At 31.9% G+C, this 55,119-nt stretch overlaps 1 protein-coding gene across 2 annotated transcripts; it reads left to right on the top strand.

The window, feature by feature from the left end:
- The first annotated feature begins 4,547 nt into the window (after positions 1-4,547).
- LOC127730276 (FAD-dependent oxidoreductase domain-containing protein 1-like) lies at positions 4,548-42,227 on the top strand. 2 transcript variants are annotated; one of them, XM_052238581.1, is made up of 11 exons: positions 4,548-4,613; positions 15,615-16,007; positions 17,270-17,399; positions 19,321-19,420; positions 20,680-20,774; positions 28,066-28,241; positions 29,143-29,288; positions 29,649-29,784; positions 31,213-31,233; positions 36,947-37,051; positions 38,691-42,227. In XM_052238581.1, the coding sequence occupies exons 2-11, from the start codon at positions 15,636-15,638 to the stop codon at positions 38,943-38,945; spliced, it is 1,536 nt and encodes a 511-aa protein (XP_052094541.1). In that variant the 5' UTR covers positions 4,548-4,613; positions 15,615-15,635; the 3' UTR covers positions 38,946-42,227. The 2 variants fall into 2 exon arrangements, with proteins under 2 accessions (XP_052094541.1, XP_052094542.1); XM_052238582.1 differs by lacking the exon at positions 31,213-31,233.
- Positions 42,228-55,119: the final 12,892 nt, after the last annotated feature.

Genomic DNA, 55,119 nt, shown 5'->3' with positions numbered 1-55,119 from the left:
TTCTTAATTTTCTTCATTCTTTCCGATATTTTCTCATGCTATGATTGAAATACTAAATATCAAATGATAAACGTTCAGAAATAATCAGTTTATTCTGGGCCATTGTATATCAATAAACTATTCCCAGGTTTATTAAATACAACACACACAACGCGTAGATGGACCGTCTCAAAGCATGAATTATATACTTTGCGTTATCATTATACTCAGTGATATTTAATAAACATTCACATTATTAAAAACATACATGTTTTGTCAAAAGACAAATAGGTTCTAACATGTAAATGATTTTTAGAATGTAACCTAGTCTTTATTGTTTTACTTTCAAATCTACAAATGAACCGTTTGTCGGATTGTTCAAATATACCGTGAATGTCACGCTGTAGCCTATCAATAGAGGGACCGTATCAAAGACATAAATAACTACCTATATAAATGATGGAAAATTTTCGAGACGTTCCGAGAATCGTGATTCCGAGGATATCGAGTGGCCCATAGACACTCCCAAAACTCGCCAATATATAAGCGTGAACCCCTTAGGGGTTCACGCAAAAATACTATAAAAATCATTAGCGATTGGCTTAAACTTATTGACCCTTTAAATAAACATATTTTAAAAGGTTACCAATTTAACAATGTATAATTAGATCTTTGAATATATTTTTAGTTTAGTTTTTATCGGTATAAATATTGTTATGACATGATGAATAGAACATTTGCACCGTTCCCTCTATGGGGAATTATGACGTCTATCTCCCACAAGGGATATCCGTTTGACTGTGCGGTATGTGTAAAAACATAGCCAATATAAAAATAAGGAGATGTGGTGTGATTGCCAATCATGCGAGACAGCTATCCATCAAAGTTCAAATGAAGTGGATGTAAGCAATTATAGTAAACCGTACAACAAACCGAAAAACCCATACCGTATATTTGGATCATGAAAAATATGAAACAATTCAATTGAGAAAATTACCAACCTAATTTATAACAATTTACGAAAAACAAATAGGACAGACATGAACCAACGACAACCACTGAACTACAGGCTCCTGACTTGGGACAAGCACATAAAGAATGTTGCGGGGTTAAACATGTTTGTGAGCGTTCAACCTCCCCTAACTTGGGACAGTGGTGTTATATACAGCACAACATACGAACAAACTATAAAAATCAGTTGAAAAGGGCTTTACTCATCAGATCGATACAAAGCAGAAAAAATAACTAACAAAAACACAGACCAGGCGTGGCAGGGTATTTATACATACCTAACACGAAAAAGGACACAAAGTACAGATTTGAGAGTACTCGCAGTTACTGACAGCTAGTTCAAAGCCAATAAAAACTTATTAAAACAATCATGTATCTAAGACTAAAATATCAAGTCCGGAGGGAATGAGGACAGAGTATCAATCCTGTACAAGCTTTAAGAAATGAGACCAAGATCATTTTCTTGCAGACTTAGATATGATTGAATTTTCTAGACAAATAGGTAAAAGAAATATTTATCAGACATATTCGAATTTTGAATGGAATAACACATTAATTGTAAATGTTTTAGACCAACATGCTCCGCATTAAAAAAATAATAGAAAAAAATGCAAACAACATGCATAAAATAACTTTCCACAAGACGGGACGAAAATGAATATTTTGTCCATCAAAATGCAGGACAATGCAGGAAATAGGTGTGTATACAAGTGTGAAAATAAATAAGCCGTACTAACAACAAGAGAAAATGTTGCTCTAAAACTGAAAGATGATTACTAATCAAACAGAAAAAAAGTGTTTTCGAGTTGGATCCAGTCTTAGCAATTGGGAAATCATTTACAAAAGTGTTCACCAATCGGACCTTTCCACATATCTGTATACGCCGTTCTCTATTCATGACAACAACATCTCTCTACTCCTCATTTGGATATAAACAGTAATTACTATACGTTTGAAAAAGACATTTTGGCTGTGAAAGACTGGGTTTCTTACCAACCAAATGAAAGCCAATCAAGAAAAATTTAAGCTTGGGCAAAAAAGGATTGACAAACCATATTACATTTGACCTAGCAGGTAACGAAATAAAATATGAAAAAGATGTCAAACTATAGGTATTACAATTGATTTTGAACTTAATTTCAACACGCATATCTCTAATATCTGCAAAAAGCATACAGAGAGATAAAATAAAAGAAGTTCAAAGACTCGGAAAATACATAAACAAACTGGGAAAACTAACAATCGGCCACTATTGGCAGCGAGGCAAGCACATTAAAATTGAAACAATACAAGAAAGTACACTTCTTTTTATTTACCAGAATAACAACAGCACAAGTGATAACTTATTTTTTAAATACGAAATTACGAAATGCTTTTCTGAAAGTAAGACGTCATAGAACGATGTCAATGGAGGTATTTAGAACAGCAAATAAGGAAATGCTTTATTTTGATGCTTTGAAGATATAGTAGTGCTGATTGTGTTAAGTTTACACCGTAATGCAATGCATGTATTTAATTTACTTTAGTGTTTTATGTTGGTGCTGGAATGCTTAATTATAATTTTTAGCTTAATTCGCACTACATGAGGGTCTGGAATGGTTGGGGTTTTGTGTATTATTGTGCATATTTGTCCATCTTTGCCTTGTCAGTCATGAAATACGGTAATTGTATGTTCCTGCATGTAATGCTTTATCATCAAAAGTATTGGGTTTGCATTTGTACGTCTTGTGTAGATCACAAGAAATCAGTATGTTAATGCGATGTGACATGTTGAAATAAATTTTCATTGACGATAAATCCGATGCATCGTGTAGGAAAAGTGCCACGCTCTCTGTACGTGAACGTTTTTTGTTTGCACTTTGAAGAACCTTCCTAGAATATTTTTTGTTAATTTGTTGTAGTGCTGAATATGTAACTGGATTTCAGCAAACAATGTTCAATAAAAAAAATAATGTTCTATAAATTGATTTTAAGTCAATCATCAGATCCAGTGGAATCGACCCTGTAAACAGAACAGCAGTACTATGATTAAACAGCTAAACAAATGTGAATAGCTGAACACACTCATAGGCCGCGGCGAAAGAGGTACGGTAAAACTGTTAACTTAAGGTATAATTTTGCCATGATCATGATTAGGTTAGGCGCAAATATACAAGGAGGCGTAAACCACAAGAAGCTACGATTTTATTAAAAATGGACAGTAAAATGAAATTAAAAAGATATTTTATAACGTTTCTTTCTCTCTTTTTCACGGCTCTATAAAAAATAGATGTGGAATGATTGCAATGACACAACTACCCACCAGATACCATAGTTCGAGGATGTACAACTATAAGTCGACATAAATGGCTTTCAACAATGAGCATTGTTTCTATGTATAAGAATTTGTTAGTGTTCAAAATGTGTAAATGCTCAAAATATTGGTATGACTATCGGTTTCTTTATAAAAATATATTTCCCAAGGCACTCGTGGATTATCAATGAAAAGAATGCTGAGCGGTCCTCAAAGAAAGAGTCATTTGTTGTTGTTTATTGATCCAGCGACAAATATTTCAGCGGCATATTCAGGCTGCCGGGAAAATACTTTTTACCCCCTTAAAGAGTCATTTTCCCGCGAATGAGAATCAAATTTTTGAACTCGGAAACATTGTGACAATGTTGCAGTTTTGTCTCATGAATATACCGATGGGAAGAATAGTCGCGGCCAGTGTGTCATAGATATGTCCCTTCTGGGAATAGTATACTAAAGTCAATATGATTCAAGCGATATTTCGCCTTAAATTGATATGATGATGAAATATTTGCCACTGGACGTTTAACAATCAACAATCCGTAAATCCCAGGTCCCATCAGTCAGTTTTTATCAAGCTACAGTGTGCTGGGATTCGGGGGAGGGGGGACCGGTCAGTGCGTCACTCTGTCCCGTCTGGGTATACGGTATCCTAAAGTCAATATACCGTTGTAAAAAATATAATGTTTTTGGCATAAACACGTCCAAATATTTTTTATATGTTCAGCCGTTCAAGTGAATTACGCATCCCTTTTCAAAAATCCTGGATCCGCCCCCTAGCTGAGTCATTACATTCTGAGTGACGAAATGTGAATTAGTGCCCCATAGCATTATCTCTATTTTGTAACCATGGAATTTTGAGACTGTACAAATGTAGAGGAACCATATTTAGACGAATTTCCCCTATTCAGTGCTTGTACTCCTCCCTCCACCATTGGACATCTAACCATATTTATAGTTATGTGTTATCGTACTAGATCGGGTACGTGCTCTCTCTATAATAAATCTACTGAATAAAAATTATCAGAATAAATGCAGTTGATGGTGTGTTTTTAGTCCTTTGATTATTTTGTTCTGTATTTTTAAAATTATTGTAAAAATTTGATGTCTCAGGCCTTATCCTGTGACTTTGGATCCTAAACACACAATTTACTGTTCCTAATCACTATATATATAAATCCTGGTCCTAATTATGAAAACGCATTCTGTACAATTTCTTTCCGACATCGAGTGAAATTTACGATTTCATTACTGGTTTCCGGTGGGACAACTATCCGTTAGCTCAACACTATGCAAATATTTATTTTATGAAAGCCAGTTGAAAGTGCAGCATGTAAATATTTTGTTTTAAAACTTGAATTTATTCTGGTGAATATTCTCACGTTAGTGCAATAACTTGATCAAATTAATCTTTTTAACGGGGTTATGACAATTTTTTTCTCTCGGGTGGACTGTATCATGATTTGGATTTTTCAAATCTTTTTTTTCAGATTTGGTCGTCCCATAATTAAATAACGACAGGGACTTGACCAGTGTTCCAGCTAGGATTTCAAATGGGCAGGGAGCCAATCATGAAAAGGGCACTTAAGCACGATGATTGATATTTCAAAAAGGGCATGTCAAGCATTGTCATATGTAAACTGCAGGGGTTTCAGCTAGGCAGTTTTGAGGGGGTTTAGTCACTTTTACGCTAGATGAAAATCAACCTTATTTTGGGTAACAGTAAGGGACCAAGGACTTATATTACTAGCTATACATATTCCTTAGTCCTTCAAGGACAATGATCTTTGAAGGCCTTAGTCATGCTACAAATGTAGGCAGTCATGGTATGATTTTACTGGTGTGATGCTTAACTTATAAGGATCTGGAAATTTAGTTCACAATTTCTGTTATTTTGAGGGGACATCCTGATCGACCAAAGTTGGGTTCTATTTTTTTAAAGCAAGGAATCACAGCATAAATGAAATTGTAACGACTATTTCACTGCGTAATCAATATCCCTGTAAAAAAGTTTTAAAATCGATTTTTGGAATCCATTTGTATGAGCTTGGAATGATTAAAAAGACTGTCTTTTATCAAAGGAGATCATGTTTACTTTCGATTTTTAAATGAAATGAAAACAGGAAGTGACTAGAGTTTAATAAATTTAGAATGAATCCGGATTCATCTTCGGAGTGGTTTGTGTTTAATGTTAAGGCAAGAAATTATCATTTTTAAAAATTCAGTTGCTCAGTAAAAAATATATTTGTCTCTCCGGTTAATTTGATACTTAATTTACAATTAAGTGTCCATTAAATTTATAAAGAAACGTTCAAGCATGCACGGTTCATGATATTAAAAGAAAGCACATGTTTGAATCGTGAAAATATTTTTGATCGTTTTAAAAAAAGTTTTATCTTTATAATCGAAATTGTCAAAAGATTTCAATGGAAAGTTTTATAAAATGTGACGAAAACACGTTCAAGTGACTAAACTACGTCAACCAAGCTGGAATAAGTAATCGTTTGAGAAATTTTGGAAATTAAATGAACACTGTCCGGTCGAAACTACAAAAACGTCTATTATAAACGAACTGCAAATGGTGGTCTTTTGAGAAATATTGAAATTGAAATGCTGACTGACCGAATTTAATGGGAAAAATAATTACAATGGTCAATTATGAGGTTTAATTAACCGATTAATGACCCATCCGATGGCAATAAGCGGATTATCTGTAATCACAACTTATTACACCTGCTGTAAATGTTAATTAGCTGAGGGTCATAAACTTGTCATAAATATGAAGACAGATAGAAAGATAGTATTTTCATCAAAATATTACAACAATAAAGGCATGGACTTGTGAAAAAGGGCAGGGTGTCATAAAAAAGGCACAGGGCGGCACTCGGGAAAGGGTGGGCGGACAGCCCTGTGAAAACTAAGCTGGAACACAGTTGACTTCACTAAAATATAGCCCGTTAATAGAAGTATTTACACTTGTTATGTAAAAGTGTCTGCCATTACCACAGGCACTTGTATCTATCCTTGGGAAGATCCACTATTAAACATATCCTAAATATACGTTGAGAGTGGATCTTCCCATGGGTAGTCCAAAATAATTATGACGTCTTGAAAGGCTATTTTATTTTTTTGCTTTGACGCCTTCCTGTCATAATTATCATGATTATTTGGACTACCCGTGCTGGAATTCCAGACAATTTTTTTTATTCTCAAACCCTTTGGAAGACGCTGGATTTCCAGATCTTTTTAGTTAACTTATGAGACAAAAATTTGGTTAAACAAATACTGTAAAAGCAGAAATTTTCGTGGAGGATTTAATTTCGTTTATTTCATGGAAAGAATATATCCACGAAATTAAAACCCCTACCAAAATTATCCTACATATAATATCACTTCCATTTAATGGAAACCACGAAATTAAATCCCCATGAAATTTTATATAGAGACAAAACCACGAAATTTTAAACCCACGAAAATTAATGTTTCTACAGTAGGTGGAAATCCAGTAACTTTTGCAAAATATGTAAAAAAAATTCTTATGAAAAAAAATTTGACTTTGCATGTCTTCCATAGCATGCATAGTGGGGGTTAAAAAATTTCTGGTATAGCCCTATATCATGTATATATATTGATTGGACTTGACACTCGACAATCGTATAGATTACCTTGTCACGTCAGTTCTAATAACCGATATTGTATGGAAACGGAGATGTGTCAAATTACATACTCGCTATTATTGGCGATATATGGCTCTACAGTACCCAATTGAAACAGTTTTAATATAATGATTGGAAATTTTTTTTATATTTTTAACACTTACATGACTTATGTAAACATGGTAAAGATATTTAATTAATTCCAAAATGATAAATTAACAATTATACAGAAACTAAAGCTGTTTTTAAAAGAGAAAACGGCAATTGCGATTATAACTTTCTTTCATTTTCTTATTTTCATGATTATGAAACAATAAAAAATGAACTTTCACCAAAAAAGTGCTCAAATGTGGTTGTTTATTTTATTAGAGAAAGCGGCAATTTTCTTTGTTTGTTTATACATGTTATATGTTCTTATTATCAACTGAGACATACAATAAAAAAAAAAAAAATTAGAAAATATATAACATCACCTTACATGTATGTGACTTTCTGTCCAGCAATTTGTGTTTTTTTTGTTGTTGCAAGAAATCTTTTCTTCTGTAAAATTGATGACGTTCATTGAGGAAAAACAATAAATTTTAACTTCGTCGCTTTATTTTAGTTATGTAAGAATATATTTCCTTTCAGAAGACTCAGTGTTTTCCCTAGGCTATTCAATCATTGCAGTACCACTAAGCATAAATTTGGACCGCCATGCTTTCATCATTGCCGCAATGCATCCCGCTATGTGTGAAAATTATAACTTTGTAAAATATTTATTATCAATATTTTGAAAGTGAAGTGACAGGTGACAACACTCCACAGGTGTTTTAAATTCATCTGACTGATAATTGGATGCATCACGTCGCGCGTGTTTGGATTAGTTATTAGTTGGTTATACATCGAGACTTCGGTTTTAACTGATAAATAAATAGTCAGATTAATCTCCAATGCATATCTTTCTGTGCTAAATAAAAAGTTTAACCTTTTCCAGTATAAATTTCGAATCACCTTTAAAACGGGTGTTTGACATCATTATTTTACTGTGATCTTTAAAAAGTAGAAATTTAAAATTTGGTATACTAGTAGTCTCTGGTATTATAAAATAAAACTAATGTAATTTCACAGAGAATGGACAAAACTTTTTTTAATAAAGTTTCGCAGTTATCATGGTTATTTCATCAGCTATATGTACCCATCGATGAATTATTTTTTAATTGGTCACGACAATCAGTTATTTTTAGATTAGTCGCGGTTGATTGCTTATATAAAGAATACACATTACCTCTACCAGGCCGAGAAAAAGACGTGTCTTATGAAATATTTAAAAGATTTGATAGAAAAACTTTTAAAACATACGTAGTTATTTACGGAAATATTGTTTTTGATAAACTTGTGTTGTTCTATTTTTATTTCAATGGGTCACAAGCTGAAGTGTAGCGGATTCATTTCCCATTTTTATACAAGTGGGTCTAAATTTCTTTCACTTCGGCAAGATAGGATTTTTACAATTATGAAGCATTATAAATAAATAGGACAGGGATATATTTAAAAAAAATAGTTAATTGTCATGAAATAAAATGTCAGCTTAGCTTCCAAACAGGTAATTACAAAATATGTCATCCGAAAATCTGTATGTCAGGTATTCTTCATTGACGACTTCTGTGATCTTCTGTAATTAACGCAAATAAACTTTTTTTTTATTGTTTCCTGTAAAATCTCTGTGAAGCAATGATGACATTCAAAGTTTTATTTAACAACTTGCTGTTGATGCTGAAACCATTCTATCAGCAAAATTTGAAGAAGTTGAACAATCATCATTTTAACAACCATGTCCAAGCAACCATCAAAGAAACGTCGCCTCACTGGCCTAACTTTTTTAACAAGAGTCAGACAGATGAAATTTTTCATGTTTAAACCATGTAAACAGAGTTAAAACTGATGCATGATTGTTTATTATTAATTGTTTTATGCTTTTAACTAGCTGTCAGTAATTGCGAGTACTCTCAAATCGTACTTTCTTGTTTATTTGACCTGTTGATACTAATTGTAATGCTTTTTTGTTATTTAATGTTATTCAGGGTAATATCTGGTCTATGTACCAGCTTTGATAAGTGTTTGGTATTACCATAAATTTTCACTTTGAACTATGAACATCAAAATTATTTATTTTGTAAAAATATTTCCTTTCTCTATTTGAACTGTACATGCACGTATACCTAACACCAAAATTATTTTCATTTACCTGTGTTTAAAGTAATTGCAAATGGCTGATATTTTTGTTCGAGCATATTGTTTTTCTTAAATTGTTTAACATTTCATAGTGGTATAACAAGTTACTTTTATTATTCTTCCCTTAGTTTATTTATTTTGTATTTACATTGTATCATAGGTCAATTTTATTTGTTCAGTGTATGTTCACTGGTGTTAATATGTCCTTTGATTGAGTTAAGCTATTTCACTTGATATTTTATAGTGTGTCTTTCTATGTTGTGATGTTACACTATTGTTTCAGAAAAAAGGTGAAGGTTTGGTACCATTAAAACGTTTAAACCTGCTGCAGTTGTTTGCACCTGTCCTAAGTCAGGAATCTGATGTTCAGTAGTTGTCGTTTGTTGATGTGGTTCATAAGTGTTTCTCGTTTCTTGTTTTTTATATAGATTAGACCGTTGGTTTTCCCGTTTGAATGGTTTTACACTAGAAAATTTTGGGGGCCTTTTTTAGCTTGCTGTTCAGTGTGAGCCAAGGCTCCGTGTTGAAGACCGTACTTTGACCTATAATGGTTTACTTTTATAAATTTTGACTTGGATGGAGAGTTGTCTCATTGGCACTCATACCACATCTTCTTATATCTATTAAAACACCTTTGAGAAACAGACTATTCCAAAAAGTGCTGAATTGCTTAATGCATATAGCCAAAGGAGGAAGATTTTGATTTTGAAAAATGTGTGGTGACCTTTGGAAAGTTGAAACAGAGGAAGATGTCAACAAAATAATGTGTACATGACATTGATTTGTAAATAACTATCAGTCAGGGGACGAAGTGAAATAAGTGATTTTTAAATCACTTATTTAACATGTTTAAGTAGCAAATTCGAAGTTTTGTCACAAACTGTGATTTTGTAGTTTTACCAAAATTTTAAACACATAGGTTTAGATAATATCTTTTCATTAGTAAAATTGAAAAAAATGAACTTTTTGCATTCCTTTAAGCAGCAAGGTTTATGCCCTTGATGCAATCATTTAGCTGCAAATTCTATTTTAGTTGAAAAATGATATAAAAATTAGTGGGGGTTATTAAAATAGTGATACTTAAAGAAGTGATTTTTTGGAAGGAAATTGAGGTATGATACTTAAACAAGTGATTTTTATGTCATTATCCTACATTTAGTACAAGGTCATCACCTGACATGACCCAGTCATCCTATCAACACAGATGTTGGTTCTGATAATTTTAGCAACATAATTAGTCCCTGGTTCATTAGTATTCTATATTTAAAGCTACAATAAAATTAAATCACTTAGTATAGTGATTAATTTGTACTACTTAAATAGGTGATTATTAAAGAACAACAACTCTTACTTCCAACCTTTATGGACATAATGTTACTTGAATCAGTGATTTAGAAAATCACTCATTTAAGTAAATCCCCTTGCTAACTATTGCAGACTGGATTATTTATATTATTGTTTATAAGGTCTTTCATTAATTCCTCTCATCTGTGATAAATACTTTAAAGTTCCATGACTTATATGAATTGCTGTACCTATAATAAAACAGTTAGATTGGTATATGGCTTTAAACATATAAATTATGTAGTGTAACTAATTCTGAAAAAGAAGCGTTGCACACCGCGTTGCAAATTCACCATGGACCCACCATGCATGAAAAATTTTCTAGGGAAGACACTGGAAGTGTGCCTAAATGCAAGGGGATAATAAATAAAAATGATGGCCATAAATCAGTGACCATTTCACAATGCTTTAATCACTTCATAACCTGAACATCTCTCTTTTGTGTGTATGACCAGGCTGGATTGCATATCAATTGGCGGGGGTACTAGATGACATTCTGCGGCCCAGCTCTTATCATATTATTTGGTAGGGGAACTAACTCAGAGCTTTGGCATGTTTGGGTTGCTAGAGCATTAGGTCCAGCTTCCTTTGGCAATACGGTTAATAGTGAATAAAACACTAAGTTGGATGTTCACCAACATATTCATTATTAACTTAATAAATATTTCATACATATTTACATAGCATGTATTTGACTTGAACAACTCTAAGTCACCATATTTTGATACAACCCTTAATCACGTAAACTTCACATCTGAAGAGTTCATTGTAAAAAACAATACCTTTTTGGAATACCACTTTTTTAGAGCTATCTTATCAATCTCAGCCCCTGAACTGCCCTTTTAAAAACAATCTTTCATTTTATATTCTTAACAATCTAACCAATCCAAATGCATAACTCCCAAAAAGGGGAGCGTTATTCTATTAATTTCACTTATTGAACTATGTTCCCTTAGATACCTTTTTGCTCACCTGGTCCGAAGGGCCAAGTGAGCTTTTCTCATCACTTGGCGTCTGTCATCCGTCGTCCATCATCATCATCGTCCCTAGTTGTTAGCTTTTTACAAAAATCTTCTCCTCTGAAACCACTGGGCCAAATTTAACCAAAATTGGCCACAATCATCATTAGGGTATCTAGTTTAAAAAATGTGTCCGATGACCCTGCCAACCAACCGAGATGGCCGCCATGGCTAAAAATAGAACATAGGGGTAAAATATAGATTTTGGCTTATATCTCTGAAACCAAAGCATTTAGAGTAAAGCTGACATAGGGTAAAACTGATTATCAGGTCAAGATCTATCTGCCCTGAAATTTTCAGACAAATCTGACAACCTATTGTTGGGTTGCTGCCCCTGAATTGGTAATTTTAAGGAAATTTTGCAGTTTTTGGTTATTATCTTGAATATTATTAGTCCCCTACAGACGAAGTGGAAGGGGACTTTAGGTTTGCACTCTGTCCGTCTGTCTGTCCGTCAATCTGTCCATCCTTCAGTCCGGCAAATCAGTTTTCCAGACTTTTTTTCTTCATGCTTGAAGATATTGATTTGATATTTGGTGTATTGTTTTATCATGACAAGTTACAGGTCAAGTTTGATTTTCACGATTTTAGCTTTTCTCCTTGTTCAGTTAAAGCCCTTTCCCTAGAATTAAATTTTTGATGAAATACTTATTAATTACTAGATTTCTGTTCAAAGGGAATTAACTCATTTTTTAACTTTTTCCTAGAATTAAATTTTTGATAAAATACTTATTAATTACTAGATTTCTGTTCAAAGGGAAATAACTCTTCTTTTGAGCTCACCTGACCCGAAGGCCATGTCGTCGTCGTCGTCGTTAGCTTTTTACAAAAATCTTCTCCTCTGAAACCACTGGGCCAAATTTAACCAAACTTGGCCACAATCATCATTAGGGTATCTAGTTTAAAAAATGTGTCCGATGACCCCGCCAACCAACCAAGATGGCCGCCATGGCTAAATATAGAACATAGGGGTAAAATGTAGATTTTGGCTTATATCTCTGAAACCAAAGCATTTAGAGGAAATCTGACATAGGGTAAAACTGATTATCAGATCAAGATCTTTCTGCCCTGAAATTTTCAGACAAATCTGACAACCTGTTGTTGGGTTGCTGCCCCTGAATTGGTAATTTTAAGGAAATTTTGCAGTTTTTGGTTATTATCTTGAATATTATTATAGATAGAGATAAACTGTAAGCAGCAATAATGTTCAGCAAAGTAAGATCTACAAATAAGTTGTCATGACCAAAATTGTCAGTCGACCCCTTTAGGAGTTATTACCCTTAATAATCAATTTTTAACAATTTTTCGTAAATTTTTGTAATCTTTTGCAAAAATCTTCTCTGAAACTACTGATACAAATTTAACCATACTTGGCCATAATCATTATTAGGGTATCTAGTTTAAAAAATTTGTCCGATGACCCCGCCAACCAACCAAGATGGCCGCCATGGCTAAAAATAGAACATAGGGGTAAAATGCAGTTTTTGGTTTATATCTCTGAAACTAAAGCATTTAGAGCAAATCTGACAGGTGGCAAAAATGTTCATCAGATTTAGAATTATCTGCCCTGAAATTTTCACACAAATCTGACGACCCTTTGTATGGTTGCTGCCCCTGAGTTAGTAATTTTACAAAAATTTTGCAGTTTTTTGTTATTATCTTGGATATCATTATAATATCTAATATCTAATATCTAATACTATTAATTATAATTTTAACCTTATTTTACATGATTTCCAAAGCATCAGTAAATACAGGTGAGCGACACAGGCTCTTGAGAGCCTCTAGTTTTTTTTAAGATTTGTAAAAGACATTGTATTAAGATAAATGACATTTTGGATTTTTTCCTTTTCTTCAGTAAATTGTTTGAAGAATTTAGTGGTAGGTTTGCTCCATTACAATGAATTTTTAACCGGTAGGGGACTATGTATTGCCATGCAATACTCACAGAATGCTTGTTATAGATAGAGATAAACTGTAAACAGCAATAATGTTCAGCAAAGTAAGATCTACTAACAAGTCGTCATGACCAAAATTGTCAGTCGACCCCTTTAGGAGTTATTGCCCTTTATAGTCAATTTTTAACAATTTTTCGTAAATTTTTGTAATCTTTTACAAAAAATTTTTTCTTTGGAACTACTGAGACAAATTTAACCATACTTGGCCATAATCATTATTAGGGTATGTAGTTTGAAAAATTTGTCCGATGACCCAGCCTTCTAACCATCATGGCCGACTTGGTTAAAAATGGAACATAGGGGTAAAATTCAGTTTTTGGTTTATATCTCTGAAACTAAAGCATTTAGAGCAAATCTGACAGGTGGTAAAAATATTCATCAGATTTAGATTTATCTGCCCTGAAATTTTCAGACGAATCAGACAACCTGTTGTTGGGTTGCTGCCCCTGAGTTAGTAATTTTACAAAAAGTTTGCAGTTTTTTGTTATTAATATTATCTTAGATATCATTATAATATCTAAAATAACATTGTCTAATACTATTAATTATGATTTTAACCTTATTTTACATGATTTCCAAAGCATCAGTAAATACAGGTGAGCAACATTGGAAATTTAGCATTATAAACTTAGGAAAATACAGATTTATTAAACACAATCATATAAAATTATTGCCAATGAAAAATACATCATTTTCATTGGTGATATGTGTCATTCTTAGTAACAAATTATATTTTGTTTCGTTTATTACTTAACAATAAAACGTTTTTGACGATTGTTTAAAATTATTCCGTAAATTTACATAGGCGTTGACATCTTTCACTCCAAAATCCTCGCAAGTCTCGTAAAATCTCATGCAGTCTGGTATTTAGGTCATATTATAAGGAAAACCTATGAGATTCTAATCCCTTTAGTCTAACATGTATAATAGTCCCAGCTAATGTTCAGAGACAGATTTAGGGTTATTCAGAGAAAATTCAGCTAAATAACCACAAGGTTAAACTCGTCTATCCTCTATGTGCATTTAAATTAAATGTACAACACTACTATCCAAAACAGGGTCTGGATATTATGGTCATGCAATTGCATTTTTTTTTTAAATGTGTGTAGATGATTATTGAGCAATATACCCAGAGTTTAAGATACATGTAGGATTCTGTGGGCTATAGTCACTTTTGTTTAATACAAAACTGACCTTTTTTGGGTACGGTAACAGGCTTAAACATTATAAGTCTGGGGCAATTGTTACATGTACATGGGCTTTAATACATCCTAAAAACATGTCTTTCATTTTCTTTTTAATCATTTCAGTAGTATACAAATAAGTTAAACAATAAAGATTAAAACAAAACAAACTGTTATGTTAATAAAGATGCATATCATATTTAAAAGTAACAAATGGAAAAATTGCTGAATTTTTTGTTTCCGTTCTCTTACTTATAAACATGATAAAGCTTGCCTCAACTAAATGTTTATTACCACCAAACACAGAATTAAGTTCAAATTTGGGTGGCGTCACTTTCGCTGTTCTTGAGTTACCATGATTACTGTTTGTTATTGAACAATGAGAGCACTCAAACCCCTGAGCAATCTCTTATTGACAACACAGAAATAAATGGCATTAAGTTGAAGAAAAAAAAATGTCAATATGTTTGAATTATTACATTGACTCTTGCATAATTACAAGGGGGCATCTGTGTCCCATGGACACATTCTTCTTTTTTTTTGTTAAAAGGCAAATAAATGCCTATCCATGGTTCAAAGAAAGAGGGGAATTGTCTTTATTTGTAAAAATAGTCAAGAGTGTAACAAATTATTTTTGATGATTTTATGTCAAAAACTGATATATTTTTAATTTGATAATCATAGAGAGGCCTATGACCTCAATCCCCCCTAGTTACCTTCTTGCTAATTTTGGTGAAGCCGAAACACAAACTGGTATTTTGCTAAAGCTATTGCATTGCTATAGCCCTTGATTTGTCAAAAATAAATAACTTTGTTCAGAATGGTATTAAATAAAATATGAATGATTAATCTTGTTTAGAATGGTTAACATGGTTAATGACCAAATGAATAGATATAAATGTTCAAACTGAGTTTTATTTCAGGAAATAATTTGATTTATTCTTTAATTCTTATTTTAGATTTATATTTCCTGTCTTGAAATGTTTAGTAAATATGCACCTAGACTGAGATGTAGATGTAACTTACTAAATAAATCTGTATCTATAAGATGCTTGAGTGACAAAAGTTCTGATAATAATCCAGAGAAAGAAAACAAAGTTGTAGCTGAGAAAGAGTACAAAACACCTAGTGCTGGAAGTTACCACTCCCCGTGGATTATATTAAAAGAAGAGGTGAAGAGCATCACTGGAGCTTTCACTACAGGTCATGTGACTCCTGCAAGGAACATAATTCCTCGAGAAGCAGATATATTAGTCATAGGTGGAGGACTGGTTGGAAATTCAGTGGCATACTGGTTAAAGAAAAGAAATCCGAAAGGTGTCAATGTTACAATAGTGGAAAGAGATTATGGTGTAAGTGAAAGCTTATACTTAAGCAAAATATATATAAATATTTGTTTCCTGCCACCTGGCTGAAAAAAAGGTAGGCTAAGGTAGATGACATGATTTTATAATTAAAAATATTTTAGATAGACTATATACATGATAGACATGATATAGGGAGATATTCCTGACTTTTGATAATGCTTGACCAAAATACTAAAAAATGTGTTAGGGTTTAAATAATCATGGTAATTGTCTCAATTTTCGAGCCTCCTCATGGGGTTTTTATACGCCCTTTTACGGGACGTATTATGGTATACCGTTGTCCGCCTGTCCGTCCGTCGTCAACATGTCGGACATTAACTCAAAAATGCTTCAACCAATTTGCATAAAACTTTGGTGAATTGTTCATATCTATTGATGTGAGCTCCCTTTCGTTTTTTATAAAATTTAGATTTTACGTTTCTGAGTTATGGGGTTTTATTCATTAAAAAAGAGGGGATTTCCAGTTTTCGGACAATAACTCAAAAATGCTTTCACCAATTTGCAAGAAACATTGGTCAGTTGTTTATATCTATTGATATGAGCTCCCTTTTGATTTTTATAAATTTTAGATTTTATGTTTCCGAGTTATGGAGTTTTATTCATTAAAAAAAAGGGTGAATTTTCCAGTTTTTGGACAATAACTCAAAAATGCTTACAGCAGTTCTCATGAAACTTTTGAGAATTGTTTATATCTATTGATGTAAGCTCCCTATCAATTTTTATAAATTTTAGATTTTACACTTCCGAGTTATGGGATTTTATTCATAAAAAAGGGGTGATTTTCTAGTTTTCGGACAATACCTTTAAAGTGCTTTAAGCAGTTTTCATTAAACTTTGGTGACTGGTTTATATCAATTAAGATAACCTCCCTTTAGTTTTTCACAAATTTCTGATATGACATTGAGAAGTTATTGAACTTTATTCGTAAAAAATGTGACGGGCGAATCATGCGCTCATGGTGCAGCTGTTTATTGATTATGTGATTACTTGGCCGTTTTTATAGTGATTATTTGATTACCAGACCAAATATTTCATGATTATTTGATTATTTGATAATCTAGGACTGTATTTTTGATTATTTTATTATCTTGTTTAAAAAAATAATTAATGATTATGTGATTATATTGGCAAAAAATTTGTGATTATGTGATTACTTAGACACCCCCATGAGCGGCCTCATTTTCACAATACCTTTGCTTCAACATTCTTGAAATAAAATGTTTCAATATTCTGTTCCTTTTTTTCAGTACACAAGAGCTTCCAGTATGTTGTCAGCAGGGGGAATACGTCATCAATTTAGTCTTCAAGAGAACATTCAGATGTCTATGTTCACAACAGATTTCATCAGGAACATCAGGGAACATCTCAGTGTATTAGGTATATAAAATAAGGTTATTGCACTGATGTTGATGAACATTATGGAACATCTCATTGTATTATGTAACAATATATAAGGTTCTGTCACTGAAATTGATAAATATCAGGTAACATCTCAGTGTATTCAATAAAATGTAAGGTTATATCCCTTTGCCACATGAATGACATGCACTGTAGGGGAAATAGTAAAAGTCTTCTCCCTTCTGTCCAAAACGCATCAATACTCAGACACAATTTGTCCAAAAGCTTTAATACTTTGTAAAGCTTTTTGTCTGTGTATTCTTTTGACCATGTTTACCAACTATACCTTTATTTTGAATTGACAAATTTTACTTTGACCATTGTTTTACTCTTGTAAGACAATATGCATCAATTAACAAAATTAATATGTAGTAAGCCTTAAAACTCATCTACAGACATTTAATGATATTTTAATTTAAACCTTTTAAAATGTACTTATATTTTCATTTAACAATTTTTGTAGGAGTTATGGTACTTTGACCAGTTTTTTAATAGTATAACACAATGACACTGTTGACTCAATTCAGTAAAACCCTTAGACAGAAGCTTTTCATACTTGGTAGGATTGTGTGTCATTTTTTGTAGATGGTTTGACGGAACTATGTCCATTTGTAACACAATGACACTTTGCTTTGTGAAAGCACCTCCACTTATCTATAAAGTATTTTTGCAAGAAATCTTTCATACTTGGTAGGTTTGTTTGCCATCATCTGCAGTTGACTTTACTGTCATTTCTTGTTCATGTTGTTGGAGTCATTGGGTTGATATTAAATTAGATACGTTAAACTAATATAACCTTTATTATTTTTTAGTTATTTGAACTTAAATGTTAGTTTTTGTTTAGATTGTGACAGTTTGAAAATTATTGCTTCAAAAAGTGATTTTTTTTTATTCTGAAGGAAATGAAGCTAGGCATAGATCTATATATCAAATCAAATACCTGTCAGCCTATATCAGCAATTTGAAGCATATGCTTCAAACAGATTATCAAATGATCAATACAAAATATATGAAACTTTTTGTTTTTGTTTCTTGACAACAACTTTCAAATGCGTTTCTCGCTGCATTGAAGACCCATTTGTGGCCTTTGGCTGTTGTCTGCTCTGTGGTCGGGTTGTCTTTGACACATTCCCCATTTCCATTCTCAATTTTACAATTCCTGCACAGCACATTGTTGAATGTCAAGGGAAAGTAATTAACTGAAACCTGGTGATACATGTATTCACGTTGCTCCTACATATGACAATCTACATGTAAAATACAAAATGTTAATTATGACATTAAGATAAATAATCTTTAATCATATATACAAGATATGAACATTTGTACTTTTTGTCTCGTTAATAAGCAAGACCTGTTTCAAGCTGCTGTTTCTGGCATTGGTGGTGGCGGCATCAACAATTTGTTTAAGTTTGTGATTAGGTTAGATTAAGGAGAATCACTAAGGGTAAATCAATGATATTTGGTATGCAGTTGTTTTAGTATTGACACATCTGACTTCCATTGAGATTATTTGGCTTGATTATTTTGCATATTTTACATGTAAAAGTATTGGTCTTTGATTTCAACATTTGCATTTTACTATCAAAAATAAATACAGACAAGACACATCTCTGTGTCAACATTTTATTATGATAAAACAATTATTGCTAGCAGTAAATACTACTTTTTTTAGTATTTTCTGAAAGCAAATGAGATTAAAAAAAAATTCTGTTTTATTTTATTTATTTATTTTACTTGAAAGTGTTGTTTGTGATTTAGTTTTAGATTTTTTTTTAAAATCCAATAGCATACCAAAAAATAGAAATTTGGTATGATACCTTTAACTAGATTTTGCTGGTGTTCTGATAGCAGTAAATCATCAAGGTTATTTGTTCATAGATTTTGTTTTCTATTCTAGACCATGAACCTCCTGATGTCCAGTTTCATCACCAGGGTTATATGTTCCTTGCTAATAAAGAACAAGCAGAAAATCTGGAAACATGTGTCAAATTACAGAGGTAAATGGTCTATTATTTTTTCACTTACATTTATCAAAGTTTTATCATGTTTATCATGTTTATAGCATGTATAGGTTTATATATATGTCTCTAATCTGAAACTTGTGATACTTCAGGATTAACACCAACAATGCAGGCCCAGTCAGAAAGAACATACCAGAAACTAGTACATATTCAAGACAAATAGTACCTATACATAGGTGTAATATGTAGAATATTTTGGTAGTTTTGGTATCAAATGAAAGCTGAATGACTGGTGATCATTGTAGAACACTTTTTGACTGTTAATCATTGTAGAACACTTTTTGACTGTTAAGCATTGTAGAACATTTTTTGACTGTTAATTTAGAATAATAAAAAAAAATACACGAAATTTAAAAAGAAGGATACATTTTGCCTGTTTCTCAGACCTAAAGTACCTGTTTTGGTACTTCCTAAGTTCCGGGAACCAGTATGCTCTTATATGCAATGAAAATTATGTTGATTTTTGTCATCACAATACAAGCTAAGGTAGTGCTTTTATATGAAATGGCGGTCACTTTATTTAAACTTAACACAAAAGAGCTGTGAATGCTTGAAATTGAAGAATTTAACATAGATAGCCATGATGCAAAGAAATAGGGGTGTCCCTCCTTAATAAACTGTTTAGGTTTTTTTTGTTTGTTTGTTTGTTTGGAGGCATACCGTACACATGAAAGCAAAACCAAAAAGTACTTAGACAGAACCAAATTCTTCTTGTTTGACTTTGTTTTGGGGAGTTTCAATTTTTGAATTTTGATAAAATTCAAAAAGGCTATGTAGATAAGCACACTTTTTTTGCCCCTTTCATTTAAAACAAAACTGATTACATATCTATCAAATGACATCCTTCAAGTGTTTGAAAGACATTAGTCCTCAAAATATCAGTATTATTTTGTAATTTTTGTTCTAGAAATTTCTTTTAGACTTTAAACTTTTTTGCATTTAATGCAAAACTACCAAAAACTGTCATTGATATTAATAGTAAAGTGCTGCCTCTTTCAGGTAATGTCGGTAAACATTCGTTTTAAATGTTTCAATTTTTTTTAACAGCTTTTATAGTGGTTTTGTTTTGTCATTGAAGTAAATTAAAAAAAAAATGATCATTGAGATGTGATATTTAGATTCAATAGACATATTATTTCAATATACGTGAATTACTGATTGAGGCTTTACAGTATATACAATTTCATTTATTCAATAAATATAAGTATAGATGAATATTATTTGTTCTGTTACAGAGAATTAGGTGCTAAAATAGAACTGATGTCAAGAGAGAAAATATCACAAAAATTTCCATGGGTAAACTTAGAGGGTATAGAAATGGCATCATATGGTATGTATTGTTTATTGTCCCCAGCCTGATGCGTTGCGGGGGACATTGAATTATCAGGCGTCTTTCTGTGCGTCTGTCTGACCAGTATTGTTCATAAAACATAGGTTTATATGATTATTGTTTCAGACAAGTTTAAAAATCAGTGCAGATCAGCTATTTTCAAAGAGTTATGCCCCTTGGAAATATTAATTATATGGAAAATTGCATTGTTAGCGCTCTCATGTGTACAATTCTTGTCTAATTTTTATGAAAGTTATATCATCAGTTTTTATCAGCAATCTCTTGGACAAATTTGAAAATCAGAGCTGATCAAATATTTTCAAAAGAGTCGTTTACAATTCTTGCCAAATTTTTATGAAAGTTATATCATAGGTTTATATCAGCAATGTCTTAGACAAATCGAAAATCAGCGCTGATCAAATATTATTAAAAGAGAACATGTTTATGCATCAGCTTGAAACACTTTTCATCTTGAAATTATTTACCTAATATTTGGGGCAAAACAGGACCCTTAAAATCTCACTTACTCTTTTGTCAAATATTTACTCCTTTCAATAATATCCTAATGTGAAATAATAGTCTTAAAATGCCCAAATTTTTTTTAATAGATTGTGTAAGTAATAATAATTTGGACAAACCAAACAATGTGTCAAAAAAAAGGTTTATGGAATCTTATGTTCAGTAGTTGTCCTTTGTTGATGTGGTTCATAAGTGTTTCTCATTTCTCATTTTTTAAAGGCAGTGCTTTAATGCCTTTCTAGTTGCCGTGTTGATCTTTCTTTCCGCGATATCCAACTTATCTACGTGGGGGGTCATTAGGCTCCAAGTAGATCTGGAAAATGTTGATTCTCTCCTCTTCTTATTGTGATATAAAATGTTTTTTTTTTCATTTCATTTACATTGGGAAATAGAGAAACGATCATTGTGTTTTGTTAGTTTTAAAAACTTTTGATATATTTGTATTTTGCATTATAAGCAGTCAACCGATTGACAAACTAGAATTATTTGAATTCCGTGTGGAAAGAGGTTGGGTTAATTTCGAGTGTTATCTGCAATCTAGATGTTTATAAATCATTTCAGTCGTTGATATAATAATTAAAGGTCGACTGAACATGATTTATTTTATACAATTTAAGGCGCATTTCTGTTTATGCACGTGAACCCATCTAACGTTATTGATTGTTATTTCGCAGTTATATAAAGTAGCAAATTATCGTTCCTGAATAGGTGGCGCCGTGGTAGCCGATCCTGTTCTTAAACTTCCGGTTTCTGCACTGTGCAACTATACAGATGCATTTTTAATTAACGATGCCAAGTACTTGTTGTTGTGTACCTGGATGTCATTTAAGAGGAGGACATGCATTTCCAAATGACTTAAAAATGAGGAAAAGTTGGATCAACGCCATGGCCCATACGCACGATGAAATCGTGGAGTCCATCTCAATCAGCTGTTGTTTGCAAGGCACATTTTACTGAAAAAGACTACGTGCAGGAAACTATTCATGGTAAAACTTTTCTTTTTAAAATATATAGTTATATATGTAATCGCCATGCGAATAAACCAAAGTCTGTTTACAACCGCAATTATCGTTTTAGAATAAAAGGGGGTGGTTAATTCAAGACGTCATAATTTTTTGGATTACGATTCAATGTGATCTGTTTGAGATTTTTTGGTGCTTGCTACAATTATAATGATTTCTTACAAGAGGTATATCATACTGAGAATTATTTTAGCAGTAATTATGCTAATGTAATAATGACAGGAATGCATAAGCTATGCCTCATAGACTTTCTTGAAAAATATCAATGACAATGTTAACAGGAACAAAACAATGACATGCTCTCATCTATATTATAGTTATTTAGGTACAAACAATGTACGTTTGTTGCATAAGTCTCTCATTGTTTGTCCTTTGGATTTACATAAGATACATTTTGATGTACATTGAATCAGGCTAACATAGTTTTATCCAGATTGTAATGAATAAATATAGTTAATATTTTGCCAGGTAGTACAAAGTATGCATTGCTAATGGAAGTTCATTTAATTATCAAAAAACTAATGTTTTATAACCTTTTTCAGGGCGCAAACCCACCATACAGAGACTTAATTCTACTGCCATTCCCAGCCTATTTTCCTGGACCAAGCAAGAGACTGAATCATCCGCAAAAAGAAAAATCAGGGCAGTTTCCTGTGAAAACAAAAGAACTTAGTTTCAAGTTTTTATTAAATCAGGAAAATCAATACAAAGTATAATGATGTCTTCCCCCACATTAACATGATATTACATCAGATAGATAAATATATATTATCATATGTATGACAAAATATCAAATCAAGGTTAAAACTAAACTTGATGAATATTGTAGTAGAAATTTAGAGGAAAGTTTTGATTGTAAAGTTGGTTTTCCTGAAGAAGTCATTCATACTGCAGACAGGATTTATGACTGTCCACCACCAACTGTCGAGCTAATGTTGAGCTTCACAGATGGAATTACGCAAACACCATCAATGCCTATATTTTCAGCAGATAATTTTGAAATGAAGACATGTGACACAGCCATGCATTTTTATACCGGTTTAGAGTTGTATACTAAATTTTTATTTGTTTTGACCACACTTGGTCCAGCAGCACATTGTTTGAGATACATATATTTTCAAATTGATAGGGTGTCATTTGAAAATCAGTTTTTTTATGTCTTTGATGAAATTGAGGCATTATACAACCAACTTTGAACTGTTCAGATTCTAGATTGAAACTAGTGTTTAGAATGTTGTGTAAACATGGATTGTTTTTATTTTTAAACAGTGGCGTGAGGCTAACACTTGGCCATTTAGTGGTTAAGTCAGGTATTTTTCGCCATCCAACTTCAAATTAAAGTTTCCTACAACTTGGATTATTATTGACAGCACAGAATATCCCGTGATAAAACCTAAAGCTCCTAGAGCTCAGGCAACCTTTTCATCATATAAAAACAGAAACACTGAAAATACTTGTATGTTCGACACCTGGTGGTTTAGTCATCTATGTCTCTAATGCATATGTTGGTTGTACAAAATGTACCAGTGACTGTGAAATAGTTGAAAGATGTAGAATAGTTCAATTATGTGATCCAGGTGACAGTGTGATGGCAGACAAAGGTTTAAATGTACAAGATTGGTTTGCTCACTTTTTTCAAAAAAAGAAACAGAATTAGTTCCAAAACTCATATACGGGATAGAAAAGTCTCCAATTAACACGTGCACATAGAGCTAATTATTGGACTTGGCAAAACATACAAAATTCTAATAAATCCTATGAATGGAACTGAAACAAAACTTTCATCTGAAATAACATTTAGTTGTTTTATGTTGTGTAATTTTAGAACTTGTATTGTGTCAACATGACATGGCCATATAAAAGGCCCCGAAATGACAATGTAAAACAATTCAAACAAGAAAACTAACGGCCTAATTTATGTACAAAAAATAAACGAATAACAAATATGCAACACATAAACAAACCACAACCACTGAATTACAGGCTCCTGACTTGGGACAGGCACATACATGTACATACAGAATGTGGCGGGGTTAAACATGTTAGCGGGATCCCAACCCACCCCCTAACCTGGAACAGTGGTGTAACAGTACAACATAAGAACGAACTATAATAATCAGTTGAAAGAGGCTTAACTCATCAGATGGATAAATACAAATACAAGTGGACGTGGCTGGGTAGTTGTACATCCAAACAACAAAAAGACACTAAGTACAGATCTGAGAGTACTCGCATTTACTGACAGCTAGTTCAAAGCCACTAACAACTGATAAAAAAATCTTGCATCGAAGACTAAATTATCAATCCGTAAGCTCCCTTTAGAATTTTATAAATTTTAATTTTACATTTCTGAGTTATGGGGTTTTATTCATTAAAAGAGGGGGAATTTTCCAGTTTTTGGACAACAACTCAAAAATGCTTTAAGCAGTTCGCATAAAACTTTGGTGAATTCTTTATAGCTATTGATGTAATCTCCCTATTGATTTTCATAAATTTCAAATATGACATTGAGAAGAAATTGAACTTTATTTGTTTATAGTCTGGCAACAGATTTATTAAGTATTGCGCAACAGCACAGTGTATTGCACAACAGCAAGAAATCTTTAATTGAATATAAATTCAATTCATATAACCGATTTCAAGTTCTTTGACTACATTTATTCAGAAACTATAATATGTCAAATATTTAATTACAATCCAAATTCAGACCTGTATCAAGCTTGAATATTGTGTCCATTTTTGCCCCAACTGTTCAGGGTTGGACCTCTGCGGGTGTATCCAGCTGCGCTCAGCGAATCAGTTTATTTCTTAATAAAGAACTCCTTTTTGTCGAGCCTGCGACTTTTGTCGCAGAAAGCTCGACATAGGGATAGTGATCCGTTGGCGGCGTTAGCTAACTTCTTAAAAGCTTTATATTTTAGAAGGTGGAAGGTCTGGATGCTTCATACTTTGTATATGGATGCCTCATGTTACGAAGTTTCCGTCAGTCACATGTCCAATGTCCTTGACCTCATTTTCATGGTTCAGTGACTACTTGAAAAAAAAGTTAAGATTTTTTGTAATGTTAAATTCTCTCTTATTATAAGTAATAGGATAACTATATTTGGTAAGTGCGTACCTTGCAAGGCCCTCATGCCCGTCAGACAGTTTTCACTTGACCTCGACCTCATTTCATGGATCAGTGAACAAGGTTAAGTATTGGTGGTCAAGTCCATATCTCAGATACTATAAGCAATAGGTCTAGTATATTCAGTGTATGGAAGGACTGCAAGGTGTACATGTCCAACTGGCAGGTGTCATCTGACCTTGACCTCATTTTCATGGTTCAGTGGTTATAGTTAAGTTTTTGTGTTTTGGTCTGGTTTTTTTTATACTGTATGCAATAGGTCTACTATATTTGATGTATGGAATGATTGTAAGGTGTTCATGTCTAGCTGGCAGGTGTCATCTGACCTTGACCTCATTTTCATGGTTCAGTGGTCAAAGTTAAGTTTTTGAGTTTTGGTCTTTTTTCTAATACTATATGCAATAGTTCAACTATATTTGGTGTATGGAAATATTTTATGATCTATTTGTCAGTCACGCAGGTTTTTTTTTACCTTGACCTCATTTTCAAGGTTCATTGCTCAGTTTTAAGTTTTTGTGTTTTGGTCTGTTTTTCTTAAACTATAAGCAATAGGTCAACTATATTTGTTGTATGGAAGAATTGTTAGCTGTACATGCCTGCCTAGCATGGTTCATCTGACCTTGACCTTGACCTCATTTTTCTTAGTTCATTGGTCAATGTTTAGTTTACTTGGTTAATGTTAAGTTTATGTGACAGTTGTAATAAAGCTTTATATTTAGGACTATCAACATAATATCAATGATTAGTAAAGAAGGCGAGACATTTCAGCGTGTGCACTCTTGTTTCATTCATAAATTACTTTATACTTGGAAATATAATTTTGCTTGGAGTTATAGTTTCTAAAAAAAGTATTGTCATTGAAAGAGTTGACATGTTGCAATGTACATTTATTCTACATAGTTCTATGGTACCAAATCAAAAGTTTATATAAAAGAAAGAAGTCAAAGGTTTCCCATCATAGTTTAGTTACATACATTTTTTTTGTACCTGAGGTCGTTGAATATAGATCATTATATAAATAAGGCGATGTGTTATGATTGCCAATGAAACAACTATCATCCATACATTGTACTTACCAGTAACAAACCACATTTGCAAAGTTGAATAAAATACAGTTGATAACATTTATTTATTACTAAAAAGAAAATGCCAAACTATTTTAAACAGTATTTGACTATTAACATAGATAAAAAAGGTACAAACTGGACATAATGCACTAGTTCATAAACAAGTGAGAACAATCGCCTTCATATAGTGCTCAGAATATGACATTCATAAAACTTGTTCAATATCATTAGAGAACTCTAAATCTTAAATACTGAAAGCCACCTCTGATAAGTACAATGTACTATGCAAGATAATGATATAACTGGACTAAAAATACACACAACCTGTAATTAACTGCCTTTACAGCGCTTTCGCGCTTTGATTATATAGATTAGACCGTTGGTTTTCCCGTTTGAATGGTTTTACACTAGTAATTTTTGGGGCCCTTTATAGCTTGCTGTTCGGTGTGAGCCAAGGCTCCATGTTGAAGACCGTACTTTGACCTATAATGGTTTACTTTTATAAATTTTGACTTGGATGGAGAGTTGTCTCATTGGCACTCATACCACATCTTCTTATATCTCTTTATACTAGTATTTTTGGAAATATTTTTTTACTATGTTTACTGCTGACTGAAGTTGCGATGGTAATCATAAAAGTTTTAAAAATATTTGAAAAATTTGTTTAAGTTTTATTTAGTGTTTTAGTCAGCAAAGAATATACAGGCATAGATGCAAACATCATACATTGTGTGGATCATTGAAGTCTTATATTGTCAATCTAGATCCAAGCAGTGTTGTTTTTTTCAAAAGAAGTGGCCTAGAAATGTTAAAACAAAGTTACTTGCTGGATATTTATCTTGTTGTCCCCCGCGAACGCGTTGCGGGGGACATAGAAATACCGGGCGTCTCACATGTACAGTTCTTGCCAGATTTTTATGAAACTTATATCATAGGTTAATATATCAGCAATGTCTTGGACGAGTTCGAAAAATCAGTGCCAATCAATAATTTCTAAAAGAGTTATGCCCTTTGGAAACATTAATTATATGGAAAATTGCATCATTTGTGCTCTCATGTGTACAATTCTAGACAGATTTTTATGAAACTTATATCATAGGTTTATATTAGCAATGTCTTGGACAAGGTTGAAAATCAGTGCTGATCAATTATTTTTAAAAGAGTTATGTCCCTTGGAAATATTGATTATATGGAAAATTGCATTGTTAATGCTCTCATGTGTACAATTCTTGCCAGAATATTATGAAACTTATATCATAGGTTTATATCAGCAATGTCTTTGACACTTTAGAAAATAAGTGCTGATCAAATATTTTTAACTAGTTCGGCCCCTTGGAAAAATTAATTTTAACGGAAATCGCATTGCATTTGCTCTGAAGCCTTCATTTCTCTAAGATATTTATAAATTGTTTTAAAGAACAAAAAGTGTTTTTTTTAGTAATTGCCCTTGGATAGATAAAATATGTGCAATGCAGGGGACATTTGAACTCTGTTCTTCTATTGAAATTGTGTTTCCAACATTATATTCATACATACATGTACATAAATATTTGTAGGAACACAGGGAGAGGGTTGGTTTGATCCATGGCTGCTATTGAAAGCATTCAGGCAAAAGAATGTCAACAATGAGGTTACCTATGTGAAAGGGGAAGTTGTTGGCTTTCAACAGACCAATAATCCAGGCAGTCATATTGGATCCTCAACTGATTTCCAAACTCTCAATAATATTGATGTAGGTATTGGACTAAATGTGTTATATTATATATAAATTGGTGATCTGCATCTGACAATGGACTTCTCTGGTGAAATCATATACTGTAAATTGAGAATTTAATGTGTGCATTTATTATTGTAAATTATTTACCACTGTCAAAAATGGGAAATCTAATTTCTGCATTGCAAAAATTTGATGAAGGAAAATCACTGCTAAAATCACGAATGCAAGTTTTTATTATTGTAAACCTAATACTGTCACATTTTTTTCATTAATAAAAACATCGCAATAATTTCTGAATTTACAGTAATGACACTGCTATATAAGTAGGCTTAAATTATACAAATAAAATTGGTGATGCCAAAACACACAATTAACAGCATCTGGTGATGATTCATAGCCTTTATATCAATTTTCTCTCTTTGACTTTATCTAGGCTCAAATTGTACCACTTGGAAAGACTTTTTCATTTCCTTCTTAAGATACTTAATGAAGACAGAGCATGTGTTGCCTGTTTGGCAAAACTAAATTATTCATAAAAGTAAACACTAGAAAAAAGTGATTGCATTATTAGTCAAAGAATAGTGGTTACCATGGCAGATATTTTTAAGTTGACCCTAAATATGTGTAAAAAAAGGTACAAAATACATATGAAAGAAGAGGATATTGTGTGGATGTCATTCAGAAATAAAACCTTCATGAACCATTAGAAAAAAGCCAATATATCAAATGAAATGTTATGTTGTTGCTGTTCTACATCTTGAAAGTTGCTTTTAGGCCTTTAGAGATGAACCAAGACAGTCTAACCTTTAAAAGAGTCAAGACAGCCTACAGTGTTGACTCACCCAGTACCATTTGAAATTAGTATGTCTCAAAAAAATTGTGTTTGTAAGTCTTATATATTTATTTATTGATCTAGATAAAAGACGAGGAGGGAAATCTTCATCAGATGCATTTTTCATTGGTCATAAACTGTGCTGGAGCATGGGCTGGAGAGATAGCCGAAATGGCAGGTATTGGACCAGGGAAAGATGTCTTCTCAATTCCTCTACCCGTGGAACCAAGGTTAATATTGTATTTTTGTTGTATGAGCAAGATGGGTGCCACTATTGAAATTGGATCTATTTTCCCCTTCTGTAGGACCTAAGTTCAATCAAGGACTTTTAAGGGGTTTGTTTAGCTCAGTTATTTAGTGTTGTGTGTTTTTCATATTTTTTCTTGTCATTTTTTGTCAGTCCTTCACCTAATGATTTTTTGTTGCTCTTTCGTATGTAATAACTTTTTAAATTTTATTATTTAAAATAAGTGCACATTGATTGTATTGTAGAGTATATAATGTACATGTGTTTTTTCAGTGGTTTGGCATGCTATAAAACTTTTCTATCATTAAGTCGAAGACTTCTAATTCAAAAACTTTATTTATAGAAAGAGATTTGTATATGTAATTCACTGTCCAAATGGTCCAGGCTTAGAAGCACCTTTGACTGTAGATACAAATGGAGTTTATTTCAGAAGAGAAGGGCTAGGTGGATGTTATATATGTGGTTTGTCCCCTGAAGAGGTAATTATAAGAATAATTTCTATTAGTCTGGCCCTTTTTGAAAGTTTAAATGGATATGAACAAAAAAGCTGGATGGTTCTTTTTGTACTTTTTTTATGTTGATATTATATTGAATTTTAAAATTCTAGTTTTTTAGTCTAAATTTAATGTTATTGATAAGTTAACTAGAGAGATATTTCAGAGTGAATCATTCAAAATAACCAGCTTCTACTGTGAAAATTCAACATCAAGTGTGAATTTTAACAACCTCCTAAGTTACATCTTAAGTGTACTGTACACTATATTTTTAAAGTACACAAGGGACAATATGAATATTAAATACAAATAAAAAACTTATATATGAAAAAGTGATTTAACAAAAATAATAATGAGATGTGGTATTGATGCCAATGAGATAAACTATCCCTAAAGATCAAAGGACAGGGATGTTAACAATTACAGATCACTGTATGGCCTTTAACAATGAGTAAGCTAGAAAAGGTCTTGTTATGAAAAAATATTAAACATTTCAAAAGAGAGTGATAACGGCTTGAATTAAACTACAACAATAACAAAAAACAAATATCACAGACAAAGAAAGACAACCACTTGAGTACAGGTTCCTAGCTTCAGACGATCACATAAAGAATTCAGCAGGGTTAAACATTGAATGTAAAATGATTTTAAGGTTTGAATGATTGTATTTGCTTTGAACACAGTAAAGAGTGGCTTTTCAGCATGAGAATACATGAAATAAAGTTTTGTTGACATTGCTAAGAAACTCTACTGGCACATTCCCATGCAAATTAAACACTATTTTTTGTACAAAAGGTAGTACCTTAACCATGTTAATCAAAGATCATATTAAAAATCTACACATGATTAGGAACCATTTTACAATGTTTGTAATACCATGTACCAGCAATTGAAGGCAAACAAAGGCATAATCCCCAGAGTTATCTAAACAAGCTTATATTAATAATAAATATTTTTTATTCTAGAAGTTTGACTTCTGAAATTAGATATGAAATTTACAGCTTATTTCAATATCTCAATGTCATGAATATAGTGAAAAAAGTGCATTATATGACAATGAAGTAAAGAAAATTAAATATTTTAAATGAATAAAAGTCTGTTAAGTGCTAATTTCAGGGAAATTTAAACCCTGAAGTTGAAATTTCAATGTTTATTTTTTTTTAAATTAAATCTCTTGCAATGATAGTAATCTCAAAGTTTAATTGCTTTTTCTTTATGATATATTTATAAAGTTGTCATTGATGGACAAATTTTTATGAATGTTTTGAATGTTTTGGACTTGTACAAAATATCTAAAAATATGCAACAAAAGTACTCCATAAGTAATGACATTTATAATTGCTTAATGAATTTATAATACAGGTAGATAAAACACAAGATTAACAAATGTAACAAATTGTTGAATTTTTCTAGGTTCTCAATGACCAGTCAGAGGTAACTCACAGTTCAAATGTCCCAGTTCTTTAATATTTTTTACACAATTTGCCTGTATTTATGGTTAAGGCCTATTGTAATACATACATGTGCTATGAAATGTTAAACCAGAATCACTTCATCTGTAAGCCAATTTTTTCAAGTTGTCAACTACTATTTTATTTAGATTTTGATAAGGTAACTACTTGTTGAATTGACTCTATAGCTACTTAACTTCCTGATGAAGGTTAATTCAGAAAAGCGCCTTGAACACATGAAATTTATAACGTGTTGTTTTAATTTTTTTTGTAAATTCTGTCCCTATGTTTTATCAGTTTTTTTTTTAATTTTGAAACAGTCTATACAGAATTGACCACTTGCAAGAAAACTGGTTAAGAGATGAATAGTTTCTGATGTAGTTTAATATTGTTTCTTGCAACAGCATTAGAAATTAGTTAGCAATGCAATATTATTTAATCATACGATTATCATGTTAAGAGAGATACACCAATTGCAAGTATTTATGTTATTCTTAAAATTTTGGCTTACAGAGTGTCAAATAATTCTTCGAAAGCTGTTTTTGATGAAAATTCCTTTGTTAATTTGAATTCCTATTTAAGATATTTCTGTTATTGTTTTATTTTGATATTTTTTAATTAAAAAAAATTTAGAAATGAAAGGACTAATGGAAAATACATTGCATTATTATTAGGTCATTTGTGATCTTTTCAAATGTTTCATTGCATGCAGACATTTTCGATTTAACTTTTTTTTGTTTTTTAGAGACAGAATGTGTACACAGGTCCTCATCAGAAGCTAATTTCTTGGATATATGAGACCCTCTGTAATACTTTTTTCATTTTATGCTTGTTACTTCTATTTTGCTTACTTTTTCTTTAAAAATATATGGTAACTGTTATTAGGGCCCCGCCTAGTGGCGGGTCGCCTTATAGTGATCAGTCTGCTGTATGTCTGTAACAAATTGTGTCCGCTCTATATCTAGAGAACCATTATAATTTCATACTTTATACTTGACATGTATATTAACCAACACCAGAGGGTGTGTCATAATGTTTGTACAACTTCCTAGGTCAAAGTTCAAGGTCAGTGGGGCCCAGAGAGATGGCTCCCATCTCAATGATGTCTAGTTTATTACAATTCAGATAATTGAGGTTTTGTATTTTTATGGCCCCGCCACAAAGTGGTTGAGGCAATATAGTTTTACCCTAATCTGTCCTTCCTCAACAAACAGTAATACAGACTTTTTTCTAAACGCCTTTTTGAGTATGTGAGTCGTCTATGATGAGTTACAGACCGAGTTCACATTTGGTTACGCTCCATTGAATTTTGCCAAAATTACAGGTTTTGGACTTTGAAAAATTTTGTGAAAATAACAGTTATACTAACTTTTTTCTAAACACCTTCACATGTTGAGCTGATTTTTGTCGAGCTTTCGACTTTAGTCGAAAAAGCGAGACATAGCGATCCTACATTCCGTCGGCGTCGGCGTCGTCGTCGTCGTCGGCGGCGGCGGCGTCCACAAATATTCACTCTGTGGTTAAAGTTTTTGAAATTTTAATAACTTTCTTAAACTACTTTGGATTTCTACCAAACTTGGACAGAAGCTTGTTTATGATCATAAGATAGTATCCAGAAGTAAATTTTGTAAAAATAAAATTCCATTTTTTCCGTATTTTACTTATAAATGGACTTAGTTTTTCTGCCGGGAAATATTACATTCACTCTGTGGTTAAAGTTTTTAAAATTTTAATAACTTTCTTAAACTATCCTGGGTTTCTACCAAACTTGGACAGAAGCTTGTTTATGATCATAAGATAGTATCCAGAAGGAAATTTTGTAAAATAATAAATCCATTTTTTCCGTATTTTACTTTTAAATGGACTTAGATTTTCTGCCAGGAAACAACACATTCACTCTGTGGTTAAAGTTTTTAAAATTTTAATAACTTTCTTATACTATTTTGGATTTGTACCAAACTTGGACAGAAGCTTGTTTATGATCAAAAGCTAGTATCTAGAAGGAAATTTTGTAAAATAATAAATCCATTTTTTCCGTATTTTACTTTTAAATGGACTTAGATTTCCTGTCAGGAAACAACACATTCACTCTGTGGTTAAAGTTTTTTAAATTTTAATAACTTTCTTATACTATTTTGGATTTGCACCAAACTTTAACAGAAGCTTGTTTATGATCAAATGCTAGTATCTAGAAGGAAATTTTGTTTTCTTCAAGTTAACATTACATTCAGTCTGCAGATAAAGTTTTTAAACATTTATTAGATTCATACACTATCCTGGATTTTTACCAAACTTGGACAGAAAGTTCTTACAATCAAAAGATAGTATCAAGAGGAATATTTTTATTGATTTACTTCCTCATTTTTGTTGAGCCTGCGATTAACAGAAAAAGTAGGCGAGACACTGGGTTCCGCGGAACCCTTACGAATTTTTAGTATGTGAGTCTACCATGATGAATTACAGATCGAGTTTATGTTGTTTCCCCTTCATTGATTTTTGCCAAAATAACTGGCTTTGGATTTTGATAATTTTGTGAAATAACAGTTATACCGACTTATTTTCAAAATGCCTTCCCATATTGAGCTGATTTTTAGTATGTGAGTCTGCAATGATGAGTTATAGTTGAAGTTTACGTTTGGTTCCACTCCATTGATTTTTGCTGAAATTACGTCGTCTGTCATTCGTCGTCTGTCCATCGTCGTCTTCTGTTAAATTTTACAAAAGTCTTCTCTAGGCCAAATTTAACCAAACTTGGCCACAATCATTATTAGGGTATCTTGTTTAAAAAATGTGTTCTATGACCTTGCCTGTCAACCAAGATGGCAGACATGGTTTAAAATAGAACATAGTGGTAAAATGCAAGTTTTGCCTATTATTTGGAAAACCGCTATGAAAAGAGAAAATCTGACTTGCACTTAAATGATCAAAATGTTGAGCTCTTCCTATTGTGTATTTACGTCAAAGCTGTCAGACAACTTCTTATAGGAGTTATTGCCCTTAAATGATAAATTTTACCATTTTAAATTTTGTTTGCCTTTTATCTCGAAAATTATAATAGATAGAAACTTTAAAAAGCAAAAATGATCAGCAAGAGTAAATCTACAAATAAGCCAACATGACCAAAATTGTCAGATGAATCCTTATTGGAGTTATTGCCTTTTAATGACGATTTTTACCAATTTTTGCGTTGTAGCCTTATATCATAAAAACTATAATAGAAAGATAGAATTATCAGAAAGCAAAAATGATCAGCACGACATGATCTACAAATAAGTCAACATAGCTGAAATCTTCTGTTGACTACATGTACTTATTAGAGTTATTGTCCTTTAATGACGATTTGTACCATTTTTTTTCCCATTTTTGCCTAATATCTTAAAAACTATAATAGATAGAAACTATAGAAAGCAAAAATGATCAGCAAGCTTAAGACAAGATCTTCAAAAAATGTCCTTGACCTCATTTTCATGGTTCAGTGACTACTTGAAAAAAAAAGTTAAGATTTTTTGTAATGTTAAATTCTCTCTTATTATAAGTAATAGGATAACTATATTTGGTATGTGCGTACCTTGCAAGGTCCTCATGCCCGTCAGACAGTTTTCACTTGACCTCGAACTCATTTCATGGATCAGTGAAGAAGGTTAAGTTTTGGTGGTCAAGTCCATATCTCAGATACTATAAGCTATAGGTCTAGTATATTTGGTGTATGGAAGGACTGTAAGGTGTACATGTCCAACTGGCAGGTGTCATCTGACCTTGACCTCATATTCATGGTTCAGTGGTTAAAGTTAAGTTTTTGAGTTTTGGTCTTTTTTTCTAATACTATATGCAATAGTTCAACTATATTTGGTGTATGGAAATATTTTATGATCTATATGTCAGTCATGCAGGTTTTATTTGACCTTGACCTCATTTTCATGGTTCAGTGGTTATAGTTAAGTTTTTGTGTTTTGGTCTGTTTTTTCTTATACTGAATTCAATAGGTCTACTATATTTGGTGTATGGAATGATTGTAAGGTGTACATGTCTAGCGGGCAGGTGTCATCTGACCTTGACCTCATTTTCATGGTTCAGTGGTCAAAGTTAAGTTTTTGAGTTTTGGTCTTTTTTTCTAATACTATATGCAATAGTTCAACTATATTTGGTGTATGGAAATATTTTATGATCTATATGTCAGTCACACAGGTTTTTTTGACCTTGACCTCATTTTCAAGGTTCATTGCTCAGTGTTAAGTTATTGTGTTTTGGTCTGTTTTTCTTAAACTATAAGCAATAGGTCAACTATATTTGTTGTATGGAAGAATTGTTAGCTGTACATGCCTGCCTAGCATGGTTCATCTGACCTTGACCTCATTTTCATGGTTCATTGGTCAATGTTTAGTTTACTTGGTTAATGTTAAGTTTATGTGATAGTTGTAATAAAGCTTTATATTTAGGACTATCAACATAATATCAATGATTAGTAAAGAAGGCGAGACATTTCAGCGTGTGCACTCTTGTTGCCTATTATATTGAAAACTGTAATAGATAGATAGAAACTTTTAATAGCACAAATGATCAGCAAGACAAGATCTACAAATAATCCGTATGGCCAAAATCTTCAGTCGACTCTTAATTTGAGTTATTGCCCTTAAAGATAATTTTTAACATTTTTTTGCATTTTTTGCCTATTATCATGAAAACTATAATAGATCGATAGAAACTTTAAAAAGAAATTATTTCTACAAACATGTCAACATGACTGAAATTGTCAGTTAACTCTTAATAGAGTTATCCCCCTTTGATGATGATTTTTACTAAAAAAGTGGCCATTGTTGAAGATGCAAGTGAACGACACAGACTCTATAGAGCCTCTAATTCTGTCATTAAATTGATACCTTATCACTGCTTTTGTATGGCAATATGAATGCTGTACTATCTTTTATTTCTACTGGTTTAATTGTCAAAATCTGAACTTTTTGTTGATAAATGACAAGACTTCTGTGTAAATAAGATTAATCCAGGGTTATATGAATATTGGACAAGTTTTCATATGAGATTTTGTTGCACCAATAAAAAATCAACTTCTTGATAATTAGTAAAATTATCGCAACAAGAACAGTAAGATTTGCACAAAAAAAGCTTTCATTTGTATTTAATGTACAAAATGTATTATATATTCTTGAAATCTGGATACTGCCTCTTAAAACAAATATTAAAACATTTCTTTTTCTTAACATAGATTTATTTTGTATTTATTGTATAAACCAAAGGAGGAAATGAGTTATCTTTGGGTCAATATTATTTTTTTTCTTCATATATACTAGTGTCTAACACCATATATCAAGATTTTATTCATTCTGAGATCTGTTCAAGAAAAAAAAACATAATTGATATACAGGGGAAGCACTTCAAATTTTTAACTATGGATGGGTTTTAAAGATTATTTTGTACAAGGAAAATGTAATTGAAATTCTTAAATTGCTGCCATAGATGGTTGCTCCATTTTCAAAGTGCCTTCCCTAGGTACCGTGGATGTTTTAATGTAAAAGCCATGAGTTTAGATTAGTTGTGAATATATTTAATATTTGAAATTGTTTCTTTTGTAGCAAATATATTAAAGAGAAATACTTGTTTTTATGAACTATTAGCAGACTGGAAATATGTTGTTTTTATAGTAAATTTGACTTTCACTGGTCTTTTGTATCTGGTTGCAGGATAAAGAACCTGATATTAGTAACTTGGATGTAGATTACAATTTCTTTGAAGAAAAAGTTTGGCCAAAATTAGCATATAGATATCCACAGTTTGAGAAAATTAAGGTAAGTCCTTAAAATTATCATAGTGATTTTTCAAATTTGTGAAAATATTTATACACTTGATTACCTTGAATATGTTCATCCTGTCAACAGTTACATAACACATTGACTTAAGACATGGGCTGTCTAGTTTATTTGTAAAACATGAGCAGCACAGATTTTTCCACTATTTTGATTTATTATAGGTATATGGTCATGTCAAACCCTTGATTGTATAGGGAAAAAGAAGGCACAAACTTGATTTATTTCATATAAAGGTATTCTTGTTTCCCGCCATAAACCATTTCTTACAAATTTGTACAAACAAATATTCCAAATTAAAGAGATCCAGTGAAAACATATGAACTCTAATGATTTTTAGGTCAATTTCTTTTAACTTGTGTACCAGGGATACTGATGAGTATAGCTTTGTGTACCAGGGATACTGATGGGTATAGTTTTGTGTACCAGGGATACTGATGGGTATAGTTTTGTGTACCAGGGATACTGATGGGTATAGTTTTGTGTACCAGGCATACTGATGGGTATAGTTTTGTGTACCAGGGATACTGATGGTTATAGTTTTGTGTACCAGGGATACTGATGGGTATAGCTTTGTGTACCAGGGATACTGATGGGTATAGTTTTATGTACCAGGGATACTGATGGGTATAGTTTTGTGTACCAGGGATACTGATGGGTATAGTTTTGTGTACCAGGGATACTGATGGGTATAGTTTTGTGTACCAGGGATACTGATGGGTATAGTTTTGTGTACCAGGGATACTGATGGGTATAGTTTTATGTACCAGGGATACTGATGGGTATAGCTTTGTGTACCAGGGATACTGATGGGTATAGTTTTATGTACCAGGGATACTGATGGGTATAGTTTTGTGTACCAGGGATACTGATGGGTATAGTTTTATGTACCATATTACTGATGGGTATAGTTTTATGTACCAGGGATACTGATGGGTATAGTTTTGTGTACCAGGGATACTGATGGGTATAGTTTTGTGCAGCCTAAATGGACAAAGCACCATACTGAGCAGTTACAGGCTTACAGTCATCATTGACAGTGCTTTTTCAAACTTTAAAAAATAAAAATAAAATTACCGGTAACTCCTGTTTGTTGAGCATCACTGAAGAGACATTTATTGTCGAAATGCACATCTGGTGCAGAAAAATTGGTACCGCTATTGTTATTACTACCACCGGGTGGATGCCTCTGCTGGTAGACTGTTAGTCCCCGAGGGTATCACCAGCCCAGTAGCCAGTACTTCCGTACTGGCATGAAAATACAGATTTTTTGTTATTAAAATTTGCTGCTACAAAATTTTAGAAACTATTTTAAATTAAGGAATATATCTCCCTCATGCAAAGCTCTGATTCTTGCCCCGGCTTTGGCTATACTTTTTTGTCCTTTTTGGATTATAGCTCTTCATCTTTTTAATAAGCTTTGGATTTTCAAATGTTTTAGCCCCGATCATCACTGAAGAGACCCTTTATTGTCGAAATGCGCATCTGGTGCAGAAAAATTGGTACCATTTATGTTATTGTTCTTAGGACGGAACTATTTCTGAAACAATATTATATGGTATACATGAAAACAAAGCTGGCATAATTTACTCTAATGTTTATATATGTTCTATTTTTTCAGTTAAAGAGTGCCTGGGCTGGATATTATGACTATAATTATGTGGATCAGAATCTAATTATCGGACCTCATCCAAAATTCAGAAATTTTTGGTTTGCTAATGGAATGAGTGGACATGGTGTACAACAATCAGTTGCTATAGGAAGGGCTATTGGGGAACTGTTCTATGATCATGAGTACACTTCCATAGACTTGTCAAGATTTTGTTTTGACAGAATTATGTATGATGAACCAGTCATGGAAAATTTCATTGTATGATGAAAGTTGGACAGCATTTTACACATGTATATTAATACTAGTTTCTATATTTGAGGGCCACATCTTATCCTGACAGGTCACATGGCTGATTGCTTACATTATCATGTGTGATCATTTAAAGACTGCATTCTTAATAAGACCAGTTCCTGTTGATAAGGTGTCCTTATAATGGACTGACTTCCAAACATTTATACTCTAGAACTTCCACATTTGTGATTTACAACATTATCATAACATAAGAGAACAAAATTTTGTGGAACAGTTTGTTTTTCTTCATACAAGCTGCGTCGGATAGAAATCGACCGTATGCAAATGAATATCAGTACATCTGTTAACCTTTTTCAGGTTGAAAAAATCTCTATGCAAAGTCTGTAACTGTTTGAAAATTGAGTTGATATAAGAACCCTAGAAAACAGACAGAAATTTTTTTTTTTTTTCGTTTTTGAATGTTCCAAAATCAATCAAAAGTCTCATACATGTACATGTATCTGTGCACTTGCATAAGGTCGATCTCTTTCTGATGCAGCTCATACACTGAATTGGTTGTTTTCATACAGTTTTGTTTTGATTTTGTCACATGATTTTTTCACATTTTTTGTCCATGCCTTGCAGTTATGATTTTATTTCATTTGTTTATCTAGTCATTAATTGTGAGAACATGTTTTGTAAGCATGCATTTACAAATTTTCTTCAGACTTTAAGAAGATATTACAGAATATGTATTTGGTTGTATACAAAGTACACTGAAGTTCGGTTTGCCTTTTACTAAATGGACCAACAGATTCAATATAAACTACCAGTACATAATTAGAGATGTTCAGAGCAATATTTATACTTGGCAAAATAACTTGGTTCAAAATTGGTTATCTCCCTTTACTACAAAAAAATCAAATAGACAATAGCTTAGATGCATCACATGAATATGAGACAGGTTATATACTTATTATATAAAGTATAAGCTGTGTGTCTTCTCTGGATGATTCTATTGAAAGAGTAACAATAGTTATTACAAACCAATCAAGTCAGTTAAAAGGTGACAAAAACATGGAAAAAAACTGTTTGACAGATTGTTTTTATATTTACAACATTAGCTGTGGTTATTGATATACCATTTGTCTTTGTTACATTGTTATTTCAGCAATTGAAAAAAAGTTGTTTCAGCATCAATGCATTTAATTTATAAGGGAGATTATGGGATTCCACCCCATCAGTCCTGCTTCTGTGATAAAGGAATTTTAACATGTCAGATATTGTGTTATATGATTAAGTGTGTTTATGAAGAAGTATTTATGATATACTTTTGTAAGTATGCCACAAGTAATTAGTTCCCCTGTATTCAATTAATGAAGAGAAGACGAGTCACTGCCTGTTAATTGTGTTTAAGTGACTATGGGATTTGCATTGTTCAAATGTTTATTTTACTGATCAAAGTTGTTTATAAAGAAATAATTAACTTGATATTTGGTGTATCAGTATCAGTACATTTAAATGTTTAGTAGAATATGTGCCACACTCCAATTTTAAGAGAAATATTAAGTTTTAAAATTTAATTGTTTTTATGAACTAATAACTGAAAACCTGCTTTGTAACATGTTACAAAAAGTATGAGATTGCATGTGATCACCATGTGATGGCATTAACAGACATGGAACACTTTTCTATTTGTGACAAAATAAGTGGGTTAATAGTTTAAAAAGTTGTGTATTACATGCCAAAAGTGTGAGAGTTGGTAACTATGATGTGTACAAATTAAAGGTATATTTTTGTCTCAGTGGTGCATAGAGCTATGATAGATTAAAGGAGCAATCTTGAATGTAAATGCAAGTTTATTAATCATGGTTTTTTCACTATGTTGTTTACAGGTGAGAAATATATCTTAAAACAATTTATTGGTGTTTTTTTAGTTTGCTGTTGCACTGACTGACTCTTGGCCTGTATTTTGATAGTAGCAAAGGCCAGGGACACAACAGCTACAAATACATTTGTACTAAAATTGTGGAAAACTTTAGTTGTTGATATTGTTTTTTAAGTCATTCATAAAGATTTTCATTAAATTCATTACAAATTAATATCCTCGTTTTGCATGCTCTTCACTGAATTTTTTTTACTTTTACATAGTTTCATGACTTCAGTAGAAATTTCTAGGAAATGTATGCACATATTATTGAAAATTTTAATAGAGAGTTTGTATACTGGTAATTTTTTATATAATAGTAATAATTATAGCATTTAAGAAAGAAATAGGTGAATTGTAGTTGAAGAATAATGTAAATTCAGAAATTTCTGTGTGCATTTATTTTCACAATTGTTGAATAATGAACAAAAATACATGATTGATTATCATGATTTCAAGAAATGGTGCATACAAATACGTTTTATTTTTTGCAAAACCTATCTTGTTGCAATTTTCCTAATAATAAAAACATTGGAAAAATTTCTGAATTTTCTGAAGATGAAAGAATTTTGACTGAACGTTTGGTATTTCAGGGGTAGAACATATATATTGTGTTCCTAGTATATCAGCAGTAATAAACTTGATAACTGCATGAAACATAATTTAGTGAAGGAACTAGATGTGATTCGCAGGCAGGTTCAGACGAATTGGCATTTTCAGCTGTACTTAGTTTTAGTCATTAAAAATGAGATATGGAGTAAAAGGATTGATATATTCTCACATCTCTCTTTTTTAATTTCAAACCCTCTCTATCGTATCTACCAGCTGGTACTATACACCAGGAATCAATTTGTAGTCAATAATTACTATTATAGAACTACTTTATAGATTGTTGATTAAGGGAATGTTTATAATCCTTGTAATAGTAGATAATAAGCAGAGGAAAGTTTATAGAAGATAAGATAATTTTTTGTAAGTAAAATATTTATTATTCTTTATTTAATATTCAGACTACTTCTACATAATTTCTGTTAAAAAGGACCTCTGGTATGACATGTCAAATTCTTGGTTGTATTTGATTTATATATATATATTATGAAACAAGGCATTAATATACATATGCATACTTCATGCAGCTTTTTTTTTCCTCTTATGGTCATTTTATATTTTAAACAAGTATTTATACACACAAAAATGTGTAAAAATAATTTAGTTTTGTTTATGATTAGATTTGTTGTCTATTTTGTTATTTTCAGGAGTGTACTTGTTTACTGTATTGTTGAAAAGTGTAAGAAATGAAATTCATGTACCCCAGAATATTTTTAAAACGTAACCTATCTATCTGCATGTTTTGATTCTGTTTTAAAATAAAATGACTACAAAAAGTATATATTGCATAATGTGTAATGCCATTGTTTTCCATGTGCTTGAATGCTGGATAAATGATTAGACTGGCTAGTCTGTCATATATCTTTTTATTGTCTATAGCTTAACATAGAAGTCAGCAACCAGTTGTTTTATCCTGGCACAAAGTGCAGTTGACATTGTAAACATTCTAAAGTTGCAAACAATTCTTGAATACATTAAATAATGTTGTGAATAAAGTTGCCTTAAGGACATATTTTTCTTTCTTTAAATTTGAAGAAAATCTGAAAGATGTGAATACATCAATGGGACAGCACTCAAACAGCACAATACAATCTCAGTAAGTACACATGTGGTCACAAGCAATGGACAAATATGCAATGCATACAATCAACACCATAATTTAACCTAAGTTTCAACAAGTGACTGAATTCAACATCTACTAACAATATCTGTCTGCAATACCATATACCTAAATTGACAAGACACACTTAGATATTAACTAAGACAGACACTGATGGTGTTTCTGACTTTGGACAGATACATAAACATTTAATTGTTTAAACCTTTTTAAGTAAGTACAGACTCATCACTTTTCTCAGCTATTCCCTGGACTAAAAGTTCCTTATAAGCTATTGCCATCATATGCATCTGTTGTCGTCCTGCATAGTTGTCGTTGTTCAGCATAAACTTTCTCAAAAAAATATATTTGTCTCAAATTACTAGGCTGAACCTTATCAACTATTCCTGAATATCCCTGAAATGCTGCTGTGATTAGAACAGAGGGGTCAGCATATTTTTTTGGTTTATATCTGGAGAACTACATGAGATGATAAAAAAACTCAAAACGACCAGAAGACCAATTATAAATTTTTTCGTTGTAAATTGATCATCTATGGCTTTTGTCCTAGAATTACTAATTTTTACCAATTTGTGTGCTGTTTTTTTCCCATAATTTTAATTGATAAATTGATACTTGCTCAACGCCCTGGCGAAATTATTTCATGAATATCAAGACAAGAACGAATTAACAATTAATACAAGACAAGATAAACAAATAAGTCAATGTTTCCAAAATTGTCAGGTGACTGCCAAAAAAGATCATTTTTTGGCTCTTAGAGCTTTCTATTGAAAACTTACAGATAGAGAAAGACTTAAAACAGCAAAAAGATAAGCTATACATGACCATCAAATAAGTCTACATCACTGAAATGTCAGTACACTCCTTATAGGAGATATTACCCTTAAATGATAACTTTTATCCATTTTTTGCATTTTTGGCAATTATTTTTGATTAAAAAAATAGAATAGACAGGAACTGTAAACATAAAACAAACATTGAGCCAAAACAAGATCTATAAGTGAACACATAAAAATCAATCGACTCCTTTTTTAGTAATGGCTTGAAATTATAATTTGACCATTTTTGGCATTATGACAACTAATTTTCCCTATAAGGAGTCCGTTGACGATGTCTGACTATTTGTAGATCTTGACTGCTGAACTATTTTTCTAAAAAGAATTCTATTTTTTATAATAAACAAAAGAACTATATGGAGTCAAATGATTGTTTCATGACATTTTATAGATGCCACTAATTTATTTCTGACCAAGATCTGCTTACTCTATCGGAGCTTCTTGATCACTCCTGGTTTGTCATTGGGATGGTGTTGCTCAGTCTTCAGTTTTCTATGTAGTCTTATATAGCCTGTCTAGTCTTATTGTTGTTTTTTTCGTTTTTAGACCATGGCTTTGTCTCTTCGACTTTTGAATTTTGATTATCCCATTTGTATCTTCCGCCTCCCCCTTTTTTTAATAGAAAATATGATTTGCTCTTTAAATTTTTATTTCAGATGTTTGAATACTGCACATTCAGCTAAGACAAAGATTAAGTTCTGACAGCAACATTTGCTATGTATTTGTAACTTGTATAAAAGCTTCCATTTCAATGATTTTTAGCTGAAAATCAATTAGATATCGAAAGAATTAATTGAATAAAATTAAATATCTCTTTTAGCTGACCTGACCACAGGGCCATGTGACTTATTAATATTAGTTGGCGTTCGTTGTCGTCGTATACTTTTTCAAAGATCTTACCATCTAAAACTATTGAACCAATTTCAACCAAACTTAGGATGAATGATCAGTATGGTTTCTTATATAAACTTTTGTGTTTTTTATTTCGGTCAGTCAACAAAAATTGCCGCCCTGGCTAAACATAGAAAAAAAATGCAGCTTTTGGCTTTAATTTCAAAAACTAAAGCAGTTAGAGCAAAACGGTCGTGGAATAAATTATCAGCAGGTCAAGATCTATTTACTATGCAACTTTCAAACAAATTAATCAGACAACCCAATTTTGAGTTATTGGCCATGAAATTATTGTTTATGAATTTTTTTTAGTTATTGGTTATTATCTTGAAAACTATTTCAGATGAAAAGAAATTTTAAACAGCAAAACTGTTCAGCAAAGTAAGATCTACAAATAAGTCTAGGACCGAATTCGACAATTGATCCCTTATAGGCGTTATTTCCCTTGATGGACTATTTTTATAAATTTTTTATGTTTTTTTTTTCTTCAGAAACTATGATAGATATACAGAAACTTTGAATAGCAAAGTAAGACCTACAAATAAGTCAAAAAACCTAAATTGTCAATTACGAATAAAAAGATGATTTTTACCAATTTCTTATAGTTAATTGCAGTAATTATATAAGATAAAGAGGAAATATAAACGACATGTTTAAACACGCATTGAAATATATTAAATAGTAAAGTAATCATTGGTGTAAGATCTTCACAAAAAATTTAAGTGAGCGAATCAGACTCTTAGGAGCCTCTTGTTATATTTCACTTCCATGATTACCTATATAGGTAAAACGTTTATTTAGAAATCAAATTTCCAGATTTCCAGTAAGGTTTATGTTTTTGACCTTGATTTGTATCTTCCTAATGAATTTATGAGATTTGAGCTTCGGTATAATAAAACTACTGTTGCCTCTTATTTTTGTAATTTAAAAGATGATGATACGTTATAAAGTTTGATATCTGCAAGGCCTTACTAAAATAAGAACATAATCTATGATCTGATCTACACATCATAAGCCAGGATAATAATGTCACCTGATGAAGGAGGTGACAAATTTTTTCCAAGGACTATGAATAATTCAAAATAGAATGCTTTTTAAACATTGTATAGCTTTTTTTTTACTATGGATGCCAGTTAATAATAAATGCTGATTAGTGTCATAATTGTGTTAATTGGACATGGAAATATATAAATATTATAGGTTATTGCCACTGCTATCAGCAATGTTTTATAGCGTATGTTAGATTTCTTTTGCTTGTCCTTATTGATTGGTGTCAAAATAGATATGTTGTTTCTTTCCTTTCTAATTTTATATTTTCTGTTTGCATTTATGAGTATGTCCATATCAATAAGCAGTGATATCCTTTTCAGTAAAGAGAAGATTTTTTGATGATATTGTTTTGCACTTATTGATCCGATTTACTGTCTGGTTCACATGTATTTTACTTACATTACAATATCGTGTTTACTCACATGTAAACTTGTCAACCTAAAGCTTGTTGATTTGACATCAATCGATGACTATGAAGGTAGTATGTATGGAATTTCATAGGAAGAACAAATGTTGTGAACATAAATATGTGTCGATTATAGTTTCTTTCCAGTCTTGGGTTTTGAAGGCTTTTTCAAAAAAACTTTTTTGTTTGTTATTTTATGTGAACTGTCTTTAAAATGAGCATGTTCCTCCCTTTTAGTTAATTATAGAAGACGTCGTGTTCTTGTTATATGCTGTGAAAACCCGCTATCAATTGTCAATATGAAATTAGTAATTTTTCGCGCGTTTTTTGTCTACAAAGGACTCATCAGTGATGCTCGAATAAAAAAAGTTAAATACGCCAAATCAGGTGCGAAGTTGAGGAGCATTGAGGACCCAAAACTCCGAAAGGTTTCGTCAAATAAAGGTAAGGTAATCTATTCCTGGGGCATATTTTTAGCTTAAAGGTTGTAGGAATCTTAATTCAAAAGTATACCAAGGATTTAAATAGTAGGTCAAAAATTCAACTACTTGTGAACGTAGCTTAAAAAGTTTGTACTGTGCTCAAAAACTCAAAAAGTTAAATATATTTCCCAAACAAGAAAATGAAATGAAGAAAAAGAAAAAAAAAAACAATAAATTATGAAAACAATTCGCAAAATTCAGCTGTACTTTTTATTTTACAAATGTGCTTTTCACAAATGTCTACAGGTCTGCGACTACCGCAAAAGACTTGTAAATTGGCTATTTCATTTTAACTAAAGGCTCAAAAGAAACTCTTGCGATACTGTAAAAGAGAGGCAGAAGATACAAACGAGGCATTCAAGCTCGAAAGTCGAATACACACTGACAATCTATGGCAAAAAAATCTAAAAAGGACCAAATGCCAAACAACATTCTACTATACACAACATAGCAATTTAAAGACTGATTAACACGAACACAATCAAAACCGTTGGTGATCTCAGGTGTTTCAGAAGTAAGCAGATTCTGTTCCACATGTGACGCCTGTTCTATTGCTCGTGTCAGTACAAATTTGTTGATAAGTCTAATTCGGTGATATCACATTCGAGGAAAAGAGAATGGGATTGTGGTAACAACAATTGGAACATATCCGTCGTCATTTATAAAATAAATATTTCATAACGATCAAAGAGCTCGTGATGACGTCCACAAAAATTTCAATGGGATTACTAAATTCACCACTTGGGACCTTTAATTAAAGCTTCCTTGTAAGTAGCAACCATTTATCAAGGAAATCATTATATACCCGGTAAAATGCAAGCTCTGGAATATTGTATTAACTGGGAGATGTATACTCCATATGCAAGCGAAGAAGTAAAATATCTCATTATTGATAATTCAAGACTCGCGTCGTACATCCTTCTATTCAATATGGTTTGCATATAGATCCGCTTATCAGAGGTGTTTGAATGTCAAAATATTTCATTACTGAAGTCATCTTTATTCAGCAAAATTTGGCTTGCTTTGGTGTATATTTTACGCCTCATAGACTTTTAACCGTTTTGCTATTCATCTACATGACAACTACTTTTCCCATTTAGTTCTGGTTCTGTAGTGCCTAAAGTGTTGATTAGGACATCTATATCTGTTACTAAAAGACATCTTATTATGATTGATTATTATGTAGTATGACTTCTACATAGATTTGACTTGAATTTGTTGTACATTTTTTTATAATCTTGAGGGATTTAGAAACAAAATATGGACAAATTAAAAGCAAATGTATACCATAGCAAAGTTGTTTTCGACATCTGAAATAAAGTTTACTGATTTGTGTTACGAAGAACCTCCAATGTTGATTAAACAAAGATATATTAAGCATATAAATATATACACCTTGGTTGAATATATATAAAAATATGAATTATACAATGTCAAGATATATTACACATATTTTACCCATATTGAAGTATATAATTATTCTTAATTGTCCAAAGGACCAATTTCAACTGAATGCAGATTCTTTACAGGTCGACAAAATAACTGATAAACATTTTTTTCTGTGTCACTGAAAGTATAATGCATGATCCGAAATTTTGATCAGCTGCAATGCGTACGTGTGGTTGGTATACATTTTAAATGTCATATATACCAAATATCAAATTAATCGGAAGGCTTGTTCTCCTGTAACTTATGGAAACAAAAACAATAATTCGCTCTAAATAACTTCTAAAATAAAGATATGTGCACTGTTAACAAACGCATAAAATGATATGCCAAAAACAACATGTAAGACTGATAATCAAAAACCCTCTGTATCTAGAAAAAGATCTAAACTGAAAGAATTGCACGTCTTTATACAAATATTTTTACCTAGATCATCACTAAAGAGACATTAATTGTCGAAATGCACATCTGGTGCTGTAAAATTGGTACCGGTAATTATATCATTTGTACCATCTGAAAAGACGGTATACATCGTTGTGTTTGTTTGACGTCAATATTACTTCGGCAAACTCTTTGTTCCTTCGACAGACTTATTAGAAAAAGACGTAAAAAAAACCCACTTAGTCGAAACTGAACTTTCTAAGAGTAAGTCAAAATCAGAGTGTCATGAACATGTATTGATCACTTCAAATGATCATGTACATGCAGTTAGCTCCATACATATACGAAAATGTGGTATGATTGCTAATGAACAAACTGTCCACTTTGGGCCAAATGACGTTGGTTTTTTCACCTCATTCACTAACCTTCAGCATAATCTAAATAGAAATATAAACTTGATGCACTACTAGTTAATGAATTCATCTATATCAATAATAAACTGTTTATCTTTATAGCCATGAAAGATTAAAAAAAAAACCCATAAAAAACAATCATCGTCTCTCAACATGTGTACATATCTTAAACGAGTTTTTTTTTTTCACTTATCATGGAATATAATAATTTTGTTGGCCATGGCAAGATTTAATATCGAAGTAAAAATTCTAAATGCTGACAAAATTCTCTTTTAAAACACTTGAAACAATGATAGAATTTATCATTATGCTGGACTAACTGTAGTTGATCCTGAGTTTATCAATTATGCTGAACGTAAACTTCTCAAAGAACTTTAGCTTAATAGTGCTAACAATGATAGCCAATATTGTTTAGTTTTAGACACAACTGAACTTTTACAAGACGGAAACAAATGGAATTAAAACATATGGCGATCAAAACTTTACAACCACAATCGTTGTTCCACTAGCTACATCATTTGGCATATATATTAAAAAACTTGTACCGGTTGTTTAACAGGGTTACAGGTACCACAGACCTGAATACTTTCAAAATCTTACTAGAATTTTATCTGTAAATGTTACGTTTCTCGCTTATGTAATGTTTTCAATATAGCAGTTTTATAAATGACACTGTCATATATAAGGAAGGCTGCAAATTATCATCAGATTTTAATTTGTCAAGATAAAGAATTAAAACATTGACTGCTATTTCAAGCTCCAAGTTATTTGAAATACATGTATCATAAATAATTATTTGGGATTATCAACCATTTGTACATTATATAGATAAAATATATCATTTTTAAAATGTCAATCAAATTGATGGAATTGTTTTCTAGCTGTGAACACTTTCCGTGAAAGGAGATTCATTACAGCAAAAACCCATTAAACATCTTGCAATAGCAGACAAAGACGTGGGTAAGCAAGAACCATTTCATTGTCGTAGAAAGACCATATATTATTAAAACAGCTGAATTGAAGACCTGGTTTATTAAAAGCGATGTTATAATATCAACTAAAAATTACCAATCAAAACACATGATCAGAATAATGCCAGTGCATATGCTTACACTACTTGGTAAATGGTATCCTCGAAAACTAACAGTCCATGACCAGCGACACCAAGCTAGAGGTTCTAATACAAATGTATGATTAAATATCAACACTGCATGCACTACTTCTCCTTTCCTGTCCTCAAATTACACAATCAAATATCAACACTGCATGCACTACTTCTTCTTCCCTGTCCTCAAATTACACAATCAAATATCAACACTGCATGCACTACTTCTTCTCCCTGTCCTCAAATTACACAATCAAATATCAACACTTCATGCACTACTTCTTCTTCCCTGTCCTCAAATTACACAATCAAATTTACAAATGTGCAAAAGGATAAAAATGCTGCCTGATAGTTTTCGGAAATAATGGAATTATTTACTGTTACTACTAAAACGGTGAATTACTTAATTAATATCGTGTTTTTCTTTGTTGGCATATTTGCTTGATTGTGTAGTGATTCATTTGACGTGGCTCGGTACTTGTACATCCCGTCATTGTGTTGTTGTGCTATGGTAAATTTCTGTATTCTGGTCTTTCGTTTTTGCTAATGTGCTTTGTTTATATGCCTTTTTGTTTGTCTTTGTTGACATATTTGCTTGTTTTTGTAGTGATTAAGATTATAACACAATGTTGACTGCTGTACCCCGATTTTTGACAATTTTACCTATTATGTCGGTTTGTTTTGTTCACACATCGTTGTCAATATAATGGAATTTTATGCGACTGTCATACAAGTAAGAGGTTAAGCTAGCTATAAAACCAGGTTTAATCCACCATTTTCTACATAAGAAAATGCCTGTACCAAGTCAGGAATATGAGAGTTGTTATCCATTCGTTTGATGTGTTTGAGCTTTTAAATTTGCCATTTACTTAGTAACTTTCCATTTAGAATTTTCCTCGGAGTTCGGTATTTTTGTAATTTTACTTTTTACCAAACATTAGTTCCTGTTTGGTTTGATCAGTTCTTCAACGTTTGTATTAGGTTTTCGGTTTTCAAATATTTGAACCTCACTGAAGAGACATTTATTATCGAAATGCGCATATGGGGTAGTATGTTTCTCATGTCGTCAAACCAATGCATATTGGTAAAAGTAATAGTCATAATTAAAATTATTATAGGTTTGAAATAATTGTCATTTTTTTATCATTATTAAAGATTTAATTATATACCATCAACTCTGTGAAAGAACAAGAGAAATTTTTCAACTTATAATCTGGAATAAGTTTATTTAACGACAGTTAATCTTTCTAAAATCCGACAACTTAATAACTTAATTAGAAACACCATAGAGACGTATTTCGTGATCTCCTGAAACAAGTTTATGTACTATGATAACATGAGGCAGTGGTTATGTATGTTGCATAATAAAACTAGAGAAATTAGGACCGATTATGCGGCAAAATGTTAGCACCGTGTATTCAATACTATTAAGAGGTTCATACATTTGCATATCGAATCTTTCTAATGCAATGGAAAAGAATATTTAAAACCATTAAAAGTTTTACAATTCGCTATGCTCAGCTGTTCTTGTTTTTTAAGTTGTGCTCATTACAAATGTCTACAGGTGTACCCTGAAATACTTGTAAATTGGCCATTTCATTTGAACTAAAGGTACAAAAGAAATATCTGATCTTTTTCAAATTCAGTAAAATTGCTTTTTATTGATTGTTCACGAACTACAATGCCTCATCAACCTTTAATTTCATACATGTATGTAGTTATTTCTTTGTTTGAACTAATGTAAAACAGGATTTGGTTATGGTTTGCATAAAGGCCACTACTCAGCGTCATGTGGTGGTGTTAGAATATCAACACTATTTTATTACTCAAAGCCGCTCTATTCAGCAGTAGTTGACTTGTGTGAACTTTTAATCTTTTGGTTTTTCCGGTTCATTTCTCATAAAAATGTAATATATCATTGAAATTTCAACGATTCATACATTCATTTTAGTAATAGTAAAATGCAACTGCAACACATTCATCAACGCGCTCTATAGTACACATTAAAATGACCAGTTAACTTTACGGTCTCTTATCCTCAATCAATGTTGGTATTTCAGTAATACTCCACTATTACACTTCTCTAACATATAATAGTTCAGTAAGAAAATGGCACTACTTCCAATACACTTTTTTCATTTACTTATGTAGATTCTGCAGTGTCGTTAAGGGCATCTATTACTTAAATTCTTTAGGTCTTTTTTGTTCTTAAACCATTAACTATTTTGGTTCTTATACATCATTGGCTTTCAAATGAAGGCAAATCCAGAAAAGCGCTTCGGACGCATTTTGCTATTTATAATGTGTTGTTTACATTTTTTTTACAGCACTGGGTCGATACCGCTGCTGGTGGACTATCAATCCACGAGGGTATCATCAGCTCAGTATTTTTTCTCAAAAAAACTGAGATCACCCACAGTTTTTGGTGTGGTTCGTATTGCTCAGTCTTAAATTTTCTATGTTGTGTTTTGTGTACTATTGTTTGTCTGTTGGTCTTTTTCTTTTTATCCATGCCGTTGTCATTTTATTTTCGACTTCTGAGTTTGAATGTTCCTTTGGTATCTTTCGCCTCTCTTTTTCAGTAGTCAGTACTTCGGTACTGACATGAATTATAAGAAACATTTCTTAAATTGCCCTTTTATAATTGGAAAATATTACGAAACAACAGTTTCTTAATAATCCCGCTGGCAAAGTTGACCTTAGATGGATTTGTCTATTATTTTTAGGTCTTTTTGGTCATAAAGCTCTTCAATTGTTTCGGTTCTTCTACACCCTTGGCTTCTAAATAATCGGCTTTGAATGGCCTTGGTGAAGGTCAATCCAGAAAAGCGTTTCGAACGCATGACATTTATAAAGTTTTTCTTTTTTTTTTTAAATTACATACATGATAATTTCAAATTTCCAATCGTCAACTTCCCGTTTCCCAGCTGTAACATAAATATGTTAATTCATGCTTTACGCTCGTGATGTTTACACTTTACGGACTTCATTGACAGGAATAACGAATGGATCCGACAATAGATACGTTTTACGGTCATTATTACAAATTGGTTCACCAATAAGATATGATATATAGATTGACTAGGTGTTGATTTGCATTGCGGGCGATGAATGCATCACAGGAAACGCTTAGCCTATCGATGTATCCGGTCGATTCTTTCAGATTTTGATTTTACCTTGATATGTAAATTCTTACCTTAACTACTGTTGCTTGTAATTGAGACATCACTTTATTGGTACAAAAAAGATAAACTAAAATCAAATTTTACGATTTAAAAAGATTTTTTATCTGCGCAACCACAAACGTTATTCCTCTAGCCGCATCCTATGTCGTGTACAAGCATAATTTGTCTCGTTTTCTTGAATTTGTTCCTGTGTACTTTTGACATGCTTAAAAATACCACAGACTTGGATAATTTCAATTTTGTTTACAATCAAAACTAGCATCTTATCTTTGTTTCTCGCGTCCTTGCTGTTGAAAGATGATTTAAGAATTTTCCTTAGTTTAACTATGTCATTTTTTTAATGTTGAAGTTCTTTATAGGACACAAGAGAAGATAATGTGAGATTCAACGTCTTGAAATGATTTGTTATGAGACATAATTATAACATTGACACTTATCATAAGCCCCATCTGGATACCCAATTTTGGATATATACATTTAGCATGTTTGATTAGCTCGCATTATTAACCGTAAGTACACCATCAAGGTATATGATATTATTGTTTTAACTGTGGATTTATTTTATTGAATTTTGTTTTCCTAGAAGTTTGTTTTCCATAACTGTAAAGAAAAAAGGTCTTCATTTAGAGGTACGCAATTAGCTTCCATTTGAATAATTGAATGTTACAAATCTTACCGTAACAAAAAAGATAAAGTCAAGCAAGAAATCTTTTATTGTCGGAGAATCACATTTTATTATTAAAACAGTTGAATTCAAGACCTGATTTTTATAGAGCGCACACAATTTTACAAGTTTATTTTGATCAGATTATACGGGAGAGTTATGTTTACGGTAGAAAAGTCATAACTGTCAACAGCGTTAACTACATGAACAATAGACTTTAGTTTGTCTAAAACTTAACTAGAACTTTATAAACTGACACATACATAAACTCATTATAGATACCAGGCTATAACTTTTGTACGCCAGATGCGCATTTTGTGTACAAAAGACTCATAAGTGACGCTCGAATAAAAAAAGTAAAAAAAAGTAAAAAAAAAGAAGTTGAAGGGCAATGAGGACTTAAAATTCCAAAAGGTTTTGCCAAATACAGATATTTGATAAATATTAATTTACCCCTGTAAATTTACAAACTTGCAAATACAACTCAGTAAAAAATGGAAATTGTAATGTCAAAGCCCAATTGTCTTTGTTTTATTATTTTGTCTTAAAACAATAAGAAAAAAAAACATTGCTTTCCTTGGTTGAATATTTTTGTTGTAAAATTTATCAATTTGAATTATACCGTTGATCTTAATAGAAAGTCATTCTAAATTATTCGAAGAAGGTGCAACTTGGGCAAACTCATTGCTTGAACTCTCAAAAAAATAAATAAACACGATTGCTATCCTTCATTAAGATACCCACATAGGATTAACAGACTAAAACAGACTAACTTTTTATTCTCCATCTGTAGTAAGATAATATAATAAATTCTTCTCTTGAGTACCGTGATTAAAGGTCCTTCAATATGCGAGATTAAATAGGTACCATGTTGAATTAGGAAAAATGTGTGTATCAAAAGTGGAGAAATATTATTGAGCAAACATATTGAGAAATGGATTCTCCAAAACGATTTCAGTCCTTCTTGTGGTAAACCTCATGATGTAACAATAGCCTTCAAGATTGCCAATGAAGTTACTTATAAAATTACGTCTTAATTAACTACATACCAATCACAGCATTTGAAACTATGCGATATGGATTATTGTTAACTTACTTCTGGGTTTATAAAATTGCCCGGGAAAATATTTGTTCTGAATTTTCAGTCATATATTTGATGTCCCGGTGTCTAAGGTAAGCAGGAATTGGCTTGTAAATAAACTCATCATAGGTACCAGGATTGAAATTTTATATTTACGCCAGACGCCTGTTTCGTCTACAAAAGTCTCATCAGTGACGCTCGAATCAAAAAATGTTAAAAAAGCCAAATAAAGTACGAAGTTGAAGAGCATTGAGGACCAAAAATTCCTAAAAGTTTTGCCAAATACAGCTAAGGTAAACTATTCCTGAGGTAGAAAAGCCTTAATATTTCAAAAATTCAAAGTTTTGTTAACAGTTAATTTATAATTATGAACATATCAATGATAACTCAAGTCAACACAGAAGTGCTGACTACTGGGCTGGTGATACCCTCGGGGAATTAAAACTCCACCAGCAGTGGCATCGACCCAGTGGTTGTAAATAAACTCATCATAGATACCAGGATTGAAATTTTATATTTACGCCAGACGCGCGTTTCGTCTACAAAAGACTCATCAGTGACGCTCGAATCAAAAAATGTTAAAAAGGCCAAATAAAATACGAAGTTGAAGAGCA

Source organism: Mytilus californianus, unplaced genomic scaffold, assembly GCF_021869535.1.
Source record: "Mytilus californianus isolate M0D057914Y unplaced genomic scaffold, xbMytCali1.0.p SCAF_2, whole genome shotgun sequence".
Lineage (NCBI taxonomy): Eukaryota > Metazoa > Mollusca > Bivalvia > Mytilida > Mytilidae > Mytilus > Mytilus californianus.
This window is presented reverse-complemented; position numbering and strand designations above follow the sequence as displayed.

Coding starts and splice junctions, on each gene's coding strand:
- LOC127730276 (XM_052238581.1), top strand. CDS start 15,636: ATGTTTAGTAAATATGCACCTAGACTGAGATGTAGATGTAACTTACTA. Junction 19,421..20,679: donor ACATGTGTCAAATTACAGAG/GTAAATGGTCTA, acceptor GTTCTGTTACAG/AGAATTAGGTGCTAAAATAG. Junction 29,785..31,212: donor GTGGTTTGTCCCCTGAAGAG/GTAATTATAAGA, acceptor GAATTTTTCTAG/GTTCTCAATGACCAGTCAGA.